General features: G+C 55.2%; 3 protein-coding genes across 3 annotated transcripts; 2 read left to right on the top strand and 1 right to left on the bottom strand.

Moving 5' to 3' along the window:
• Positions 1-742: 742 nt before the first annotated feature.
• Positions 743-20,471, top strand: DENND6A (DENN domain containing 6A). The gene is made up of 20 exons (XM_061573922.1): positions 743-1,208; positions 4,137-4,175; positions 4,496-4,538; positions 5,462-5,574; positions 6,249-6,329; positions 6,911-7,016; positions 7,426-7,505; positions 7,768-7,827; positions 10,353-10,408; positions 10,950-11,072; positions 11,383-11,478; positions 11,959-12,053; positions 12,196-12,261; positions 12,380-12,444; positions 13,388-13,477; positions 13,979-14,032; positions 14,525-14,634; positions 15,031-15,133; positions 17,547-17,621; positions 17,979-20,471. Exons 1-20 carry the CDS (start codon positions 1,071-1,073, stop codon positions 18,102-18,104), a joined length of 1,719 nt encoding a protein of 572 aa, XP_061429906.1. The 5' UTR covers positions 743-1,070; the 3' UTR covers positions 18,105-20,471.
• A 13,280-nt stretch (positions 20,472-33,751) lies between these two features.
• On the top strand, positions 33,752-49,938 carry LOC133356596 (tripartite motif-containing protein 14-like). The gene is made up of 8 exons (XM_061574200.1): positions 33,752-33,973; positions 34,921-35,197; positions 40,906-41,001; positions 41,632-41,865; positions 42,684-42,706; positions 43,149-43,339; positions 45,893-46,069; positions 46,352-49,938. Exons 1-8 carry the CDS (start codon positions 33,765-33,767, stop codon positions 46,924-46,926), a joined length of 1,782 nt encoding a protein of 593 aa, XP_061430184.1. The 5' UTR covers positions 33,752-33,764; the 3' UTR covers positions 46,927-49,938.
• Positions 49,939-50,592: 654 nt separating this feature from the next.
• CFAP57 (cilia and flagella associated protein 57) lies at positions 50,593-69,110 on the bottom strand. Its single transcript, XM_061574199.1, has 22 exons — positions 68,924-69,110; positions 66,432-66,882; positions 65,129-65,407; positions 64,391-64,650; positions 63,532-63,664; positions 62,973-63,125; positions 62,594-62,733; positions 61,084-61,249; positions 60,758-60,871; positions 59,377-59,592; positions 58,702-58,878; positions 58,340-58,501; positions 57,761-58,010; positions 56,290-56,480; positions 55,903-56,076; positions 55,228-55,386; positions 54,220-54,363; positions 53,456-53,572; positions 52,657-52,791; positions 51,759-51,902; positions 51,312-51,423; positions 50,593-51,072 (listed from the first exon to the last, which is right to left on the bottom strand). Exons 2-22 carry the CDS (start codon positions 66,843-66,845, stop codon positions 50,924-50,926), a joined length of 3,789 nt encoding a protein of 1,262 aa, XP_061430183.1. The 5' UTR covers positions 66,846-66,882; positions 68,924-69,110; the 3' UTR covers positions 50,593-50,923.
• Between the last annotated feature and the right edge of the window lie 801 nt (positions 69,111-69,911).

The following is a 69,911-nucleotide window of genomic DNA, read 5'->3' as shown; positions in this document are numbered from 1 at the left end:
ATTTTGTTGCCAGATAAAAGGGTAAAAAAACAATTATCAATCACACATTTTCAGTAATATTCAAATTTTTGTTTTATTTTCGCCTTGGTTTGTGACAACTTTGAGTTGCGACTGCGTGTCTCGAGACAAATAACAATAGCAGCAGGTCTGAGATGGTTGTACATTGGTTATTACTACAAACCAATAAACCCATACGGCTTAGCAGTATTCTTGTACAGGGAAATTGAGTTTTCTGTTACATACAGCGTACATCCGTTTCAATACGGTAACATTTAGTTTGTGTCTATTTGATTCTCCCTTGTGATGAGACTTTTTAGGATGAATGTTGATATTTATAAGGGCACTGGGTGACAAATAAGGTCTGAATTCGTCTGTAACAATTAGGACACTGATCAGGAGTTGACAGGCACCCCTCTGTTGCTTCAATCCACCTACTATTTGGATTTAAAAAGTGCTGTAACGTCGCTTTTGAGTAACTTTGTTATTTAAAACCCGGTCACATCGGGACAATGTTTTTATTTGAGTCTCATCGGGGACAGACGGTGTAATAAAATGTCCAAGCTGCATCTCGTATTAACCATTGTTTCTCTCGCCTCGCTATGTAGGTGATGTGAAGGGCCATCGCTCGAAACGTTGGCTATTAAATAGTGGGTTTTCTTCTCCCGTTTTCTAACGCCACATCGCATTACGTACGAGCGTGTTGAGTTTTATTGATTATTTTAGTTTCTTTAAAGTCTCAGGGAGTGCGCCCCCCTTGACAACTCACCACCAACAATTCACCTCAAACCCTTCTAACAACTCCCCGTTCACCACCAGTTAAAACAGTAACTTTAACGAACACTCAAGGAGTTATTACAAAGTAATTTACCAATCACAACGTCTCACTATGAGTAAAGAAATCACACGCGTTATTATTTAAAATTAAACTTTACTTTATTGACACCGTGACCGAACGCCCGGTGGCCTAGGCGCTCCCCCGCGGGGGGTTTCTCGCTCATTTTTGGGGCCAAACTTCTAGGCAAGACCGTAGGCTTCGCTCGAGGGCCTACGCGCTCTCCTCTCCGGGTTCAATGGACACGGACGCGGACGGACGGGCGCCTCTGCGGGAGGGCAAGGAAGCCTCCCTGCTACCGTGGGACCGCTTCGCAGCCTGGGCCAGGGCGATTTGTGTGGTCACGTTCGACCTGGAGCTCGGCCAGGCGATGGAGGTAGGGCCTGCGGGAGAAGGGGCGCCCTGCCCGGCCGGGTCGTCTAGGCAAGACCGAGGCGTCGGCCTACAGAGCCAGGGGTCTTGCTCCCATTTGGGATAAGTTCTATAAACGTCGTATTGTTATAAAATGTTTAATGTGTTGTAATGTACCCGCTTACGGTGGTCAGTGGTTCTTAATCGTGAAGAGGTGTAGTGTGGTAGTGTTGAAGTGTGGTAGTGTTGATGTTGTTGATGGTGAGGTGTAGTGTGGTAGCGTTGATGGTGTTGATGGTGAGGTGTAGTGTGGTAGTGTTGATGTTGTTGATGGTGAGGTATAGTGTGGTGGTGTTGATGGTGTTGATGGTGAGGTGTAGTGTGGTAGTGTTGATGTTGTTGATGGTGAGGTGTAGTGTGGTAGTGTTGATGTTGTTGATGGTGAGGTGTAGTGTGGTGGTGTTGATGGTGTTGATGGTGAGGTGTAGTGTGGTAGTGTTGATGTTGTTGATGGTGAGGTGTAGTGTGGTGGTGTTGATGTTGTTGATGGTGAGGTGTAGTGTGGTGGTGTTGATGGTGTTGATGGTGAGGTGTAGTGTGGTAGTGTTGATGTTGTTGATGGTGAGGTGTAGTGTGGTAGCGTTGATGGTGTTGATGGTGAGGTGTAGTGTGGTAGTGTTGATGTTGTTGATGGTGAGGTGTAGTGTGGTGGTGTTGATGTTGTTGATGGTGAGGTGCAGTGTGGTGGTGTTGATGGTGTTGATGGTGAGGTGTAGTGTGGTGGTGTTGATGGTGTTGATGGTGAGGTGTAGTGTGGTGGTGTTGATGTTGTTGATGGTGAGGTGCAGTGTGGTGGTGTTGATGTTGTTGATGGTGATGTGTAGTGTGGTGGTGTTGATGTTGTTGATGGTGAGGTGCAGTGTGGTAGTGTTGATGTTGTTGATGGTGAGGTGTAGTGTGGTAGTGTTGATGTTGTTGATGGTGAGGTGTAGTGTGGTAGTGTTGATGTTGTTGATGGTGAGGTGTAGTGTGGTAGTGTTGATGTTGTTGATGGTGAGGTGTAGTGTGGTAGTGTTGATGTTGTTGATGGTGAGGTGTAGTGTGGTAGTGTTGATGTTGTTGATGGTGATGTGTAGTGTGGTAGTGTTGATGTTGTTGATGGTGAGGTGCAGTGTGGTAGTGTTGATGTTGTTGATGGTGATGTGTAGTGTGGTGGTGTTGATGTTGTTGATGAGGTGTAGTGTGGTAGTGTTGATGTTGTTGATGGTGAGGTGTAGTGTGGTAGTGTTGATGTTGTTGATGAGGTGTAGTGTGGTAGTGTTGATGTTGTTGATGGTGAGGTGTAGTGTGGTAGTGTCGATGTTGATGGTGAGGTGTTGTGTGGTAGTGTTGATGTTGTTGATGAGGTGTAGTGTGGTAGTGTTGATGTTGTTGATGGTGAGGTGTAGTGTGGTAGTGTTGATGTTGATGGTGATGTGTAGTGTGGTAGTGTTGATGTTGTTGATGGTGAGTGTAGTGTGGTAGTGTTGATGTTGTTGATGTGAGGGTGATGTGGTAGTGTTGATGTTGTTGATGGATGGTGTAGTGTGGTAGTGTTGATGTTGTTGATGGTGAGGTGTAGTGTGGTAGTGTCGATGTTGATGGTGATGTGTAGTGTGGTAGTGTTGATGTTGTTGATGGTGAGGTGTAGTGTGGTAGTGTTGATGGTGTTAATGGTGAGGTGTAGTTGGTAGTGTTGATGTTGTTGATGGTGATGTGTAGTGTGGTAGTGTTGATGTTGTTGATGGTGAGTGTAGTGTGGTAGTGTTGATGTTGTTGATAGGTGAGGTGTAGTGTGGTAGTGTTGATGGTTGTTGATAGGTGATGGTAGTGTGGTAGTGTTGATGGTGTTGATGGTGATGTGTAGTGTGGTAGTGTTGATGTTGTTGATGGTGAGGTGTAGTGTGGTAGTGTTGATGTTGTTGATGGTGAGGTGTAGTGTGGTAGTGTTGTGGATGGTGAGGTGTAGTGTGGTAGTGTTGATGTTGTTGATGGTGAGGTGTAGTGTGGTAGTGTTGTGGATGGTGAGGTGTAGTGTGGTGTTGTTGATGTTGTTGATGGTGAGGTGTAGTGTGGTAGTGTTTAAGTGTGTTGATGGTGAGGTGTAGTGTGGTAGTGTTGATGTTGTTGATGGTGTGGTGTTGTGTGGTAGTGTTGATGTGTGTTGAATGAGGTGTAGTTATTGGTGGTAACGAGGTTTAGTTCTGGGTTGTGAAGAGGTGTGGTGTTGGTGGTGAGGTGTAGTTTTTGGTGGTCCAGTCCATAGTCCATCCTCAACAGCTGTCCTAGGTGTACAAACTCTTGACGTGTTCCAGTTATGCCCCTATCATTTTTATCTTCAAATGTTTATCCAACCTGTTGTACAGTATTTTGTTATATTTCTCATTTATCTCGAGCATCACTTTGCAGCCTTCTTTGTTAATAAGTGATCTGTCTGAGGAAGTGGATGCTCTTGCTTGTACACGAGTCTGTGTCTCCTATGGTTATGTGTGTCCATTTGTCCCTGCATGTCCATGTGTCTGTGCATGTTCATGTCATTATTTATGTCTATGTGGGGAGCGCTAGTCCAAAGGTTAGTGCACTGAGCTACGAACACAGCCACCTGAGTTCCATTCCTGCCCACGGCCAACATCAGTGGCGAATATCCGAACCGTGCCTGAGCCTCTTCTCGAGATCGACTCAGCTTCAATGAGTAGCAGATGCGGTGTGTAAACATCAACAGTGGGGAGACGAAGGCGGCCGGGCATAGTTTCTGGCCCCCCCCCCCCCTTAGTCGTGTGCCAACTTGCCCTTAATAGGTGCTGACCAGCAGCACCTGCCTCAACAGGCTGTTGTTAGTTAAAGGCTATAGGGGGGATCTTTGTGTGTGTCTAACTTTGTCTCTGTGTGTCTTCGTGCCTCTGTGTGTGGACAGCTCACGTACCCGCCCCACATTCAGCTGACCGACAAGGAGGTAGGTGGTCCCTCACTCAACCCGTGGCTCCCACCCCGAGTCACCCCAAGTTTCCTCCTCGAAGCCCCGAGGTTCTGGGTGCTTCCTCTGAGCCCGTGATAATCGGTTTCGCGTCACATCGAGAACCTATCCGGTGGCTCGCACTCTCCGCCGGCAATCGCACCCTCTCATCTCCTCACCGCACTCCACAAACCGCTCCGACCACGACCTACCCCTTTAATTTTCCGCGTATTTACGTTTGACCATTTGACCCATTCGCAGTTTGTGATGCTTTTGTTTTTTGTTGTTGTGTGTGTGTTTGTGTTTTTTTGTTCCTCTAGAAAACCAACATTTGTTACTTATCATTTCCAGACTCTAATTCAGGTAGAGTTGCGATGGTGGGTGTGTTTTTTTATTTTCCCATCGTTTTTTCTTTTTTTCTCGTCCGTCGCTGATTAAGTTGTGACACGTTTCCCATACCTGTCAACCCATACGGTTTACCCGTATCGTTGTACAGGGAAATTGAGTTTTCAGGTCCACATGGCGTTCAGCCATTTCAATACGGGCAAAACACATTTTTTTTTTCCATTTAACTGTGTTTCTCACTTGTGATGGGACTTTGGAGGATGAACGTTGAGATTTATAAGGGCACGGAGTGACCAATAAGGTCTGAATTGGTCTGTAATAAGGTAGGCACTGATAAGGGGTTGACAGGTTTGGCTTCCCTTGAAGCTCCACATCGCGTGCATCCGCCCCCAATTGTTTTACGGGACTCAAGTAATCGACCGCAATTAAAAAAAATAATTACACAAACTCCGTGACATGTTGCCGTGGAGCATCGTGAGTAATGGCGTACAGGTTTCCCTCGGTCAATGCTGTCGTGGTAGATGCGTTCCATCTACAACTACCGCATAGTATATACACAAATGAACACATAGTTATAGTCCATTGGCCTATCGGCTTTCCAGACCAATATTATTCAGCAAGCAAACTCGGAACCAGTTTCGACTTTTTAGGTCTAATCAAGCAGAGTCAAGCTTGTTCATACAAATGCAGCTAGTGCGCCAGATGTTATATATATACAGATTCAGAACAAACAGATGAATCCATTACAACCTTTAATCGATGAGTCGGCTAATAGTTCCAGCTATGGTCACCTCTCGTGTAGATACGAATTGAGTCGTGGCTATAAACGTAAGTGTCGTGAATCCAGCTGCTGCCTTCTGAGCACAGCGAGCGAGTGGCCCTCAGGCTTCCGGAGAACGCGGTTCCCGTCCTGACCCCCGTGCGTCCTCCTGCTCCTCCAGGTTGCCACGGCGACACGCAGTTCTGCTTTCGAATCCGGCAGAGCCCGAGCCGGAAATCCCCTGCTACCGCCCGGGGCGGCTGGGTGGATGGCGACGCGCCTGGCATGCTGAGGGTACGGGGCCGGGGGGCTGGCGCCTGGGGTGTGGGAGGCGTGGGGTCAGCGGGTGGGGGCTAGGGGGTGGGAGGAAGGGTCAGGGTTGGGGAGTGAGTTGTGAAGGTGAATTCGACAGCAGCCATGACATGTGACGTCTGCAGCGAGGCCAAGTTATATGGAATGGCAAGGTCCGTAGAGACGCTGCAGCTCTTGTGTCAATCTACTTCCGGATGGTGATCTCCCCATTCCTGTACGGGTTCATAGCAGTTACTTGGCTATACTTCACCATACTTGTCAATGCTGGTTTCCATGGAAATTAAATAGCCATCTCTCCTGTACTGCTTAGCATTGTACCCATGGTGGCGCCACGGGTAGGGGAGGAGAGTCAAGGGGGCGATGCATGGGCAAAGGAAAAGGAACGGGACAGGGAAGAGAGAAGAAAATAGGAAATGAGAGGACGAGGATGGGGAAAGAAACGGAGAAACAGGAGCACAGGGTCGGGAGAGACCAGGAGAGGGAGAGGCTACATGACGCTGCTGCACAGAGGAGGAGCAGCGTCTGTTTGGAGTGACGGGGAGAGCAGAGTGGTTCAGAGTGGGGGTAGCCACTCTGTCTGTCTCCGGCACGCACGGTTAAACGTGCGCTCTGCATCTCCCCATTCTGCCCCTGCTCTGTGCTCCCTGTGCAAACAGAGGGACCCCACTCACTACTATGGCTACGTGTACTTCAGGCAGTCCAAGGACAAGTCACTACGCAGAGGGTACTTCCAGAAGGTGCCCACTGACTCGCCCACTCACCCACTCACTCACTCGCCACACCTCTCACTCACACACTCAATCAATTACTCACCTACTGACCCACTCCCTCACTCCTGTTACTCACTTGCTCACTCGCTAATTCGTACGATCGCTTACCGGCTCTGACTCGCTCACTCACCTGGTAACTCACTCATTCACTTACACACATGCCGGCTCACTCCCTCGCTCATTCTATCACTCACTCACTCGGACCTAATGACTTGCTTTACGTGGCTAGATGGCTAAATAGAATTTGGGGCTGGTGTCATATCACAGCACTGCAGGTTGTTATTTGTGAAAAATCATTATCTAAAGCGGATTTTGTCAATTTACAACTAAGGTTAAAATGGATGAGCTCCATCCGTCTGAAACAGGGAGTCACGGCCACTCTTGTAGAAGTGACTCGGGTAGCGATCAACCTGGATTCACACCCAGGATCTCAGCAGTGCCAGCTCGGTGCCACCTCGATTAATGTTGTTAATGACGGTTCGATTCTTGCCGTCTCTTCTGCTGCTGCTGTTGCTGCTGCTGCTTATTGGCACCGTCTCTGCCGCCAGTCGCTGGTGCTGCTGAGCCCGCTGCCGTATGCAGGTTTGTTCGACGCGATTCTACGCACTGTCGCTCCGGGCTTCTTCGAGAAGGCGGAGCCCTTCCTGGAGGCTGGTGAGTTTGACCGCACAAACGGTAAGGAGTGAGTTTACCATGCTGACAGAGGTAGGACAATCGCTGCTTAAACCCCGTGGTGACACCCACACATGGGTGCGTTCCTGTGTGCGTGTAGCGGCGGTGGAGTTGTTGGTGCACTGGAATATAAACCCAGCTACCCAAGTTCAACTGCCGCTCAAAGCCAATAATAGTGGCGTATGTTTGAACTGGTCGTGGGCCCTCCCCTAGGTCGAGTTGGCCTTAAAAATGAAGAGCTTGTGCAGTGTGTAAACATTATCACTGGCCACCCATCCCCTCTTGTACCATACTGATCTTCGTACATGCTCACGAACAGCTACACGGGGGACCGGTGTACGCGTGTGTGCTTCTTTGCGTGTGTGCTTCTTTGCGTGTGTGCGTGCCGCAGTGTGCAACGACATGGACCAGTGGCCTCTGCCGGTGGCCGGGCAGACGCTGAGCCTGCCCATCATGGGCACCGTCATACAGGTGCCAGGGGCGCAGTGCCACGAGCGATCCGCAAACCCTCGACCCCTCCTGTCATGCCACACATCTCAGAAAAGATCACCGCCTCCATGTTCACACACCGTCTCCGTGTTGACACGCTGCCGTCCATTATTCACACACTCCCTCTGTGTTGACACACGGCTCTCCGTGTTCACACATGGCCCTGGCCCAGTCAGAGCGGTGATGACCACCACCACGATCACGATGATGATGATGATGATAATGACCACCACGATGTTTTCAGGTTCGCATCCCGTCGCGGCAAGACAAGCCCGGCGCGGCCTTCTTGCACGCCACGCAGGAGGTGAGTGGAGACTCCAGTGCGACAGCGGCCCACAGGGAATGTTGCTCCCATCTGTGTGACGCTTTTGCTGGTTGCTGGTCACGGCCAAAACGACGATTCTTACCGAGTGCGTTTCGGTGCTGACCATGAGTGGTGTGGTGTTGAGTGCGTGTGGTGTGGTGCTGACCGTGAGTGGTGTGGTGTTGAGTGCGTGTGGTGTGGTGCTGACCGTGAATGGTGTGGTGTTGAGTGCGTGTGGTGTGGTGCTGACCGTGAGTGGTGTGGTGTTGACCATGAGTGGTGTGGTGTTGACCAAGAGTGGTGTGGTGTTGACCGTGTGTGGTGTGGTGTTGACCGTGAATGGTGTGGTGTTGAGTGCGTGTGGTGTGGTGCTGACCGTGAGTGGTGTGGTGCTGACCATGAGTGGTGTGGTGTTGAGTGCGTGTGGTGTGGTGCTGACCGTGAATGGTGTGGTGTTGAGTGCGTGTGGTGTGGTGTTGACCATGAGTGGTGTGGTGTTGACCAAGAGTGGTGTGGTGTTGACCGTGTGTGGTGTGGTGTTGACCAAGAGTGGTGTGGTGTTGACCGTGTGTGGTGTGGTGTTGACCGTGAGTGGAGTGGTGTTGACCGTGTGTGGTGTGGTGTTGACCGTGAGTGGAGTGGTGTTGACCGTGTGTGGTGTGGTGTTGACCGTGAGTGGTGTGGTGTTGACTGTGAGTGGTGTGGTGTTGACCAAGAGTGGTGTGGTGTTGACCGTGTGTGGTGTGGTGTTGACCGTGAGTGGTGTGGTGTTGACCGTGTGTGGTGTGGTGTTGACCGTGAGTGGTGTGGTGTTGACCGTGAGTGGTGTGGTGTTGACCGTGAGTGGTGTGGTGTTGACCGTGAGTGGTGTGGTGTTGACCAAGAGTGGTGTGGTGCTGACCATGAGTGGTGTGGTGTTGAGTGCGTGTGGTGTGGTGTTGACCGTGTGTGGTGTGGTGTTGACCATGAGTGGTGTGGTGTTGACCATGTGTGGTGTGGTGTTGACCATGAGTGGTGTGGTGTTGAGTGCGTGTGGTGTTGAGTGCATGTGATGTGGTGTTGACCAAGAGTGGTGTGGTGTTGACCGTGTGTGGTGTGATGCTGACCGTGAATGGTGTGGTGTTGACCGTGTGTGGTGTGGTGTTGACCATGAGTGGTGTGGTGTTGAGTGCGTGTGGTGTGGTGTTGAGCGTGTGTGGTGTGGTGTAGAGTGCGTGTGGTGTGGTGTTGAGCGTTTGTGGTGTGGTGTTGAGTGCGTGTGGTGTGGTTTTGAGTGCGTGTGGTTCTGACCGTGAGTGGTGTGGTGTTGAGTGCGTGTGGTGTGGTGTTGAGCGTGTGTGGTGTGGTGTTGAGTGCGTGTGGTGTGGTGTTGAGCGTTTGTGGTGTGGTGTTGAGTGCGTGTGGTGTGGTGTTGAGTGCGTGTGGTGTGGTTCTGACCATGAGTGGTGTGGTGTTGAGTGCGTGTGGTGTGGTGCTGACCGTGAGTGGTGTGGTGTTGAGTGCGTGTGGTGTGGTTCTCACCGTGAGTGGTGTGGTGTTGACCGTGAGTGGTGTGGTGCTGACCGTGAGTGGTGTGGTGTTGAGTGCGTGTGGTGTGGTGCTGATCGTGAGTGGTGTGGTGTTGAGCGTTTGTGGTGTGGTGCTGATCGTGAGTGGTGTAGTGTTGAGCATGAGTGGTGTGCTGTTGAGTGCGTGTGGTGTTAAGTGTGTGTGGTGTGATGTTGAGTGCGTGTGGTGTGGTGTTGACCATGAGTGGTGTGGTGTTGAGTGTGTGGTGTGGTGTTGACCGTGAATGGTGTGGTGTTGACCGTGAGTGGTGTGGTGTTGACCGTGAGTGGTGTGGTGTTGACCGTGTGTGGTGTGGTGCTGACCGTGAATGGTGTGGTGCTGACCGTGAATGGTGTGCTGTTGAGCGCGTGTGGTGCACTTAATTTTGCTTACATTCCACATTTTGAGAATTAAAAAAATCGGGTTGACTGTCATGCGACGAACATTACACTCACATGCTGTGCCCCTATGCTGTGTGTGAACCAGAACTTGAAGCGATCTCAGTTGTAGTTCTACGATATCCATGATCATACACGAAGGGTGGCGTTGCTTTGCGAGAAATCTCGATGGATTCTTGTTCACGTACTGCGACGCCGAGAGTTCAGTCAGGATAAACTTGGGCCTAATTATGTAAAACTTTCAAATGTGTCCATCTAACCCAATCACATGACTCCTGTTTGGCCACCCCCACTCTGAATTCTTTCCGTCTCTCCGCCACCCCCTGGGAGAACAGACTCAGCTCCAAGCAGCTCACTTCTGCTCGCACCGTCTCTCTCCCTGTCTTCCTGTCTTCCCTCCCGTCTCACCATCACCACCCTTTCTCCTTCCCTTCCTACCCGGTATACCTTCGTTCTTGCTGCTGCTCATCTTGAGCCATGCCCTCTTTGTCTTGACCTCCCCTTCCCGTCGTGGTGGTGGTGCCATGGGTGGAAGGTTTTATAATAAACTCTACTGAGACTGTGCCGCGTCGTTCGCAGAACCTCTACGCCGTCTCCACGGTGTTGCCCAGCGTCCACCAGCCCGACCTCTACCGGTGAGACCAGCGCAGAGCTCGACGGAGACAACGATGGTCGCCACCGCTCGCTGGAGCCGAGTGGGGCTCAACGTCATCGTCACAATCTTTATCATCATCATGGGCACAATTTTGACCTTTTATGTTGTCATTGTATCTTCATCATCTTTGTCGTAATCTTCTCCATAAAAGTTGGTTGAGCCGTTTCCTGCGGTAGTGTGGTTGCCAGCCATGCTGGTGACGTTCCCAGGGTTGTGACATTATAATTGTCAACCTTGCCACAGTTGCGACGTCACCACGGCATTGTTGTTACCATGATACTGATGTTGCCATAGCTACGCGGTCACAGTTGTGGCATGGTTGCTGTGGCAATACAGCTGCTGTGTCGCCACGGTTGTCAAGGCGGCAGCACAGTTACCAAGGCGGCAGTTACTATGGTAGCACAGTTGCCATGTCGGCACATTTGTCGTGGTGGTGGCGGCACGGTAGCCGTGACAACCGCACAGTTGCTGTGGAGGCCGCACCGCCGTTGACGAGCTGGTTTCTGTGCGCGTCCCCGCAGGAGTTTCCGCCCCGTGCTGCCGCACGTGCAGATGCTGTGGGAACTCGTGCTGTTGGGGGAGCCTCTGGTCGTCATGGCAACCTCTCCTGCCGACACGGCACAGGCAGTGCTCGCCCTCGTCAGGTGAGCGAGCATCGTCGTGACAACCGTCTCCCCCTCCCCTTCCGTCCCTGTCGCTCTCAACGGGCCCGGCTAGCCACCTCGCTAACCGGGCATGAGGTTGGCCCGCGATAATGATTGACGGTGTTTGTGTTCGCTCTTATTGCTGTGTTTGTTGTTGAGCACAGGTGTGCAGGCGTTTATTGTAATCGGACAGCAACTAAGCGCGCTCGTGATAGCGTAATAACTAAATGTTATTTTGGATAACAAGACCCAAACTCACACAGGACCCATAGACTCACACGTGTTTGCTGTCTTGTGTTTCCCTACCCAGCTGTATCGCCCCGCTCACGTACTACAGCGACTTCCGTCCATACTTCACCATCCACGACAGCGAGTTCCAGGAGTACACGACTCGCACACAGGCTCCGTGAGACACGCAAGGACATGGGGAGACACTGACACGCACACACACAGGGACACAGGGAGACACTGACACGCACACACAGGGACATGAGATACTGACACACACAGGGATATGGGGAGACACACATGGGAACGCAGGGAGACAAACAAAGACAAAGGTCCCTTGTATAGCCTTTATATACTTTTTGGGGCAAGTGCTGTACGTGACCACGTATGAAAGCCGGCACGGCCCACTAGAGAGTGGGTGGCGATGTTTATACACCGCACCAGGTACTCATTTGAGGCTGAGTCGACCTAGGGAAAACCCAGGACCGATTCAGATGACCGTCACTGACGTTGACTGTGAGCGGGAATCGAACTCGGGGGCCGGGTTCGTAGTGCTACTGCTTCCCTACACACAGACAAGACACAGAGACACAGACGGGGATACGCACGGCTGGGCTGAGACCCCGTTTGGTGCCATGTGCCCGCCCCCCTCTCCCAGGCCCCCCGTGATCCTGGGCGTGACGAACCCGTTCTTCGCTAAAACCCTGCAGCACTGGCCCCACATCATCCGCCTGGGCCATGTCAGCAGCGACGGTGAGAGGGGTGACGGGGCAGGGGGCGAGGGGGCGACCCCTTCGTGTGTTGTGCCAGCCTTGATGGGTGCTCGCTGACAGAACTTGCCCCAGCAGTCTGCTGACGGCTATTAGGGGGATCTTTGTCTTTGTGCCGTGTGCAGGCGAAGTGGGGAAGTCGGTGAAGGTGAAGAAGCAGGTGAAGCTGAAAACGCTGGACAGTGAGCCAGGTGCGACTCTCCCGGCATGACACACAGAGGCAGTCCCAGACCCGCTGCACACACACAGACCATGTGACCCGCGCGTGGGTGCGTGCGTGTGTCCATCCGCATGTGTGCGTGTTTGCAGGTGTGTACACGGCTTACAAACCCTTCCTCAGTCGGGACAAAGCTATCCTCAGGGAGCTGGAGAAGGTGAGACATCAACGCCAACACGAGCATCATCACTGCCAATCGCCACCATTACTCTCTCCACAATCCCAGTCGTAATTACCACCACAGAAGCTGTGTGTTCACGGTGTGTGTTTGTAGTGTACTGTGTGTGTGTGGCAGGGACGTGCGGTCAGGGGAGGCATGGGAGGCACAACCTCATTTGTCATACTCCAATGAAAATAGCTGTTACGAAAAGTAGAAAAGAATCAAATAAAAATTTAGATTATTTTTTTTTCCACTGATCTGTGTTATGTAATTTTTATAGTCAAAATCTCTAAATTTTGCGGAGCTCCGCTGCAAATATAGGGAGACGAGAGGTGAGGCAGCGACGAGCTCAGCCTCCCCTCTGATTGCGCAACCCCTCAGAAACTGGATGGAGCGCGGGCAATAAGAGCGTGCCTGTTACTATCTCTCTGTAATGATTGGAATTGTACAGAAATGACAGTTATAACACAGATCAGTAGAAAAAATCTTAATTTTTATTTTAGAATTGTGGTTTACTTTTCGCAATAGCTATTTTCATTGGAGTATGACAGGGTGAGGCTCTGCATCCCCTGCCTTCCCTGACCGCACGTCCCTGGTGTGTAGGTGGGTGTGGTTGTACGTAGTGCAGTCGTGCTGTATGTGTGTGTGGGGTGTTCATGACGTGTGTGTGTGGTGCATTCAGTGTATTTGGTTGTGGTGGGGTGTGTGTGGTGTGGTTGTGGTGTGGTTTTAGTGTGTGCGGTTCACAGTGGCTGTGGTGGTGGTTGGGGTGTGTGATTGTTCACGGTGGTTGTGGTGTGGTGTGTTGTGTGTGGTTGTTCATGGTGGTTGTGGTGGTTGTGGTGGTGGTTGTGGTGTGTTGTGTGTGATTGTTCACGGTGGTTGTGGTGTGTGTGGTTGTTCACGGTGGTTGTGTTGTGGTGTGGTTTGTTTGCTACAGGGAGAGCCCCAGACACGGCCGCCCTCAGCTCAGAACTCGGTTTTGCGACGGCAGCTGCTGGAACTCACACAGAGCTTCATCATCCCTCTGGTAGGCACAGAGCAGCTCGCTCACCAGCGTGGCTCGCTCATCAGTGCATACTAATCAACATGACACTTTCCCGAGCAAGACGGCTCACTTATCAATAACCGGGCGATTTTCTCTACGACGAGTGCCGAACAGCAACGTGGCATCACGTCGGAGTCGTGCTCGTTGTTCAGCGTCGTCGCTACGGCATTCATCGTTACGGCCCCTGTCGCTACGGGACTCGTCGCTATGGGAATCGTCGTTAAGGGACTCGTCGTTAAGGGACTCGTGCTACGGGACTCGTCGCTATGGGAATCATCGTTAAGGGACTCGTCGCTATGGGACTCGTCATCTGCCGCTATCCGAACCCCCATTGACTCGTCGCGGTCTTCGGAACGTGCCAGCCACCATGCCGCCATTGTTATTGCTGACTAACGACTCGCAAGGGACAATACGAGTGTTGGAATCCGTGCGTAAGCGTGATTTTTCTTCCTGGTTGTCGTCATTGTTGTAAATGTTGTCTAGGAGCGGTACGTGGCGAGCTTGATGCCCCTGCAGAAAAACATCACCCCCTTCAAGGTGCCACCATCACAAACACCATGACATACCTTCACCATCCCCAACATCATTATGAACACCATCACCAAAAAAAAAAATCTAAAATAAACCTACACAGTGTAACGAGTGTTGGCCAGACATCCCAATGCTGAAAACTTACTTGCAAATCACTCGGTTGGAATCACATAGCAGCAGCAGCAACAATATGGTCCCCCCGTACTGAGAAAACTTGGCAGGACCTTCCTGAAAAATGGGTTTTGAGACTCGGTGAATCTCTCCTGGGTAAACAAGCATCATCATCATCCTCATCATCCTCCTCGTAGTGAGATGACTAGCGCACATGATTTGCTGCACGCATCATGGGAATAGATTTTAATTGACTGGTGGTTTCATTACCACTGTGCCTCCTGTGACCTCCGTGACCTCAAACGACCTCCCCGTGATCTCCTTGTGACCCCATGACCCCATGGCCGCTCTGTGACCCAATGGCTTCTTGCCACCCCCGACACACAGAGCCCCCCTCCTCTGGGCCCATTTGAGGCGGAGGACTTCATCCGCACGCTGGAGAAGAATGGCCCACAGCTCACGTCGCCCATCAAGGGGGACTGGACGGGGTTCTATCGGTACTCACGCCACACACACACACATCCTCCGTGTGGCCTACATGGGGGCAGTGATGCTGTGATGGTGGCGATGGTGTGTGGTTGATGATGGTGGTGAAGGTGTGTGTGTGTTGATGATGTGTGGTTGATGATGGTGGTGTTGATGGTGTGGTGGTGCGGTGTGGCAGAGTGTGGTTGATGATGGTGGTGGTAACGGTGTTTGTGTGTGTGTGTGATGGTGCGGTGTGGCGGTGTGTGGTTGATGGTGGTGGTGACGGTGTTTGTGTGTGTGTGATGGTGCGGTGTGGCAGAGTGTGGTTGATGATGGTGGTAGTGACAGTGTGAAGTAGCGGTGTGTGGCTGATGGTTGGTGACAGTGCGTGTGTTGGTGACGGTGCGTGCCGTGTGGTGCTCTAGACGCTTCCTGCGCTCCCCCAACTTTGCGGGCTGGCTGCGCGAGCGCCACGGGGACATGCGGCTCAAGCTGGAGGCCGTGCACATGGACATGATGGCCAACGCGGTGCGCGCCGCCACACGCCTCCCTCACCACTCTCTCGCTCGCATCGCAAACACTCGCCACTCGCCACTCGCTACTCACCACTCGCTACTCACCACTCACACTCACCACTCACACTCGCCACTCACTACTCTCGACACTCACCACTCACACTCGCCACTCACACTTGCCACTCACACTCACTACTCACACTCGCTACTCTCGATACTCACCACTCACACTCGCCACTCACACTCACTACTCTCGACACTCACCACTCACACTCGCCACTCACACTCACTACTCTCGACACTCACCACTCACACTCACCACTCACACTTGCCACTCACACTCACTACTCTCGTCACTCGCCACTCTCACTCGCCACTCACACTCACCACTCACACTCGCTACTCTCGACACTCACCACTCACACTCGCCACTCACACTTGCCATTCACACTCACTACTCTCGTCACTCGCCACTCTCACTCGTCACTCACCACTCACACTCACTACTCTCGACACTCACCACTCACACTCACCACTCACACTCGCCACTCACACTCACACTCACTACTCTCGACACTCACCACTCACACTCGCCACTCACACTCACTACTCTCGTCACTCGCCACTCTCACTCGTCACTCACACTCACCACTCACACTCACTACTCTCGACACTCACCACTCACACTCACCACTCACACTCGCCACTCACACTCACTACTCACACTCACCACTCACACTCACCACTCACACTCACCACTCACACTCACTACTCACGACACTCACCACTCACACTCGCCACTCACACTCACTACTCTCGACACTCACCACTCACCACTCACACTCACCACTCACACTCACTACTCTTGACACTCGCCACTCACCACTCACACTCACCACTCACACTCACTACTCTCGACACTCACCACTCACACTCACTACGCTTGACACTCACCACTCACACTCACCACTCACACTCACTACTCTTGACACTCGCCACTCACCACTCACACTCACCACTCACACTCACTACTCTCGACACTCACCACTCACACTCACCACTCACACTTGCCACTCACACTCACTACTCTCGTCACTCGCCACTCTCACTCGCCACTCACACTCACCACTCACACTCGCTACTCTCGACACTCACCACTCACACTCGCCACTCACACTTGCCACTCACACTCACTACTCTCGTCACTCACTACTCTCGACACTCACCACTCACACTCGCCACTCACACTCACTACTCTCGACACTCACCACTCACCACTCACACTCACCACTCACACTCACTACTCTTGACACTCGCCACTCACCACTCACACTCACCACTCACACTCACTACTCTCGACACTCACCACTCACACTCACCACTCACACTCACTACGCTTGACACTCACCACTCACCACTCACACTCACCACTCACACTCACTACTCTTGACACTCACCACTCACACTCACACTCACTACTCTCGACACTCACCACTCACACTCACCACTCACACTCACTACTCTTGACACTCACCACTCACACTCGCCACTCACACTCACTACTCTCGACACTCACCACTCACCACTCACACTCACCACTCACACTCACTACTCTTGACACTCACCACTCACACTCACCACTCACACTCGCCACTCACACTCACTTCTCTCGACACTCACCACTCACACTCACCACTCACACTCACTACTCTTGACACTCACCACTCACACTCACCACTCACACTTGCCACTCACACTCACTACTCTCGTCACTCGCCACTCTCACTCGCCACTCACACTCACCACTCACACTCGCTACTCTCGACACTCACCACTCACACTCGCCACTCACACTTGCCACTCACACTCACTACTCTCGTCACTCACTACTCTCGACACTCACCACTCACACTCGCCACTCACACTCACTACTCTCGACACTCACCACTCACCACTCACACTCACCACTCACACTCACTACTCTTGACACTCGCCACTCACCACTCACACTCACCACTCACACTCACTACTCTCGACACTCACCACTCACACTTGCCACTCACACTACTTTCGTCACTCGCCACTCTCACTCGCCACTCACGCTCGCCACTCACATTCATCGCTCACTGTTATCACGAACGCAATCTTCACTCTCACTCACATTATCACTCATTTACATTGTCATCATTGGCGTCGTTGACAGTATCCAATTCCATCTCCATTGCTCGAGCTATCGGCTTGATTGCTGCGTGGCAAACACCCTTTGCAGGGCACATTCAGGTGCGCTCCTCGTGAGTCTGGGGAGGCTACTGAAGTGACTTCGCTCTGTGCTGTCATCTTCTGCCAGTTTTCTCCAGCACGAGGTGATGCACAGCTGGCTGTACCTGTGAGTGTACTCACGCGTGCGTGTCCGCGCGTGTGTGCAGGACCTGAGTGGCTGGGTGCGAGGGCGCAGCGAGGTGGAGTCGGTTGACTGGGTGATCAAGCTCCGTGAGAAAATGGTAATGCAGCCTTAACATTGCACACTCGGCTCACCCGACCCAACACGGTGCTCTCTGCCGCCCTTACCCAACATGGCGCCTGCATTTCACTCCCTAGCCAACATGGCGCCCTCCTCCACCCCCTACCAAACATGGCGCCTTCCGCTCAACCACTCTTAACACGGTGCCCTTCACGCTACGCTACCCATCGTGGTGCCCTCTGGTCGCTCGTCATCTTTCACACCCTGCACAACATGGCGTCCTCCTTCAATACTGACCCCCCCTGCCCCCAACTCAACATCGTCTCACTCGACCACCTACCCCCCGCGACCCCCCTTGATCCCCATGCCTCTGTGACCCCATAACCCCGGTGCCCAGGCACACGTGACCCAGGCACAGGTGAGCGTGGGAGCGCAGACGCTGGTGAAGCTGCGCGCGCACGTGGACGCCATCATCTCGTCGCTGCCGCCCGACCTGCAGAGCGTGCTGGGCAGCGGCGGCTAGGGCGCGGCAGCGGCGCCAGCTGCGTCCCCTCGTCCCTACGCGTCTCATCTCATCTTCCATGTCTCCCTCCTACGTCTCTCATGCTCGTGTCTCCACGTCCTCCAAGTCCCCACGTCGTTGTGTCTCCTCGTGTCCTCCCTCATCTCCTGCGCACCCACGTCTCCCACGTCTCTCGTCGTCTCCGCGTCCCCACGTCTCCCCGTACCTGTCCCGCATCTTGCCTTGTCCATTAGCCGGTGGTGGGAATCGCTGTTTGCCCATCGAGTTGAAACGCGGAGCGGCGATGCTGGCAGGGACGGCGCTGGGCTGAGCCGGGCCGGTCTCGGCTGCTCCTAGTGTTCTTATCATTAGTTGTGTACATATACAAAGATAGCGGTCCCCCCTGTAGCCTTAACGCATTGTTTGGGACAAGTGCTGTTATTGATCACCTATAAAGCCCGGCACAGCACGTGAGAGGGTGGTCAGTGCCATGCCCGGCCGCCTTTGTCTCCCTAGTGACAATGTTTACATATCTCACCAGGCACTGTACTCATGTGAGGCTGAGTCGACCTAGGGAAGGCTCAGGACCAGTTCAGATAATCGCCAATGTGTACATAATACACACATACAAGTGCATATAGACATGCACGTACACACACGCTGACTGATGCCCACTTGCAGGCCGGTGCAGTAAACGCGCACAGGGACAGCTGCCACTGGGAGGGGGGGGGGGGGTCCCGTAGGTTAGACTACAGCAGGTCCATTGTAATGTTTAAGATGGTATGTGATGAAAGGTGCTTTTAAGTTCCCGAGGGATTTAAGCACGTGCCCTGTACATTGCATGTGCAGCAATACCTCGGTGTACGTCGGGGATGCGTTCCTCAAAAGTATGACGACAAATATCGAAATGACGTCAAAGCAATTTACAGAGTAGGTTGAAGCGAAGGCTGAGGGGCGACGAAGATGAGGAATGACGGACGATGCTGTTAGCGACGTGTGGGTTGAGGTGACGCAAATCGGCGAGCAGTGTTCACAAAGTGACGACGTGTTTGCCAGAGGACGTAAAAGGGGGAGACGTAAATCGGGGTATCGCTGTACATACACTCAGAGCCCTCCCATGGGTCCACTGCGAATTGGAGCGACGGCCCCGGGCCCCGCGCTTTGGGGGGCTCCCCGCGCTTCGACATCAACGGTGTCGGATGTAATAATGAAGGCGTCGAGAGGGCCCACAGTGGGATTTTCCCCGGGTCTCGCACCCCCCTATGGACGGCCCTGCGTACACGGACACGCGCGCGCGATTCTCACACGTTGCGATCGCACGGATTGCCACGGATGGATGTGCGGTCGCGATTCCTTCGTCTGGTTAGCATTGTAGCGCCACTCGTGGCCGAACCGATGGGATTTAATCGATGGATTGGCGTCGTCGCTGCGGTGGTTTCGCAAGGCTCGTACATAAAAACTGAGAAACGGTGTTACGGGAAACATTTCATTCAGAACCAAACTGCCGCCGGACAATAACTGAAATCGCTTTTGGATTCCCGCGCGGATCGTGAATGAGATGAGAATGAGTGAACAGGTTCAGTGAGCCCATAGAAATGAAAATGCATTCGTCGACATGATAGCGCTTGTGTTGTAGAGAAAGGGCCCTTATCCGAAACGTCGCCTAAATATATTTATTGTTTTAAGGCCACAGAGATGTTGACAAACGTGTTGCGGTATTTGTTGTTGCTATTTGTGTGCCACTGCCGACTCAGCAGCAGAAGCAGCATTACTTTTACGTGAGCAAATAGAACCATGATGAATCACGTTGCATATGTATCGTCGGTACAGAAAGTCCTCGTTTAAACGTAGTAGGCGCGTTCCGGAAAAGTGCCGCGTGAAGCGAAAAAAATTTCCCCAGAAATAATGTTGATGATAAAGATTTTGGCGACATTACCGTGTTACGCACAATGTGATGGCCGGGACCATTAACCGAGGGTTCGCCACCGCGTTGCTCTATCGCTCCGCGTTCTGTATCATACCGCTCAGCCGCGCAGCTCCAAAAAGTAGTTGGTCGTCAACCACGTTATAAACCGCATTATAACGGTGCACGTTGCAGGATTAAGTGTTCCCTAATGGAAGAACCGCTGTTGTAGCGAAAAAGGCGTTATCGTGTGACCACCGCGCGTTAAGCGAGGACTTGCCGTCCGTGTCACTAATCCATTACTGTTGACGCCCATTGTAACGATGACTGGTGCTGCCTGTGTAAGGCCGAGTGGTTGTTGCCCTGTAAGGGGCTCTTGGCGAACTGAATAAAGACGGCCGCCCACACGCACAGCCCCGGCTGCTCGTCTGCTCCTCTGCTCCTGGCCCAAGGCTGGCTGTGTGGGGCGGTCTTTCTAAAAGGTCCATCATGCATTCGTTATATATATTTTTTAAGTACGTAAATTTAACAAGACATCTACGCTGGAATGTAAATTTACAATGTGTCGAATAAACAATAAGATGCAAAATATGCGGCGGAAAACAAGATTAATATGAGTTCTCTATAGATCATTATCATGTATCTCTGTACGTGGTCACCTTCACCAATTCCATCGCTGTGCTTTTGGCACGTAGACACAGAAAATAAGCATTTAAATCCGACCAAATGAAAATCTGAAATATCCAACATTTAAATCCAAATACCTGCATCCGTTATCCGAAATATAAAATCGGATCCCAGTCTCATCCCTATCACAGACTGTGATGGCGAAAGGCCATCGGGTTCAAAGTCGTGGCCATACGCGTCTAACGCACGAGTCTCGCTCTATGGGAGTGCCACCTCGTTCAGTATTGGGGCGGTCTGGTCAGGGTTCACACCTTCGCAGCATCTCCTCGATGACCCCACTTCTCAGCACCACCACCCTCCTCCTCGCCCTCCTCCTCCTCACCCTCGCCGCCGCGTCCCAACGCCGCTGCCTCCGCTGGTAGCGCGGCCGGAGGGCCATGAACGCCGCGCACGAGGCCGAGCAAGCGGCCAGCACCACGAGCAGCAGCAGCAGCGACAGAGACACGGCGGCCGTGGCCGTGGCCTCGTCCAGGCCGGGCACCCCGGCGTCACCATCCCCGGGACCCTTCCCAGCTCCTTCAACATCAACGTCACTTTCAGACATTCCTGCGCCTTCCACGTGGCTTGTCTCTGTCTCGTTTGGCCCAATATCATCGTGGTCATCGTGACGGTGATCTGGGTAGTCGTGAAGATGCTCGTCGCTTGGTCCTGTCCCACCACCACCACTTGCTTCATCTCCATCACCATCGTCACTGCCTGGTCTCATCCCATAGTCATCGTCCAGCCCTCCTCCCACTTCACCTCTCGATGCTTCTCCCGATGCCTCCTTGTCGTACCCGGCGGAGTAGCCGGGCGGGTGAAGAAGTACGCGAACTGTGGGCGGGTGAGCTGAGGGGGGGTGAGCTGAGGGAGGGTGAGTTGATGGAGGGTGAGCTGAGGGCCAGTGCATTACAGGTGAACGAGTTGTGGGTAAATGAGCTTTGGGTGAGTGAGTGATGAGTGAGGGAGCTGTGGGTGAGTGAGTTGTGGGTGAGGGAGCTGTGGGTGAGGGAGCTGTGGGTGAGTGAGTGATGGGTGAGTGAGTTGTGGGTGAGTGAGTTGTGGGTGAGTGAGTGATGGGTGAGGGAGCCGTGGGTGAGTGAGTGATGGGTGAGTGAGTGATGGGTGAGGGAGCCGTGGGTGAGTGAGTTGCGGGTGAGTGAGTGATGGGTGAGGGAGCCGTGGGTGAGTGAGTGATGGGTGAGTGAGTGATGGGTGAGGGAGCCGTGGGTGAGTGAGTTGCGGGTGAGTGAGTGATGGGTGAGTGAGTTGTGGGTGAGGGAGCTGTGGGTGAGTGAGTGACGGGTGAGGGAGCTGTGGGTGAGTGAGTTGTGGGTGAGGGAGCCGTGGGTGAGTGAGTGATGGGTGAGGGAGTTGTGGGTGAGTGAGTGATGGGTGAGGGAGCCGTGGGTGAGTGAGTTGTGGGTGAGTGAGTTGTGGGTGAGGGAGTTGTGGGTGAATGAGTGATGGGTGAGTGAGTTGTGGGTGAGGGAGTTGTGGGTGAATGAGTGATGGGTGAGTGAGTTGTGGGTGAGGGAGCTGTGGGTGAGTGAGTGATGGGTGAGTGAGTTGTGGGTGAGGGAGCTGTGGGTGAGGGAGTTGTGGGTGAATGAGTGATGGGTGAGTGAGTGATGGGTGAGGGAGTGATGGGTGAGTGAGTTGTGGGTGAGTGAGTGATGGGTGAGTGAGCTGTGGGTGAGTGAGCTGTGGGTGAGGGAGTTGTAGGTGAGTGAGCTGTGGGTGAGTGAGCGGTGGGTGAGGGAGTTGTGGGTGAGTGAGTTGTGGGTGAGTGAGTGATGGGTGAGGGAGCCGTGGGTGAGTGAGTGATGGGTGAGTGAGTGATGGGTGAGGGAGCCGTGGGTGAGTGAGTTGCGGGTGAGTGAGTGATGGGTGAGGGAGCCGTGGGTGAGTGAGTGATGGGTGAGTGAGTGATGGGTGAGGGAGCCGTGGGTGAGTGAGTTGCGGGTGAGTGAGTGATGGGTGAGTGAGTTGTGGGTGAGGGAGCTGTGGGTGAGTGAGTTGTGGGTGAGGGAGCCGTGGGTGAGTGAGTGATGGGTGAGTGAGTTGTGGGTGAGGGAGTTGTGGGTGAGTGAGTGATGGGTGAGGGAGCCGTGGGTGAGTGAGTTGTGGGTGAGTGAGTTGTGGGTGAGGGAGTTGTGGGTGAGTGAGTGATGGGTGAGTGAGTTGTGGGTGAGGGAGCTGTGGGTGAGTGAGCTGTGGGTGAGGGAGTTGTAGGTGAGTGAGCTGTGGGTGAGTGAGCTGTGGGTGAGTGAGCTGTGGGTGAGGGAGTTGTGGGTGAGGGAGCTGTGGGTGAGTGAGCTGTGGGTGAGTGAGCTGTGGGTGAGGGAGTTGTAGGTGAGTGAGCTGTGGGTGAGTGAGCTGTGGGTGAGTGAGCTGTGGGTGAGTGAGCTGTGGGTGAGTGAGTTGTGGATGAGGGAGCGGTGGGTGAGGGAGTTGTGGGTGAGGGAGTTGTGGGTGAGTGAGTGATGGGTGAGGGAGTTGTGGGTGAGTGAGTGATGGGTGAGGGAGTTGTGGGTGAGTGAGCTGTGGGTGAGGGAGTTGTGGGTGAGTGAGTGATGGGTGAGTGAGTGATGGGTGAGGGAGTTGTGGGTGAGGGAGCTGTAGGTGAGGGAGTTGTGGGTGAGGGAGCCGTGGGTGAGGGAGTGATGGGTGAGGGAGTTGTGGGTGAGGGAGCTGTAGGTGAGTGAGTTGTGGATGAGGGAGCGGTGGGTGAGGGAGTTGTGGGTGAGGGAGTTGTAGGTGAGTGAGTGATGGGTGAGGGAGTTGTAGGTGAGTGAGTTGTGGGTGAGGGAGTTGTGGGTGAGTGAGCTGTGGGTGAGTGAGTGATGGGTGAGGGAGCTGTAGGTGAGTGAGCTGTGGGTGAGGGAGTTGTGGGTGAGTGAGTGATGGGTGAGGGAGTTGTGGGTGAGGGAGTTGTGGATGAGGGAGCTGTGGGTGAGGGAGTTGTGGGTGAGTGAGTGATGGGTGAGGGAGTTGTGGGTGAGTGAGTGATGGGTGAGGGAGTTGTGGGTGAGTGAGCTGTGGGTGAGGGAGTTGTGGGTGAGTGAGTGATGGGTGAGTGAGTGATGGGTGAGGGAGTTGTGGGTGAGTGAGTGATGGGTGAGGGAGTTGTGGGTGAGTGAGCTGTGGGTGAGGGAGTTGTGGGTGAGTGAGTGATGGGTGAGTGAGTGATGGGTGAGGGAGTTGTGGGTGAGGGAGCTGTAGGTGAGGGAGTTGTGGGTGAGGGAGCCGTGGGTGAGGGAGTGATGGGTGAGGGAGTTGTGGGTGAGGGAGCTGTAGGTGAGTGAGTTGTGGATGAGGGAGCGGTGGGTGAGGGAGTTGTGGGTGAGGGAGTTGTGGGTGAGTGAGTGATGGGTGAGGGAGTTGTAGGTGAGTGAGTTGTGGGTGAGGGAGTTGTGGGTGAGGGAGTTGTGGGTGAGTGAGTGATGGGTGAGGGAGTTGTAGGTGAGGGAGCTGTGGGTGAGTGAGTTGTAGGTGAGGGAGTTGTGGGTGAGCTCTCCAGCAGGTGCTCGATCAAGCGAGCTGGGAACGAGTGATCCGTGGGTGAGCAGCCGAGCGAGCGGACCAGGGGTGAGCGATCCGTGGGTGAGCGCCCGAGCAAGCGGTCGAGAGGGTGAACTGCGAACGAGCATTGGGGCGAGCGAGCGGTGGGCGAGCGCTCAAGAGAGCGAGTCGTGGGCGAGTGCGGGTCAACGAGTGGGCCATCATCGGTGGACGATTGTCTTGATGAGCGAGCCAACAACGCCAATGCTGCGGTGGCGGTGTGGGTCGCGGCGGCGGCGGCGGCGGTGTGGGTCACGGCGACGATGGCGGTGGTGGCGGTGTGGGTCGCGGCGGCGGCGGCGGTGTGGGTCACGGCGACGATGGCGGTGGTGGTGGTGTGGGTCGCGGCGGCGGCGGCGGTGTGGGTCGCTGTGGTGGCCACTGGCCCGGCCGTGGCCCGCACGGCAATGCCGCTCGTCCTCCCCGCATCGGCCCCGGGAGCGGGCGACGCGTTGGTGCCAGCGTCCTGGCCTTGGGCGAGGTAGCGCAGCTTGTGGTGGTCGCCATCTGCTGTGTCGATCGCGACATAGAGGGGAGACCATCCGCGTCACTCACACTCGAGGCACGGCGAAAGCAGTGGGTGTGCAGGAACATCACATTATACCGTGCATATACCGTGTTCATTTTAGCCAACCACACCGTGGATCTCTCTCTCTCTCCCGTGGGATATGAGGATCTCTGAGTCTGTGGACATTTTTAGAGGTGAAACAGCGGGTTGATGAAGGGGAGGAGGATGATGTTGGTAGTGGTGGTGATGAGGTGGTGAGTCTCTGCACCGTAGCCCCGGGAGGATAGCACGGTAAATTTCTCTAGTGAACGGTGGTGGTGATGACGATGGGAGTGATTGAACAGCGGGTTGATGAAGAGGAGTAGGATGACGATGATGGTGGTGATGATAGTGATACGTTAGTGGTATAGTGATGGTGGTGATATGGTGAGTCTCTGCACTGTGGCCCTGTGTGGAGTACACGGTAAATCTCGAGCGAACGGTGATGATGATGACCACGATGATGGTGGTGACGGTATAGTGATGGTGGTGATGGTGTAGTGATGGTGGTAATGTGGTGAGTCTCTGCACCGTGGCCCCGGGATGAGAAGAGGGTGAACCTCTCCCCGACGCGTGCGCGCACGCAGCTTGAGAGCAGCGGGCACGACACGAGGAGGCAGTTTGGCTGGCGGGGTCCGCGGAGAGACACGAACACAGCCACGTGGCACGCATCACCTGGACGACGCACCACCACGTGACCACACCACCAACACGTGATCACACCACCAACACCTCACCACATCACCAACACGTCACCATACCACCAACACGTCACCACATCACCAACACGTCACCATACTTCACCACACCATCAAGGACCCTAACACGAGGACGATGTCGGTCGAGCCGGATCGCTTCTCTAACCCCTGTTCATCGTGATCCAGCCCCTTGAGATCGAAACCCAGACAAGGAGAGAGAGACACCGATAGGGAGGCAGCAGGAGGAGAGAGAGAGGCTGGGCTCACCATGGAGGCAGCAGGATGATGGAGAGGCTGGGCTCACCGTGGAGGCAACAGGAGAGAGAGATGCTGGGCTCACCATGGAGGCAGCAGGAGGAGAGAGAGAGACTTATTCTGGTCGGGCGGAGGACACCGGGTTGCGGCTGGGGTGCAGAGTCAACTGGCCACCTTCCGACTGCAGGCCGCACAAAAGTTCCTGCACGCCGCCCCTGCACCGGCCTGGAGCGTCACGGCCTCCTTCCTCCTGAAACAGCTGGGGGGTCTGCAGTGCTCCAAACAACTATTCTACATGGACCTGTAGGGCCTCCAACTGGGACAGCTGCCACCTTTCTACAGGAGCGTCCTGCAGACATGGAGCTCCCTCGCCATTAGGAGGCTGAACCAGCCGCGATCGGCTGAAGATCTGGTCTTCGAACCGATCCTCAGGAACCCACAGACAAAGCTGCCATCTACCACCGCCACCCCCGCCATGGAGAGGCGCCTCGCCAATGCGCGGCTCACCAGGATAGGAGATCTGATGGAGCCTGGAACACGGGGCCGGTGGCTCGGACCAGCAGACATGGCCGCAAAGACAGGGCTGCAGTCGCTCCGGGTGGCTGCCCGGATCCTGGCGGAAGCCAAGGGGGCCTTCTCAGCGGCAGCGGGGAGAACGCCCCCCATCGGCGTTGGGGATGACGAGGCCCCTCTTGGTCACCCTCCACCGGAGCTCTCCGTCGTGCCGCTGCATCGCCAATGCCGACAAGCGAAGGCGGATCACAACCTGTGCTGGCTGGAAGACCTACCGGAGGTGGCCTTCGCAAATGTAAAGAAGAAGGTGCCACACTCCTACATGGTCTGGTTTCACCAACAGGACACCCTGAGGAACCACAAGGACCATGCCTGGAGGAAAGCCCTGCCCTGCATCTCTCCGGAGAGGCCTCGATGGAGGCAACTCTACTCCAGCCCGACGTACAACCGCATCGGTGACCTCAGCTGGAGCATCGCCCACGGCACCGTCACCACCGACACGTCCCCGGAGTGCCAGTTCTGCGGTAAAGTGGAGACGGTGGCGCACCAATACGTGGAGTGCAAGAGCCTGGACTCGCTGTTCAAGGTCCTGAGAAACATCCTCCTAAGGTTCAGCCTCCACTTCTCCCCGACGGTCCTCATCTTTGGATACCCAAAGGGTGACGGACCCCAACATCTTCAGGGGCAGGTCAATGTGCTCGTCGGCTATGCCAAGCTCGCCATATACAGGGCGAGGAAGTTGGCCCTGGAGGGGAAACGTCCGGCCAGCAGCGTGGGCATCTTCCACGCTCTGGTCGGAGCCAGGGTGTGGCTGGAGTTCCGCCATGCGCGGCTGACCCACGCCGTGCCGGCCTTCAAGGAGCAGTGGGCGATGGAGGAGGCCGTGTGCTCGGTGGCAGATGACGGGGAGCTCTGCATGCTGATATGAGCTACCCATCGGAGGCCGTTGGACTGCGAGAAGGGCTGCGTGCAGAACGAGGGAGAGCGAGAGAGTGAGTGAGCGAGTGAGGGGGGGGGGGTTACATAAAGCAAAGCATTGATGAACGAAGCAAAGTGCCGACTACACCGAGCATCTTCTTGTTTCCACTGATCGTAAAAAAGAGAGAAAAAACAAGAGAGAGAGGCTGGGCTCACCGAGGAGGTAGGAGGAGAGAGAGGCTGGGCTCACCGTGGAGGCAGGAGGAGAGAGAGGCTGGGCTCACCGTGGAAGTAGCAGCAGGAGAGAGAGAGGGGCTGGGCTCACCGTGGAGCCAGGAGGAGAGAGAGGGGCTGGGCTCACCGTGGAGGCAGCAGGAGAGAGAGGGGCTGGGCTCACCGTGGAGGTAGCAGCAGGAGAGAGAGAGGGGCTGGGCTCACCGTGGAGCCAGGAGGAGAGAGAGGGGCTGGGCTCACCGTGGAGGCAGCAAGAGAGAGAGGGGCTGGGCTCACCGTGGAGGCAGCAAGAGAGAGAGGGGCTGGGCTCACCGTGGAGGCAGCAGGAGAGAGGGAGGGGCTGGGCTCACCGTGGAGGCAGCAGGAGAGAGAGGGGCTGGGCTCACCGTGGAGGCAGCAAGAGAGAGAGAGGCTGGGCTCACCGTGGAGGCAGCAGGAGTGCGCGCAGCGAGCCCGGGAGTCGCGCCGCGCCACCGAGAGGACGCGGGCGCCCCTGGCCGTGGACTCGGTGAGGTCGAGCGCCACGCGCGCCTCCGCCCGCAGGGCGCACGGGAAGCCCGCGCTGCGCGCCACTAGGAGGGGTCCGGACGCGCGGTTTCCATCGCGCCCGTGGTGGCCACACTCACGGTGCACGGGAAGCGCCGCGCACCCACGGGGGAAGAGGAGGAGGGCGAGGAGGAGGGCGAGGAGTGGGGAGCCGCCGAGCGGTGATGTTGGCGTCAGCCGGAGCGACATGCGGGGCCGGCGCGGCCGCGGAGCGGGGGAGCGTCTGCTGCTGCTCGAGGGGGGTCGGCAGCGCTCGCCGGCATGGCTGTGCGTGCGGGGAGCTCACCCACACTCACCAGCCTGCAGGGAGAGAGACAGCGCACGGACTCACCACCCAGCTCACCCACACTCACCAGCCTGCAGGCAGAGACAGCGCACGAACTCACCACCCAGCTCACCCACACTCATCAGCCTGCAGGCAGAGACAGCGCACGGACTCACCTCCCAGCTCACCCACACTTACCAGCCTGCAGGGAGAGAGACAGTGCACGGACTCACCACCCAGCTCGCCCACACTCACCAGCCTGCAGGGAGAGACAGCGCACGGACTCACCACCCAGCTCACCCACACTCACCAGCCTGCAGGCAGAGAGACAGTGCACGGCCTCGCCACCCAGCTCACCCACACTCACCAGCCTGCAGGCAGAGAGACAGCGCACGGACTCACCACCCAGCTCACCCACACTCACCAGCCTGCAGGGAGAGAGACAGCGCACGGACTCACCACCCAGCTCACCCACACTCACCAGCCTGCAGGGAGAGAGACAGCGCACGGACTCACCACCCAGCTCACCCACACTCACCAGCCTGCAGGCAGAGAGACAGCGCACGGACTCACCACCCAGCTCACCCACACTCACCAGCCTGCAGGGAGAGAGATAGCGCACGGACTCACCACCCAGCTCACCCACACTCACCAGCCTGCAGGCAGAGAGACAGTGCACGGACTCACCACCCAGCTCACCCACACTCACCGCCCTGCCAGGCGTCGTGGCTCGGCAGGGATGATTATTGTCTGGGACTCTGCTAAGAGAGAGAGAGAGAATGCGTCCTCCTCCACAGCTGAAAGCCACAGCTGCTGCAGCTACTGGTCACCTCATGGACCCCCGCGCCGAGAGGATGGCCTGTCAGACAAAAGTCCAGAACCACAAAGCGGTTAGCAAACATCCGCACAGCAACGCTCGCTAACCGCTGCATCACCGCTCCCCGAAGGACACCAAAGAGACACACCGTTATCCTCACAAATGAGCGTGCAATGCGGCTCAGGGGAGGTATGGTCAAGGACCAGCACGCATACACACAGGGTGGCACAGGAGAGTGTACACAACGTCATAGGCGCAGTGCTATTGTCCGAGCGACGATGTGTCGCGTTAGCGCCATGGAACCGGCCTCATCATCATATATAGACGCAAATCACAAAGCAGGTATAACTGCAACCTCCAGGATCGTGTTCAACCTTTCAATAATTATAACTTACTAATTTATCCAGGAAAGTCCCAACTGAGTCCTAGGACTCTTTTGTTTCTCAGGAGGCTCCTGCCGCTGCCACATTTGGGTTTTTATTTTAACATGTCTTTAGCCCAAATTCACGATGAGCTGCGTTCATTATTACAGTATTATTACTATGCCACGTGGCAGGAAACCGGAGTAGCTGGACTAAATGCACGCGCGCGTGGACTACGGCTGGGCGGGCAAGCCGGGACCGTCAACCTCGCTGTGAGAGCAGAGCGAGGAACAAACTCCTCCTCTTCTTGGTTCTTTCGGTAAAGTCACGTAGAAGGGAAATAATAAAATAATAAAAATAAAACATAATAAAATAATTCTCACGACGTTTCGGCCACAACGCAAGTAGCCGTCCTCAGGTGAAAACAGGTCTGTCAGAAAGACAGCGTCTGAATCTCATTCAGACGCTGTCTTTTTCAGACGCTGTCTTTCCGACAGCACTGTTCTTCACCTGAGGACAGACCTGTTCTTCACCTGAGGACGGCTGCTTGCGTTGTGGCCGAAACGTCGTGAGAATTGTATTTTATTATGTTTTATTTTAATTATTTTATTATTTCCCTTCTACGTGACTTTACCGAAAGAACCAAGAAGATGAATCCCTGCAGTCACGAAAGCTTTACATCGAAATGTAAACTCCTCCTCGTCGCCCATCGTCTGTCCTCGCAAGGCAGCGCCAGGAGCCGCCTGCTGCCCTGACAAGGGGGGCCCCGCCGCCCGGTTAACCGCTCACCGTGAGCGACTCTGAGCCAGTAGGCGGGGGAAATGATTCCACGTTCCTATGGCGGGGGTCAGTCCCTCCAGAGGGCAACTGCGGTTTGACTTCCCGCAGATTGGTGCTTACTTTAATTGACCTCGTGAAGATGATGAGCCGACATCCAGTCGCGATTTAAACTCACAAACCCATGGGGCGGATGCTAAAGCCACGACTGCGCCCGAGTTAACTTTAAGTAAACCCTATGGAAAGTTGACCTTTGGTTGAAAAGTGAAACTTTTGAAAAAAAAAAAGTTCCTTCGGATGCAGCAGAGCAGAAGCCTCACCTTTCAGTCCCTCGACGGCAGGGCCCACGCCGCACGTCGTAGAGGAATGCCGGGGCCGTGGACATCGAGCGGAGCGGTGACTGTGTGCGTACGTCTGGTGAAGAGAAGGGGAGCGAGAGGGGGGGGGGCGAGAGGGAGGGAGAGGCTGCAAGGATGAGACGCCGTATGTGCCCGTGGGATAATGAGGCGCGCATGATTGACAAAGCAATTGTGGGATGCGTCTCGATTTCTCTAGAAACAGAGAGGGCAGTGTGGCCGGTTCCGCTGCTGCTGATGCTACTGCTGGTGGTGGCGGTGGTTGTGGCGGCGGTGGTGCTGGCTGGTGGAGGAGGGAGGGCCCCCCATCCTCTCGCCCATCCATCCGCACCCCCGCGATGCAATGGAAGTACAATGCGGATTCCTGTAGCGGCGTCTGGATGATGCCGCACCTCCAGACGCCGTACAGCAAGGGAAGGGGACGTGCAATTCTATACAGAAAGGGCGGTCAGAGGCAGCGGAAAATAAGGAGGTCTTGGTACTGGGGTTGAACTGGGACAGGGGCTGACAGCACGGATGGCTGGGAAAAGAGAGTTCTCAACTAGAGAAGGCAGCAGGGGAGAACGGATGGGCGCCCACTGAGCCAAAGTGGACAGCACGTGAAGGAGAGTAGAGAGTGAAATAAGAGGGGAATAGGAGGAGAATTCGTAAAGGGGAGCAAATTGAGACAACAGGGGAGAGGTAGGAGAGTGCGTGGAGGGGAGTTTGGGTTGTGTGGCCACAATCACTACTGTAGCTTGTCTTTAATGTAGCTATTTGTGTCTCTATGAGTCTGTATGTAACTCTGTGTCTTGATGGGTTTAATAAATATAGTTCATAGTTTGGGTTGCATGGCCACAAGCGGCCTTACTAGGTAAGGCCCACTGAGCTATGTAGCTCCTTTTCAGAAGCGACCTGGCCACAAAAATGATAGCACAACGAAGTGGCTTATGTGGAAATTTATCGCAACCACATACTCTAAACGCGTGTTTATAAATGTGGGGGAAAAAACGGAGAATGAGCAGCAGGAGGAGTAAAGGTTGGGATCGAACCCAATCGCTTACACCAGGGGTGGGGAACGTCCGGCCCGCGTGCCGTATGAGGCCCGCGAAATCATCTGGTGTGGCCCTGCCAAGGCAACCGCAGGCGGGACTCGAAATTCAATCAATCTAGGAGCAAACCTGGAAAAGCAGTTGCGAGTAGCAACATTATCCAAGCCAGCTAACATCACACGTCTCACCAAAGAGAAGCAGTTCCAGCCCATCGCATTAGGGGTGAGTTAATTAAATGTTTGACCAAATATAGCAGGCTAATTTTTAAGTTGATAATTTTGTATGGCCCGCGAATGATGTTCTAAATATCCAAATGGCCCTTGGCAGATAAAAAGGTTCCCCACCCCTGGCGTTGTACACCAAGTCAGGCGCCAAGCCCATGCCAGCTAAAACCACACGAACTCTCTCCGCCTCTGCTAAGCCCTCTCCTCGTGGCCAGCAGCACACCCTCGACATTGGCATCTCGCTGCTCAACATTTTGCTGCCACACCACCTCTACATAACAATATGCTCTGTCACCCAGTCTACACAACAAAGACTAATTTCCTGGCAGCGATTTCAGCCGCATCATCTCTACATAACAAAAAGGCTCAGTCCCTTTCACACGCACCTTTACATCATCCGCAACTAGTTTACACAACAAAGGCTCATTCCTAACAGCGTGCTTCAGCCGCACCGAACCTCACAAAAATAATATCCAGAGCCTACCTTGGCTCCTCCCACCCTCAACCAGTATATATCAGAGGTGTGGACTCGAGTCATGTGACTTGGACTCGAGTCAGACTCGAGTCATGAATTTGATGACTTCAGACTCGACTTGGACTTGCATAACAATGACTTTGTCCCACCTCTGAGGTGTGGACTCGAGTCATGTGACTTGGACTCGAGTCAGACTCGAGTCATGAATTTGATGACTTCAGACTCGACTTGGACTTGCATAACAATGACTTTGTCCCACCTCTGGACTATATATATACAAATACTGTGTTCTTGGAATTTCTCTCACTTGATACAGCTATCGTGCTGTGACTGTTCCACCTGAAGACGGAAGCTTGTGTTGCCTCCGAAACGTCGTGATTTTTATTTTACTTTTATTAATTTAAAATTTTTACCTACGTGACTTTACCGAAAAAACCTAAGAACATGAATCCTTGCAGTCACGAAAGCTTCAAATCTAAAACAGAGACTAGTGCTTGACTGGGTAAACCTACGGGGTAGACCAGGGGTCGGGAACCTTTTTGACTGGGAGAGCCATAAAAGCCAAATATTTCTAAATATATTTCATTGAGAGCCATATAATATTTTTAACGTATAATAAATTAAATATGTCTTACTTTTAATGCGACTTCTGGTGCTGCATGGTTTTGCTGATGGCCTTGTAGTCTGGTTCGTACGTGGTGAGGTTGAGCTTCATGCAGGCGTTGAGGCCCCGTGACCCGTGAAATTTATCTTCAAAACTAATTTCTGTTCACTTTAAAATGACACAGTATTATTAAACAATATCACAAGTATTTTAAAATCAGTTCCAAACTGATTTTTTATTTTTTTATTATTATTTTTTTCAACTCAAAATTGTCTGGGAGCCATATGCCGTCACTGGAAGAGCCATATATGGCTCGCGAGCCATAGGTTCCCGACCGCTGGGGTAGACAGATCCCTAATAGCAGCGGAACCTTGTTCTAAAGTACATTTGAATTCGCATCCGATCATCTTTGCCACGATAATCGTGCGCAGGTTCACGCGTTTAGGTTTCAACTCTAGCCCGAGAAACGGGGTGATGGTGGTGGTGGCAGTAAATCGTGGACCAAGTAATAAATAAATAATCTTAGATTTTTTTTTTTTCGGTAAAGTCACGTAGGTAAAAAATAAAATTAATAAAAGTAAAATAAAAATAAAATAAAAATCACGACGTTTCGGAGGCAACACAAGCTTCCGTCTTCAGGTGGAACCGTCACAGCACGATAGCTGTATCAAGTAAATCAGAAATTCCACCTAAAGACGGAAGCTTGTGTTGCCTCCTAAACGTCGTGATTTTTTTTATTAATTTTTATTTTTTACCTACGTGACTTTACCGAAACAACCTAAGAACATGAACACTTGCAGTCACGAAAGCTTCAAATCTATAATTAATAAATAAATCGCGAGGATCGATTCCCGAATCGACGACGCGGCTGGAATCGCCGCCGGAGGGAATCGCCGTGGGGTCAGAGGGCACGTAAAACCAGCGCCATGGCGTCCACCAACACCACCTCGTCGTCGTTGTCGTCGGCCCGAGAGGAGCTGCTGTCGTGCCCCGTGTGCCTGGAGCTGTTCGCGATGCCCGTGGGGCTGGCGTGCGGACACACGTTCTGCAAGGCGTGCGTGGAGGCGCACTGGGCGAGCGGCGGGCAGTGCGAGGGGGGCGCCTTCACTTGCCCCGTGTGCTGCCGCGTCTACAGGTAACTGTTGCCTCAGGTAACTGCCCTGCCTACAGGTAACTACCCAGCCTACAGGTAACTACCCAGCCTACAGGTAACTACCCAGCCTACAGGTAACTGCCCTGCCTCAGATACTGCCCTCCCTAACACTGAACCCTATGGGACGCCTCAGCCTGGCTTTGTGCGTCCCAGTGGGTCTCAGTGGTTAACACTGAACCCTATGGGAGGTCTCAGCCTGGCTCTGTGCGTCCCAGTGGGTCTCAGTGGTTAACACTGAACCCTATGGGAGGTCTCAGCCTGGCTCTGTGCGTCCCAGTGGGGCTCAGTGGTTAACACTGAACCCTATGGGAGGTCTCAGCCTGGCTCTGTGCGTCTCAGTGGGTCTCAGTGGTTAACACAAACCCTATGGGAGGTCTCAGCCTGGCTCTGTGCGTCTCAGTGGGTCTCAGTGGTTAACACGAACCCTATGGGAGGTCTCAGCCTGGCTCTGTGCGTCTCAGTGGTTAACACTGAACCCTTTGGGAGGTCTCAGCCTGGCTCTGTGCGTCTCAGTGGGTCTCAGTGGTTAACATTGAACCCTATGGGAGGCCTCAGCCTGGCTCTGTGCGTCTCAGTGGTTAACACTGAACCCTATGGAAGGTCTCAGCCTGGCTCTGTGCATCTCAATGGTTAACACTGAACCCTATGGGAGCATTAGTCTACATCGTGATGGGTCTCTTGTGTATCTCAGTCTGTATGTGCTTTATGTGTCTCTATGCATCTCTGCGTATCTCTATGGATATCTGTGTATCTATGCATCTCTGTGTATCTCTATGGATATCTGTGTATCTATGGATCTCTGTGTGTCTATGGATCTCTGTGTACCTATATACATCTGTGTATCTCTGTGTCTTTTTGTATCTCGGAGTCGGCTTGGGGGGCGGGGGGAGACACAAAAAGACTGAGTCAGTTTTCCCCTACAACCACAGGCAGCAGCCCGAGCTGAGCAAGAACGTGCTGATTGCGCAGCTGGTGGAGGAGTTCCACGAAGCGCAGGAGATTGGCGAGTCCCTCGCTGTCCCCACCTCCTCCACCGCGGCGACCGCGGCCTCCCGCGACGTGCCGCGGTGCGGCGAGCACGGCAAGCCGCTCGAGTTCCACTGCCGCACGGACGGGACGCTGCTGTGCGCCGCCTGCATGCTGCTGGGGGGCAGGCACTGGGGCCACGGAGCCGTCGCCGTCGAGATGGAGCACCGCGCCCGGAGGGTGAGGACGGGGGGAGGGGGAGCAGCAGCAGCAGCTTGGAGACCTCCGGCAGAGGCGCGGGGGTTGCGGTGGGGTGGCTGGGTCGATAGTGGGTGGCTGGGTCGATAGTGGGGTGGCTGGGTCGATAGTGGGGTGGCTGGGTCGATAGTGGGGTGGCTGGGTCGATAGTGGGTGGCTGGGTCGATAGTGGGGTGGCTGGGTCGATAGTGGGTGGCTGGGTCGATAGTGGGGTGGCTGGGTCGATAGTGGGTGGCTGGGTCGATAGTGGGGTGGCTGGGTCGATAGTGGGTGGCTGGGTCGATAGTGGGGTGGCTGGGTCGATAGTGGGGTGGCTGGGTCGATAGTGGGGTGGCTGGGTCGATAGTGGGGTGGCTGGGTCGATAGTGGGTGGCTGGGTCGATAGTGGGGTGGCTGGGTCGATAGTGGGTGGCTGGGTCGATAGTGGGGTGGCTGGGTCGATAGTGGGTGGCTGGGTCGATAGTGGGGTGGCTGGGTCGATAGTGGGTGGCTGGGTCGATAGTGGGGTGGCTGGGTCGATAGTGGGTGGCTGGGTCGATAGTGAGGTGGCTGGGTCGATAGTGGGGTGGCTGGGTCGATAGTGGGTGGCTGGGTCGATAGTGGGGTGGCTGGGTCGATAGTGGGTGGCTGGGTCGATAGTGGGGTGGCTGGGTCGATAGTGGGGTGGCTGGGTCGATAGTGGGGTGGCTGGGTCGATAGTGGGGTGGCTGGGTCGATAGTGGGGTGGCTGGGTCGATAGTGGGGTGGCTGGGTCGATAGTGGGGTGGCTGGGTCGATAGTGGGTGGCTGGGTCGATAGTGGGGTGGCTGGGTCGATAGTGGGGTGCTGGGTCGATAGTGGGGTGGCTGGGTCGATAGTGGGGTGGCTGGGTCGATAGTGGGTGGCTGGGTCGATAGTGGGGTGGCTGGGTCGATAGTGGGGTGGCTGGGTCGATAGTGGGGTGGCTGGGTCGATAGTGGGGTGGCTGGGTCGATAGTGGGGTGGCTGGGTCGATAGTGGGGTGGCTGGGTCGATAGTGGGTGGCTGGGTCGATAGTGGGGTGGCTGGGTCGATAGTGGGTGGCTGGGTCGATAGTGGGGTGGCTGGGTCGATAGTGGGGTGGCTGGGTCGATAGTGGGGTGGCTGGGTCGATAGTGGGGTGGCTGGGTCGATAGTGGGGTGGCTGGGTCGATAGTGGGGTGGCTGGGTCGATAGTGGAGTGGCTGGGTCGATAGTGGGGTGGCTGGGTCGATAGTGGGGTGGCTGGGTCGATAGTGGGGTGGCTGGGTCGATAGTGGGTGGCTGGGTCGATAGTGGGGTGGCTGGGTCGATAGTGGGGTGGCTGGGTCGATAGTGGGTGGCTGGGTCGATAGTGGGGTGGCTGGGTCGATAGTGGGGTGGCTGGGTCGATAGTGGGGTGGCTGGTCGATAGTGGGTGGCGATAGTGGGTGGCTGGGTCGATAGTGGAGTGGCTGGGTCGATAGTGGGGTGGCTGGGTCGATAGTGGGGTGGCTGGGTCGATAGGGGTGGCTGGGTCGATAGTGGAGTGGCTGGGTCGATAGTGGGGTGGCTGGGTCGATAGTGGGTGGCTGGGTCGATAGTGGGGTGGCTGGGTCGATAGTGGGGTGGCTGGGTCGATAGTGGGGTGGCTGGGTCGATAGTGGGGTGGCTGGGTCGATAGTGGGGTGGCTGGGTCGATAGTGGGGTGGCTGGGTCGATAGTGGAGTGGCTGGGTCGATAGTGGGGTGGCTGGGTCGATAGTGGGGTGGCTGGGTCGATAGGGGGTGGCTGGGTCGATAGTGGGGTGGCTGGGTCGATAGTGGGTGGCTGGGTCGATAGTGGGGTGGCTGGGTCGATAGTGGGTGGCTGGGTCGATAGTGGGGTGGCTGGGTCGATAGTGGGGTGGCTGGGTCGATAGTGGGGTGGCTGGGTCGATAGTGGGGTGGCTGGGTCGATAGTGGGGTGGCTGGGTCGATAGTGGGGTGGCTGGGTCGATAGTGGGGTGGCTGGGTCGATAGTGGGGTGGCTGGGTCGATAGTGGGGTGGCTGGGTCGATAGTGGGGTGGCTGGGTCGATAGTGGGTGGCTGGGTCGATAGTGGGTGGCTGGGTCGATAGTGGGGTGGCTGGGTCGATAGTGGGGTGGCTGGGTCGATAGTGGGTGGCTGGGTCGATAGTGGGGTGGCTGGGTCGATAGTGGGGTGGCTGGGTCGATAGTGGGGTGGCTGGGGTCGATAGTGGGGTGGCTGGGTCGATAGTGGGTGGCTGGGTCGATAGTGGGGTGGCTGGGTCGATAGTGGGTGGCTGGGTCGATAGTGGGTGGCTGGGTCGATAGTGGGTGGCTGGGTCGATAGTGGGGTGGCTGGGTCGATAGTGGGTGGCTGGGTCGATAGTGGGGTGGCTGGGTCGATAGTGGGTGGCTGGGTCGATAGTGGGGTGGCTGGGTCGATAGTGGGGTGGCTGGGTCGATAGTGGGGTGGCTGGGTCGATAGTGGGGTGGCTGGGTCGATAGTGGAGTGGCTGGGTCGATAGTGGGGTGGCTGGGTCGATAGTGGGGTGGCTGGGTCGATAGTGGGGTGGCTGGGTCGATAGTGGGGTGGCTGGGTCGATAGTGGGGTGGCTGGGTCGATAGTGGGTGGCTGGGTCGATAGTGGGGTGGCTGGGTCGATAGTGGGGTGGCTGGGTCGATAGTGGGGTGGCTGGGTCGATAGTGGGGTGGCTGGGTCGATAGTGGGGTGGCTGGGTCGATAGTGGGGTGGCTGGGTCGATAGTGGGGTGGCTGGGTCGATAGTGGGTGGCTGGGTCGATAGTGGGGTGGCTGGGTCGATAGTGGGGTGGCTGGGTCGATAGTGGGGTGGCTGGGTCGATAGTGGGTGGCTGGGTCGATAGTGAGGTGGCTGGGTCGATAGTGGGGTGGCTGGGTCGATAGTGGGGTGGCTGGGTCGATAGTGGGTGGCTGGGTCGATAGTGGGGTGGCTGGGTCGATAGTGGGGTGGCTGGGTCGATAGTGGGTGGCTGGGTCGATAGGGGGTGGCTGGGTCGATAGTGGGGTGGCTGGGTCGATAGTGGGGTGGCTGGGTCGATAGTGGGGTGGCTGGGTCGATAGTGGGTGGCTGGGTCGATAGTGGGGTGGCTGGGTCGATAGTGGGGTGGCTGGGTCGATAGTGGGTGGCTGGGTCGATAGTGGGGTGGCTGGGTCGATAGTGGGGTGGCTGGGTCGATAGTGGGGTGGCTGGGTCGATAGTGGGGTGGCTGGGTCGATAGTGGGGTGGCTGGGTCGATAGTGGGTGGCTGGGTCGATAGTGGGTGGCTGGGTCGATAGTGGGTGGCTGGGTCGATAGTGGGGTGGCTGGGTCGATAGTGGGGTGGCTGGGTCGATAGTGGGTGGCTGGGTCGAAAGTGGGGTGGCTGGGTCGATAGTGGGGTGGCTGGGTCGATAGTGGGGTGGCTGGGTCGATAGTGGGGTGGCTGGGTCGATAGTGGGGTGGCTGGGTCGATAGTGGGTGGCTGGGTCGATAGTGGGTGGCTGGGTCGATAGTGGTCGATAGGGGGCTGGGTCGATAGTGAGGTGGCTGGGTCGATAGTGGGGTGGCTGGGTCTATAGTGGGTGGGCTGGGTCGATAGTGGGTGGCTGGGTCGATAGTGGGGTGGCTGGTCGATAGTGGGTGCTGGGTCGATAGTGGGGTGGCTGGGTCGATAGTGGGGTGGCTGGGTCGATAGTGGGGTGGCTGGGTCGATAGTGGGTGGCTGGGTCGATAGTGGGGTGGCTGGGTCGATAGTGGAGTGGCTGGGTCGATAGTGGGGGTGGCGGGTCGTAGTGGGGTGCTGGGTCGATAGTGGGTGGCTGGGGTCGATAGTGGGGTGGCTGGGTCGATAGTGGAGGCTGGTCTATAGTGGGTGCTGGGTCAGATAGTGGGGTTGGTCTAGGGCTGGGTCGATAGTGGGGTGGCTGGGTCGATAGTGGGGTGGCTGGGTCGATAGTGGGGTGGCTGGGTCGATAGTGGGGTGGCTGGGTCGATAGTGGGGTGGCTGGGTCGATAGTGGGGTGGCTGGGTCGATAGTGGAGTGGCTGGGTCGATAGTGGGGTGGCTGGGTCGATAGTGGGGTGGCTGGGTCGATAGTGGGTGGCTGGGTCGATAGTGGGTGGCTGGGTCGATAGTGAGGTGGCTGGGTCGATAGTGGGGTGGCTGGGTCGATAGTGAGGTGGCTGGGTCGATAGTGGGGTGGCTGGGTCGATAGTGAGGTGGCTGGGTCGATAGTGGGTGGCTGGGTCGATAGTGGGGTGGCTGGGTCGATAGTGGGGTGGCTGGGTCGATAGTGGGGGCTGGGTCGATAGTGGGTGGCTGGGTCGATAGTGAGGTGGCTGGGTCGATAGTGGGTGGCTGGGTCGATAGTGGGTGGCTGGGTCGATAGTGAGGTGGCTGGGTCGATAGTGGGGTGGCTGGGTCGATAGTGGGTGGCTGGGTCGATAGTGGGTGGCTGGGTCGATAGTGGGGTGGCTGGGTCGATAGTGGGGTGGCTGGGTCGATAGTGGGGTGGCTGGGTCGATAGTGGGGTGGCTGGGTCGATAGTGGGGTGGCTGGGTCGATAGTGGGGTGGCTGGGTCGATAGTGGGTGGCTGGGTCGATAGTGGGGTGGCTGGGTCGATAGTGGGGTGGCTGGGTCGATAGTGGGGTGGCTGGGTCGATAGTGGGGTGGCTGGGTCGATAGTGGGTGGCTGGGTCGATAGTGGGGTGGCTGGGTCGATAGTGGGGTGGCTGGGTCGATAGTGAGGCGGCTGGGTCGATAGTGAGGCGGCTGGGTCGATAGTGAGGCGGCTGGGTCGATAGTGGGGTGGGGTTAGGGATAGAGCCGCTACTGGTGGTTGTCTCTCTCTCTGTCCCCCCTTCTCCCCGTGCCCAATCACGTTTTCCATCTTTCTCCCTCCTCGCACCCTACCGCTGGGGTAAACTTCCCCTGGACGTTAACCTCTTCTCCACCGCCCAATCCATTCTTCTTTCCTTCCCTCACCCCTCCACTCTGTCCGATAGCCCCTTTGTGACCCCACGTGCCCTGTGTTACAGGCACCCATTCCTCAACCATTGCACGCCCCTGCCATCTAAATCACGTTTAAACTCTCTCTAAATATAAAATAAGAGATAGTGGTCGGTTGGCTGGTCGGTTAGGGTTAAGGGTATACCCAGTATGAGTGTTTACATTTATAAAAGTGAATAGCAGCGTTCAAGCAGTGATTTACGCAACGATACACGCAGTGTTCCTGCGCAGGGATCAGTGCCAATGCAGGAAGCATGTGGACTACTGGTGGGCGTTATACACCAGTTCAATCCCAGTGTATCATCTTACACTTCTTTCCACTGCACAACCGAGCCACGCGGGGGCCGGGCCGAGCCAGCCAAGGCACAGCTCAGTAGGCGCCAGGTTTTTCTACTGCAGAACCAGAGCCATGCCGCTGATGTTACACGCAGTGGGACTGAATCGAAATGCTCATAGATGTGGTAACACACAGTCCTGCCAATGCACCGACCGACGTCACACACAGTGGACGTGTCATGAGCCCCGCCCTCGGCCCTGCTTGGCCCCGAGCCGGCTTGAGACGTCTTGCGAGGCCAGCGTAGCGCGGTTTGGTTCCCGCACGGAACATAGCGAGTGGGAAAACCACTCGCGCTGACTCGGAATGTGCCAGTATCAAAAAAGGTTATCGCTCTCCTTTCAGGAGCAACTCGACCATTTCAAGCAAAGGCTGCAGGAGGAAGAACGGAAAAAGACCTCCATAATGAGCATCCTGGAGGGAACCATTCACTCGGTGTTGGTGAGAACTCCCCGTCGGACGCCTGCACCGTGTCAGACTCGCATTTGGGACGCTTTGAAGGATGTGGGGTATCGTGAATGTGGGGAATCGTGAATTGGCCTCTTGATAAGGGAGAAATGGGAGAAATGGACGTACTTGGATAAAATGACTTGCTTGTCTAGTTGGTAATGGTAGAGCGAGAACTAGTGTCCAGTTGGCTAGTTGCTGAGGGGTAGAGCTAGTTGAATGGTTGACTAGTTAGGGGTAGGGATAGAGCTCGTATGAGTGTTTGATTGGTTAGGGGTAGAGCCAGTACGAGTGTGGTTGACGAGTTGGTTGGGGGTAGAGCTAGTACGAGTGTCTGGTTAGCTAGTTTGTTAGGTTTCGATTTAAAGCTTTCGTGACTGCAAGGATTCATCTTCTTGGTTCTTTCGGTAAAGTCACGTAGAAGGAAAATAATAAAATAATAAAAATAAAACATTATTTTATAATATTTTATTTTTATTCTTTTATTATTTTCCTTCTACGTGACTTTACCGAAAGAACCAAGAAGATAGTTTGTTAATGTTAAGGGTAGAGCTAGTACGAGTATCTGATTGGCTAGTGGTGGAGCCGAGTCCACAATGACGACGCCCTCAACCCTCCTCCCAGGGAGCCGCGGAGGAGGTGAAGGCGCGACTGATGGGCGGCTACGACGAGCTCCTGCGTTTGATCTCCAAGGAGAAGGCGGCAGCGATGAGATCCGTGGACGAGGAGTGCCGGTCCCAGCTCTCTGAGATCCACGAGCAGGTGGAGCGCTGCAGCGAGACACTGGGCAGACTGCAGGAGGCGCTGAGCGCCATCTACAGCCTGGACGACACGCGGGAGCACGTGGCTTTCCTCGAGGTGCGGACGCCCCGAGCGGAGTCGCTTCAGTCCCAAGCTCCCTGTGTGTGCCGTGTGCCCGCTGGTCCAATAAAGTCAACGGTGACTTTCCCGCTCAAGTGAGCGTCGGGGAGGGCAGTGCTCTTTTTCCTGTTCACGACGCTGCAGAGACAGCAGTGCACATTCCACTTCCCTGTGGTCGGGGACGAGTCTGTCCATAAGACATCCACTGTTGACCTCCCCGCAAAGTGCTACTGAATTTATCAACCCGGGAGGGAGGGATGGTGATGGGCTGAGCGAACCGCCAACCAGGATTTGAAATCACAGCCTTACGATTGCGATCAGCTCGCTTTGCTGCTGCGCCTGCCTTGCTATGCGCTGGGTTGCCGTTATGTGGCGATCCTCTTATATACGAGGACATGTACAACCTGAGGCCTACGGTAAACGGATGATACTGAAAACTTTATCGGCAATGATAATGGCGATACGACCCGTATCGTAAAGATCCAATACGGACAAAACTTTCGTCTAAAGTTGTGATACATCGTTGACCCCGAGGGTCACATGACCCCACTCCTTCACCACGCGTGCGTCGTTGCTCGTGAACTCGAGCCGTGCGGCAGTATTTCCGTGCGTATTATCCCGCGCTAGATTTGAGATGTCGTACGAAGCTCGCGCGTGTAAACAGCGTCGCACGCGCGCAGCTCAAGTGAAGTGCGGGTGGCAAGGCGACCGCTTTGCTCTAAAATTTGCCCCGCATGTGTTTGCCCGCCTCACACAAACAACACGTTTACTTCAATTAAGGCTGTTATATGTGTGTGTGTGTGCGTGTGTTCCAGGGCTGCATTCTAAACTGGGAAAGGTAGGTCCCACATTCTTCCGTTACTCGACTTCTGCATGGGTGAATTCATTTTACAAGATCGTATTTTGTCAATGCCGGATCTTTTACGCTTTCCGACCAAGGTTTAAAAATGTTAATGCTTTACCTATGTCCATGTGTCTGTCCGTAGCAGAGAGGATTACGGACTTTCCCTGTAGAAAACTGACAACATTGTTTAGAGGGCTGCCAAAAAAGCAGTAGTAAAAGGATTTTTGGTCATGGCCGAGGAACGTGCTCCCGACCCTGCACCCCCTCCCGTTTCTGGTCATGTCATTACATTTGATATCATCTCGTGTGGCTTGAAACGTAACGTTACCACAGCTTAATCGAACACTTCCAATCGTTTCAAGCGTTACAGAATCCATGCGTATGCGTGTAAATTTTCTTCTTCGTTCCATCACCGATGTGTGCCGTTGCCGTGCAGCTTCACGAGCTTGGGGAGTGAATGCGCGGAGCTCCCACCCAGCCCGGTGCTGGGCTCTGTGACCGCGGCCCCTTTGCAGGAGCGAGTGGACGAGCTGCTCCGCTTGTTCGCCCACGGAAAACCCCAGCCTCCCACAGGAGGAGGACCTGACGCTGAAGAATCAATTCTGCCTCCATTCACGGCCACGCAGGGTAACAGCGTCATCACCGCCTTCATTCACAGTCACGCAGGGTGACAGCGTCATCACCACCTCCATTCACAGTCACGCAGGGTGACAGCGTCATCACCACCTCCATTCACAACCACGCAGGGTGACAGCGTCATCACCACCTCCATTCACAACCACGCAGGGTGACAGCCTCATCACCACCTCCATTCACAGTCACGCAGGGTGACAGCCTCATCACCACCTCCATTCACAGTCACGCAGGGTGACAGCCTCATCACCACCTCCATTCACAACCACGCAGGGTGACAGCGTCATCACCACCTCCATTCACAGTCACGCAGGGTGACAGCCTCATCACCACCTCCATTCACAGTCACGCAGGGTGACAGCCTCATCACCAGCTCCACTCACAGTCACGCAGGGTGACAGCCTCATCACCACCTCCATTCACAACCACGCAGGGTGACAGCGTCATCACCACCTCCATTCACAACCACGCAGGGTGACAGCATCATCACCACCTCCATTCACAGCCACGCAGGGTGACAGCGTCATCACCACCTCCATTCACAGCCACGCAGGGTGACAGCGTCATCACCACCTCCATTCACAGCCACGCAGGGTGACAGCGTCATCACCACCTACATTCACAGTCACGCAGGGTGACAGCGTCATCACCACCTCCATTCACAGTCACGCAGGGTGACAGCCTCATCACCACCTCCATTCACAGTCACGCAGGGTGACAGCCTCATCACCACCTCCATTCACACCCACGCAGGGTGACAGCGTCATCACCACCTCCATTCACAGCCACGCAGGGTGACAGCCTCATCACCACCTCCATTCACACCCACGCAGGGTGACAGCGTCATCACCACCTCCATTCACACCCACGCAGGGTGGCAGCGTCATCACCACCTCCATTCACACCCACGCAGGGTGACAGCGTCATCACCACCTCCATTCACAGTCACGCAGGGTGACAGCGTCATCACCACCTCCATTCACAGCCACGCAGGGTGACAGCGTCATCACCACCTCCATTCACAGCCACGCAGGGTGACAGCCTCATCACCACCTCCATTCACAGCCACGCAGGGTGACAGCATCATCACCACCTCCATTCACAGCCACGCAGGGTGACAGCGTCATCACCACCTCCATTCACAGCCACGCAGGGTGACAGCGTCATCACCACCTCCATTCACAGCCACGCAGGGTGACAGCGTCACCACCACCCTCCATTCACAGCCACGCAGGCTGACAGCCTCATCACCACCCTCCATTCACAGCCACGCAGGCTGACAGCCTCATCACCACCCTCCATTCACAGCCACGCAGGGTGACAGCGTCATCACCACCTCCATTCACAGCCACGCAGGGTGACAGCGTCATCACCAACCCCATTCACAGCCACGCAGGGTGACAGCGTCATCACCACCTCCATTCACAGCCACGCAGGGTGACAGCATCATCACCACCTCCATTCACAGCCACGCAGGGTGACAGCATCATCACCACCTCCATTCACAGTCACACAGGGTGACAGCCTCATCACCACCTCCATTCACAGCCACGCAGGGTGACAGCGTCATCACCACCTCCATTCACAGCCACGCAGGGTGACAGCGTCATCACCACCTCCATTCACAGCCACACAGGGTGACAGCGTCATCACCACCTCCATTCACAGTCACGCAGGGTGACAGCGTCATCACCACCTCCATTCACAGCCACGCAGGGTGACAGCGTCACCACCACCTCCATTCACAGCCACACAGGGTGACAGCGTCATCACCACCTCCATTCACACCCACGCAGGGTGACAGCGTCATCACCAACCTCCATTCACAGCCACGCAGGGTGACAGCCTCATCACCACCTCCATTCACAGCCACGCAGGGTGACAGCGTCATCACCACCTCCATTCACAGCCACGCAGGGCGACAGCCTCATCACCACCTCCATTCACAGCCACACAGGGTGACAGCGTCATCACCACCTCCATTCACAGCCACGCAGGGTGACAGCCTCATCACCACCTCCATTCACAGTCACGCAGGGTGACAGCGTCATCACCAACCTCCATTCACAGCCACACAGGGTGACAGCGTCATCACCACCTCCATTCACAGCCACGCAGGGTGACAGCCTCATCACCACCTCCATTCACAGTCACGCAGGGTGACAGCCTCATCACTACCTCCATTCACATTCACGCAGGGTGACAGCCTCATCACCACCTCCATTCACAGTCACACAGGGTGACAGCGTCACCACCACCTCCATTCACATTCACGCAGGGTGACAGCCTCATCACCACCTCCATTCACATTCACGCAGGGTGACAGCGTCACCACCACCTCCATTCACATTCACGCAGGGTGACAGCGTCATCACCACCTCCATTCACAGTCACGCAGGGTGACAGCGTCATCACCACCTCCATTCACAGTCACGCAGGGTGACAGCGTCATCACCACCTCCATTCACAACCACGCAGGGTGACAGCCTCATCACCACCCCAATTCACAGTCACGCAGAGTGACAGTATCACTGTCTCTATTCACAGCCACCCAGGCTGACTCTGATGACCGCGCGGAGGAAGTGAGACCTCCGCAGCCCCCGAGCAATACCACGACGCGTACGAAAGAGACGGAAGACTGGAATCTGTTCGGTTTCCTGCACCGCATGTTTTTCGGACAAGCGACACCAAGCGGACCCAGCTACGCGGAGCTGGTTTGCAGCTGTACGTCACAGCGCACAACTCATGTACATTAAAGTGGTTACGTATTTAATAAAATTCATAATAATACATTTAGAATATGTAATGTGCATAGTTTATGTTTACTGTCGGGGAGAAAATTTATCAGAGGGCTGGGAAACGTTAAGAAATGTTTGTCCTACCCTGGAGGTGATTGGTGATAGTGCAGTCCCGGGGATAAAATGAAGTGCAGAGCCATGGAATTCACCCTGAAATCGCACCCCGACTGTTGTCATCATCGCCGCGTGTTGCGTTCTTAACCTGCAGACAGCCACACGCCGACCCTCAACCCCAACTCGGCCCACCCTCGCCTGCGCATCTCCGGCGACCGCCTGACGGTGCGCATCACCTGGCCTGCGCAGCAGCATCTCGCCGACCACCCGGACCGTTTTGACGGCTGGTACCAAGCGCTGGGCTCCGAGGGCGTCTCGTCGGGGCGAGGGTACTGGGAGGTGGACGTGAGCTCTGCCGGCTGGTGCTGCGTGGGGGTGGCTTACGGGTCGATAGCGCGCAAGGGTCACGGGGAGGAGTGCTGGCTGGGTCACAACGGCACCTCGTGGGGCCTGTACATACGCGGGAACGAGGTGACGGCCCAGCGCAGGGGGATGGAGTTCCCGGTGACGAGAGTAAGTGGGGGGGCGGGGGGCTCTCTCCGTAGGGTCGGGGTCTACGTGGACTTCGATGGGGGGCTCCTGTCGTTCTACAGTGCCGGGATGACGGAACCGCTCCACACCTTTCACCACAAATTCACCCGTCCCCTCCTGCCGGCGTTCGGCCTCTATGACTTGTTTGTGCTCGACGCCAACGTCGACAATTCCCTGTCAATCGTCGAGCTCGAGTGAAACATTGAGCGGGGCCGTTCACCGAAGGGAAACCGACTGTCCCAGATGTCCTAGGACACATGGTTTGATCTGCGGCGTACTGGAGAATAGGTGAGATTTGACTTAAAACCAAAGATTGCACTATGCAATCCTGTGCTCATCAGACTGTAGAAATTATTCGGCAAATATCGGCAGAGCTGTGCAGGATGGCGGGAGGGCCTGAGACCAGCATTGAGAGGTCCCCACGAGTCCGGCGACCGAGGGCAAGACCTACGGAGTGGACGGTGACAGGAGACTGTTGGGCTCTCGCGTGTTTCCTGTGCAGCAGCTGTACGGTCTGGCGGAGGGTGGAGAGCGGCGGCGATGAGGAGTGCCGGTCGCCACGGTGACCCGGCAATCCTAAATCTTGACAAGGGACCATTTTTTAAATCTTGAAACACTTGTTTCTAATGTTAGCACGCTCGGCCAATAGTTGTCTTTCCAGTAGTGCTGGGTAGTCCACACGTATAGGCCTTGTGTGATCCAAGTTTAGTGTTGGCCGGCGACGCGGCCCAGCAGTTGCGCATTCGCCGCTCATTGCAGAGGTTCACGGTTCGAACCCAACGGCCACCCTGGTTATGATTGTGGCGGCGGTTAATTAAACATGGTAAAGCTACTCGGCGTCTGCTTCACTCGCAGTTGGCGTTAAAAAGATTCCCTGATGCCGTTCGCAAGCGTAGGCCATCGTGTGCTGGCGTTACGGTCTAAATTTTGGCTTATTCAGAAATGACTCAAATGGGACTTATACATGGCAAACATTGCTCCCTCACTGCCAGACTGATATCTGCTCTCAGGCCAGGTGCTGAGTCTCATTGTGCCCACAGGGACAGCTGCCGCTGGGGGGAGTGTTCCCTTTCTCAATTGTTTGAGATGAGATGCAATGTAAAGTGCTCCCAGAAGCCCCAGCGTCCTGGGCGCTGTATCAAAACCACATTATTGTTGACTCGTGTGTGGCCTGTTAAAGCTGGTTAAGTACCCTTCAGCCGTGTGTCTGACGGAGGGCAGCGGCAGGAGGGGGGAGGGGACACCCGATCGGGCGAGACGCAGCGGGAGGAATGCGGCGACACAGAGGCTCCCTGTTCTCCACACAGGTGACTCCGCGAGGAGCCAGGGTCTCGGGTTTCCCGGGCGCCCCCCCCCTCCACACGCCGCTCGGCACCAAATCGCTGTCACCACCCACGGCCGGGCACCCCCCCCACCTCCGCCTCTGTATCCCACTTGCCACCGATCTTCAAGTCACCTTCGACGCAGTTAGAACTCAAACGAGCCTGGTGCGGTGCCCGTCTCCTGGCCACTGCCCTGAGCCGGTGGTGCAATGTCCACGTGGCAGGGGCGAGGGGGTGTCCGTAGGACAAGCCACTGTCGGCTTTATTGACCCCATAGGGATGATGGGCTGAGTTGACTTTTGACCAAAGACTGCAGTGTCCAAACAACACTCACCACCCACTACACTGCAGGTCACCTCGCTTCTCTTTCTGCTTCAGCCCTCACACTGCACCACTTCGGAATTCCCTCTCCCATCATCGTCATCTCTTTTCCCAAGCTCTTGATAACAATCTTGCTCACTTTAAGAAGCTTGTCAATTATATTTTACATCTTTGATACTCTTGCTCTTTGTTGCTGGCCGCTTCGCGTTTGTGGGCCTGTGCTCAACAAATCTAAAAGATATATGTTAAACAACTAAGAGTTCGGGTCAGGCCATGGGCATTCACAGCCGTTGTACGTGCACCACCACTCATGTCTTTCTCATTGTGTCCTAGGCCCAGCGCCGAGTGATCATGGTTTGGCAGGTCCACAATTTCGGGCGTACATTTTAGACACTTTTTAAAGACGTGGATAATCCTTTGTGTAATCATGGCCTTTGGACCATGAAGTAAAACGCCCTCTCGTCCTGGGCTCCTTCAACGGAGGAGGAGGAATATCAATGCGACACGACCTGTCTGGCTCCTGAAGTCCCTCTTGTGCCAGCAGACCTCCACGATCGTGGTGGTGCATTAAATTTTGTGTGTCCATCAGACAATTGACTTATCCATCAATAAGCCATATTTTCTAAAACATGTAAATAATTGCCTTCAAATTGTTACCTCGTGCATTGTTGGGATTGTTCTAAAGTGGTGCCCTAATTTGTGTAATTACCCATTTGTAAACCGTATCGGATGGCTGACTTGCGTTGGCGAGCTGCCATGTCAAGAATGACCAGGGACCACCAAGCGCATGCGTCGAGTGAAGAGCTGCCTTTGACGTGACGACTATCCCTCTTATTCCGCTCGTTTACCCAGGAAAGCCTCGGTGAGTCTCGAGACTTATTTTCAGGAGGTTCCTGCCAAGCTTTCGCAGTCGTGGGCGGGGGGGGGGGGGGCGATGCTACTGTGAAATCCCAATCGAGTAAATTTCAAGTAATTTTTCACCATTGAGCCAATATCACTTTAAATTTCAATTTACAGCTTTCGTGACTACAGGGATTCATCTTCTCGGTTCTTTCGGTAAAGTCACGTAGAAGGGAAATAATAAAATAATAAAAATTCAATACAATTCTACGTGACTTTACCGAAAGAACCAAGAAGACCAATAGCACTTAGGTTGTATTGTTTTAATTGTGGGAATATCTGGAGACCCTTGCATAACAGGGGGAGAGCTACAGACTCCAGGCAGAAATGCGCTGGAGTCCGGGATCGAACCCAGGCTCTTGTTACTGTGAGGCACGAGTGTTACCACTGTGCCAGCGATACGGGTTGCACTGTGTGGGTTTCTCGCCTTGGGGAGGGACACCCATGCAGAGCAACGCGATGAGAACTACAAACTCCACACAGGCGCTCGAGCTTGGGTTGATCACAAACTCTGTTTCCCTTCTGGTTCCCCAAGTAGGAACCCGCGCCCCCTCCTGAAAAATACCTCGAGATTTAGTGACGCTTGAGGTAAAGATATCAATGGCAAAGCTTGTGTAATGTGTTTATTCACTCAAATTACGATTGCAATAAAGTTTAATTCACAAAACGTGGAATGAGCCATCTGTGCCCTACTTACTGTACTCAAGTTTTCCTGCAGAAAATGTTATTTTTGATCATTACCCATCCATCCTTAGTCACAGCAGTATGCCTGTCAATCCCTTATCAGTGCCTACCGTATTACAGACCAATTCAGACCTTATTGGTCATCCCGTGCCCTTATGAATCTCAACGATCACAAAGTCCCATCACAAGAGAGAAACAAATAGACACAATTTCCCTGTACAAGAATACGGGTAAACCATATGGGTTGACAGGTATGCAGCAGCGACACAGGCACGTGTACACGAGATTCGCAGGTACAGTGATGATAGCGGGGGATGAGATGGAGCACTCCTGCCAGAGCCCATGGGGGGGGGGGGGGGGGTTTGTCATCGATGATGATTATGTGATAGGTGATGTAAGCTGGACAAGGTGGCGATGGGTGATGGAACTGATGGGGAGGGCATTAATGTGTGATGAGCTGGCGGCGGGTGATGTGGGCTGCTCTCGGCAGTGTTTGGAGGTGGAGCGGTGATGGGAGATGCGGGCGGTTCCAGGTTTCGATGACGATTGGGAGGGGATGGAAGATGAGGCAGTGATGGCTGCTCTAGGCTCTAATGGGAGGTGGGTCACTGATGGATGGTGCGGTTGGGCCTAGCTGGTGATGGGAGGATAGGGCGGTGATGGGAGGACGGGACGGTAGGAGGTGACGTGGGGGGGTGACTGTGGTCTAGGCGGTGATGGGAGATGGTGTGATGATGGGAGGATGGGGCGGTGAGGGGAGGACGGGACGGTAGGAGGTGACGTGGGGGGGGTGACTGTGGTCTAGGCGGTGATGGGAGATGGTGTGATGATGGGAGGATGGGGCGGTCGTAGTTGACGTGGGGGGTGACTGTGGTCTAGGCGGTGATGGGAGATGGTGTGATGATGGGAGGATGGGGCGGTGATGGGAGGACGGGACAGTAGGAGGTGACGTGGGGGGTGACTGTGGTCTAGGCGGTGATGGCAGGGAGGCGAGACCCTGACTGCGGACGCTGGTGCAGCTGCTCACGGAGTCGCCGGATCTCCATTCGCTGGAGCTCGATCACGTGGTCTGTGCTGGGCTCCGCCCCCTGCCCCTTGCCAATCTCCATCGAGCTTTCTGATTGGTGGAGATTCCAAAAGACAATGGAGGCAGGGTCGGCATTGTGGGCACCGAATGAATGAACACCACAGCACTTGACGCCCAAAAGGATTTGCAAAAGCTTTGAAGCCCGGCCCTGGTGATGACAATTTTAGGAGGCAGTAGAAAGAAGTGGCATAGCAATCAAGCGCAGAGGCGGTGTAACTGCACCGGGGCAGTGAGCGCTGCGTGTCGTGCCGCGCGTGGGGAGCACGCACCTGGTCGGGGCCGGTTCCTCTTGGCGCTGAGCTCCAGCTGGTGGACGTGCGTGCGGATGTTGCGGAGCTCCTTACGCAGGTCGCACACCTCTCGGACCAGTGTTACATTCTCCTGCAGCACCAACAAACACGCACATAGCGACCCACAGCTACACGCACATAGCTATACACAGTGGTGCACGTGGTGGGTATGGTGCCAGATTTAGAGCGGTGTACGGTTCCTGTGGTGGTGTGTATGGTACCTGTGGTGATGGGTGTGGTGCCTGTATGTGGTGGGGTGTACTGTTCCTGTGGTGGTGTGCATGGTCTCTGTATGTAGTGGTGTGTACAGTACCTGTGGTGCTGGGAGTGGTGCCTGTATGTAGTGATGTGTACGGTACCTGTGGTGGTGCGCATGGTGCCTGTATATGGTGGGGTGTATGGTACCTGTGGTGGTGCGCGTGGTACCTGTATGATGCGGGCGTTCTCGCTGCGGTGAGACTCCGTGTCGGAGCTCAGTTGTTTTCGAAGCGACGCGACGCTCCGCTCCAGGTGGTCCTTCTGCCGGGCAAACTCTCGCTGCACGTCCGCGTCCTCTCCCCGGATCTCCTTCTGCAGCGGAACGCGGCACGGACGCAGTGACCCACTGGCAGCATGCCACAACGTGTCGTGACAACCACACCGGCACACTACAATGCACCGCACACTCGCACTACGAACACAATGCACGACAACACACTGGAAGGTATACTGGTAGGAACCACCTGGTTTCACTAGCCCACAGGGGATTATTGTGTCCGTCCGTCCGTCGTGCATCCAAAAATGGGAGGGGTGGGGCTGGGTGGGGAGGGGCTGGGTGGGGAGTGGGGAGGGGCTGGGTGGGGAGAGTGGGGCTGGGTGGGGGGTGGGAGGGGTGGGGCTGGGTGGGGAGGGGCTGGTCACCCCGTGATGTCCTTATAAAAATCAACGTTTAACCTACTCACGCCGGCTTGTGCCCGCCCTCACAGTCGGCCATATTTGCGGAATACACCACGCCGCCGTTGACCCTGGCCATTGACCGAGCAACCCAACGTTCCTACCAGCTCCCTCCGCAGGAATGTGTTCACGTAGCACACAACACACTGCACGCTAACACTGTAGACTATAACACACGACACAGGATACAGTAGTTATACTAAACACACTACAACACACTGGACACTAAAAGACAACACACTAATACACTGCACACTATAACATAACACTAACGTGCAGCATACTATAACACACGCAGCTGAACATAATTCAATGGGGCACCAGACATCACAGCCCATACTATAACACACGACATGCTGCATGTAGTGATGGTCGTTATGATTGCCCTCACCGCGTCGGCGAGCTGCACGTAGCGGTGGTACAATTGCGTCACCGCCTCCTTGAGTTGCCGGGGCTCCTGGATGAGGCCGGCGATGCCGTGCAGGTCGGTCTTGAAGCGCTTCACCAGCGCCTCCACCTCCCGCACCTACACACACGTGTACAAAGACAAAAACAAAGACCCCCCCCGTATAGCATTGACAGACTGTAGGGGCAAGTACTGTTAGTGAGCACCTATGAAGGCCAGAACGGTACACAAGGGGGTGGGTGGCCAGCACCACGCCCGACCGCCTTTGTCTCCCCAGTGGCGATGTTTACACACTGCACCAGGTACTCATTTGAGACCGAGGGAAGGCCCAGGGCTGGTTCAGATAATCGTCACTGGTGTTAGCCGTGAGCGGGAATCGAATGCATGTGTACGTGCACACACGCGCACACACGCGCACACACGCGTACACACGCGTACACACGCGCACACACGCGTACACACGCGCACACATGCACGGACTTGCACATGCCACGCGGGTGGCAGGGTCACAGGCACGTGCACTCAACGGTATGGATGTGATGATGAGGAGGGTCAAAGGCAAGGGAACGCAGATGAATGGGATCATTGTTAAAGGCGAGGTAAAAAGTAAGGACACGGTGATGGGTCTATAGTCAAGGGTATGGTGATTGTTAAGGTCGATGGTAAGTGTATGGTGATGAGTAAAGATGCTCCATTGGCACAAACAGAGTCGCAGCCACCTGACCCTGTGACAGTGTGGAGTGTACTGCGGACAGTGCGGTGTGCGCATGGATTGATGTGGTACCCGGTCTCGCTCGCGTGCCGTCTGCCGTTCGGCAGCCTGCATCTTGCTCCGCGTGTCGGCCACTGCGAGCTCCAGCTGGGACACCTGCTTCTGGAACCTCTCCAACTCCGTCTCCATCTCCAGGCAGATCACAGGACACCAAACACGCCACACACATGAGATACGCCACACACCACAGGCACGGCACATACGCCACACGCACCAAACACCACACATGGTATATACACGACACAGACATATACACCAGATTTGTATAAATCACAGCGGTGAATTACAGATCTGCGTCACTACGCCCAGGTATATTCAACTGGTGTACATGTGCACCTGCTGTGTGTGTATATGGGGTGTGCTGAGCGCCTGCTATATGTGTGTGTGTGTGTACATCTTGTGTGTGTGTACAGCTGTGTATGAGCACCTGCTGTGTGTGTGTGTGTACATCTTGTGTGTGTGTACAGCTGTGTGTGTGTCCACCTGCTGTGTGTGTGTGTGTACATCTTGTGTGTGTTTAAATCAGCTGTGTATGAGCACCTGCTGTGTGTGTGTGTACATCTTGTGTGTGTGTACAGCTGTGTATGAGCACCTGCTGTGTGTGTGTGTGTGTACATCTTGTGTGTGTGTAAATCAGCTGTGTATGAGCACCTGCTGTGTGTGTGTGTGTACATCTTGTGTGTGTGTGTGTACACCTGCTGTGTGTGTACATCTTGTGTGTGTGTACAGCTGTGTGTGTGTACACCTGCTGTGTGTGTACAGCTGTGTATGAGCACCTGCTGTGTGTGTGTGCGGGCCATGCTGAGCGCCTGCTCCCGAGGCTCCATCTGCCGCTTGAGCTCCTTGATCTTGTAGTCGAGCACAAAGCGGAACTTCTCCAGCTCCTGGTTCTTCTTCTTCAGCTCGTGGATTCGCTTCTCCTGCATGGGGGGCGGGGGGCGTCACGGGGTTAGCTCGTGGCCCGGGTCACGTGGTGCGGTGCGTGGCGGGACGCGCGCCAGTGACCCAGCGCTTCCGATGGCTGCTCCGTGACCGACACGCGACAGTCTTCTTCAGGCCATAGATCTTTGTCTCAAACTCCTTCCATTTGGCCCCCCTCCCACATCATGAGCTCTCTTCTTCATTCCACTGGATGCCTTCCTTCAATTCATCAAGCAGCACCTCTCTCCTTCTGCCTCTTGGCCTCTTTCCCAACATCCTTTCTGCCAGTACCTCTGTCTCTAAGCTCTCACCCTGTGAGCAATCACCAACTCCATGTCGTTCACCTTTTCAAGATTATATGTCTCTCGCCTCCTGAAACTCCTCTAGAACTTCCTAATTTCTCTTCTCTTAGATCCAACCAGTATTCGTTTGATGCCACAACCCACATCTCAAAGGCTTTCGAGCCTTCTTATGTCTACGAGTCCCAAGTTTCTGCCGCATACAACACCACGCGCCACGCTCCACGCTAGGGTCTGCACGAGTCCCTTTCTGAACTGTGTAATTTTGCAAATCAAGATCGTCACCGTATTTTTTGAGAAATTGTCGAACAAAATTCTTATAGCAATGCAACAGAGTTAACGGTTAGCGATTCGCGTAAAATGGTGAAATCCCCAAGCCAGGTGGCCACGGGATGGCAGCACAGAGTGGGTTTGTCGTGGAAGTTGTTTGACCATATTTCACCATGCTGGTTAGGGGAGGCTGGTGAAGAGGGGGGGGTCCAGAACTGGTTTGGATATCGTCCACCATCGTCAGCCGCGGCAGGGGTATCGAACGGGTCTTACCTGCCGTGACGAGGGTCTCACCTTGTCATGGATGGTGTCGTCACGCTCCTGCACCTCCTTGCGGAGGGCCTGCACGTCACGCTCCAGGGCACGCACCACGCCGCCCAGACGCGTCTGCTCCGCCCGCACGCGCTCCACCTCGCTTTGCCGCTCCTCCGCCTCGCGTTGCAGGCTGGCAAACTTCATACGGACACCAATACCAACGCCCGTCATTCAGCACTAAGTTACGGTGATGTCACCAAGGCGCCTGTGCCAGGCTAGGTGCACTTTGAGGCCCCGTGAGGTATCGAACGTTCGCTGACAGGAGCTCGCGGGACAGACCCAGGTGCCATGGGTTGACTGACTGAGATGACCGGTAGATGCACCAGCTGTGCCCCCTACTGTGCCAACGCGCACACAGGTTCACACACACACATGCACGCACACAGGTTCACACACACACATGCACGCACACAGCGCAGGTATACACCCATCTTCCCGCGTCCCCGTATACTCATATCCCCACGTCCCGTCTGTCCATTTCACCATCTCCCTGTCTCCCCGTGTCCCTGTCTCCCCGTGTCCCCATCTCCCCGTGTCTCTGCCTGCTCACATCACCATCTCCCCTTCCCTCATGTCCTCGTGTGCCTGTCTCCCTGTGTACCCCTGTCTCCCCTACTCCCTGTGGGGTGGTGGTGGTGGTGCTGGGAGCCGTACCTTCTTGCGCATGATGCCAGCCTCCCCCTGCAGGCGAGCGTTGGCGTCGCGCAGGGCGTAGAGCTGCTTCTCCAGGTCAGTGCGCGACAGCAGCAGCTCGCGGTCGGCGTCCTCCTCCAGCTGCCGGCGAGACTCCTCGTGTGAGCGGTGCTCCAGATGGCGTGCCTCCTCCACCTGCACGCACACAGGGACACATACAGGGACACATATTCACATGTAAACAAACACGGAGTCACACACAGGCTGGCTTGCATAGACTCAGAGACACACTCGGGCATAAACACATGGCCTGCGTCCCGCAACCCACGTGTCTCTGGTCCGGTGTGTCTCTGCTGTGTGGTGGTGGGTGGTGGGTGGTGGTGGGTGGTGGTGGGTGGGGGGCGGCACCTGCTTGAGCAGCTCCTGCTGCTCTGCGAGCTGCTGCTCGTAGTTCTGTGCGGAAGAGCGCAACGCGCGCTCCCGGGCCTCGTCCGCCTCCTGCAGCTGCTGCTCGAACTCGTCCTGCATGCGCTGGGCGCGCACCTGCAGCTCCTGCTGCCGCTCGTACTCCAGCAGCAGCTTCTGGCTGTTACCGGACTCTGCATGCAGATGCAACGACAACAAAAGTTGCCGTTCGCCACCGAGTGGCAGTCACGTCATCGCTGGCAGGAGGTCACAGGACAGACCCAGGTGCCATAGGTTGACTGAGATGACCGGCAGATGCGCACCACCTGTGCACCCTACCTGCCAACTTGCTGCAGATGCACATATGAATACATATACACCGATACATACGTAGTGACTGGGAATGTCACTGTGTGGTGCCGGGCTTGTGAGTCCACGGCAGGATGTATACTGTTGTGCGTAGTACCAGCCCAAGTCGGGGCTTGTTAAGTGCGATGGCCACGCACAACGTGCAGTGCCGGCTCCTTTTGAGAGAGGAAGAGAGTGTCAGCCAGCTAGGGTTACGTTGGGGGCACGATACTCTGGCTGACCTGGGGACACGTGACCGGATGATACTGGAGGGGGGCCACCGGTGGAGGGGGCTAATGGGTGGTCACGTGGTCCGGGAAGAACTCTCGAGAGCCTTCGGGCAAGGGCGGGAAAGATCGAGAAGGTGGGCGGGGCGAGAGGCGCGGCCAGCCCCAGCCCGGCCCCATATAAGGGGGGCCTTGTGAGGGGCTCGGGGTTGTTACTGTTGGAGGGCAGGAGATCCACGTCAAGCTTGAAGAAGCCTCCAGCCACGTGGTCTGGGACACAGCTTACGGTCCGGACCAAGATAGCGGAACCGTGTCTAGTTCCGCCGTAGCATGGTGAGTTGGGTGGTCACCACCCGAGAGTTTGTTGTGTTAATAGCCTGGAGTATGTTGTGTTAATAGCCTGGAGTATGTTGTGTTAATAGCCTGGAGTATGTTGTGCTAAGAGTTTAATGAAACTTGTTGCTCCCAAGACAACGTCTGCGACTCAGTTGGACTCATACACATATATACAGGGTGCCAAGTGCAGTGCAGAGTGCTGGATACTGGATATGTAATGCAGCATTTAAACACATTCCTCCTGCGGAGGGAGCTGGTAGGAACGTTGGGTTGCTCGGTCAATGGCCAGGGTCAACGGCGGCGTGGTGTATTCCGCAAATATGCCCGACTGTGAGGGCGGGCACAAGCCGGCGTGAGTAGATTAAACATTGAGGTTTATAAGGGCACCACGGGGTGACCAGCCCCTCCCCACCCAGCCCCACCCCCCCACCCAGCCCCACCCTCCCCGCCCAGTCCCTCCCCACCCTCCCCACCCAGCCCCTCCCCACCCTCCCCACCCAGCCCTTCCCCACCCACCCCTCCCCATCCAGCCCCACCCTCCCCACCCAGCCCCGGTTTCGTACCGGTGTCGTGCAGCTGCTGCGCATGCCTCTGCGCCAGCTCGGCGAGCTCCTGGGTGTGCCGCGCCGCGTCCCGCTCGCGCTCCACCTTCAGCACCTGGTTCTTGGTCTTGAGCGCCTCCATCTCGTGCACGAACTTGTCGGTGAGCTCGCGCACTTTCTCCTGGTACGTCATGTCGCGCAGCCGCTGGGAGTACTCGCTCTCGCTCCGCACTTCCTCCAGCCGCGCGCGCAGGTCCAACGTGGCCTGCTCCTGCGAGCGGCCCCCCACACGAGTCCCGTTAGTGGCCGCGCCCGTTAACGTCCATGCAACACTCTCGACCGGGCGAGTGAGTTGCGTGTTAAGAGACGCACACACACGCGTGCGCGCAACAACAGGTATAATTCGCCATTGAGTGGCGGTAAGACATCAAGACAGTGATTGTGCCAGGCTAGATGGACTTTGAGGCTACATCAAGTGGAAAAGGTTTGCGAGCCGGCGGCAGGAGGTCGGGGATGGACGCAGGTAATGTGGGTTGACTGACCCAGATGACTGACAGATGGACCGCCTGTGGCAACTTGCTCGCACACGCGCACGCAAACCTTGTCTTGCAGGTCAGCCTTAGTGACGAGGATCTCGTCGGAGTAGGGGACGTCGCGCTCTCGCCGCAGGCTGCGGCCCTCCTTGTCGGTGAGGCGCCACACGAGCACGCACGCGTCCTCGCCCACCGTCACCACAAACTGCTCGTCGTGCGTGACGCGCATCTGCAGACGCGCGCGGCGTGAGAGGGCGCGCGGAACGCAGCACGGCACCGCTACAAACACCAACACCCTCTCCATCAGGACACGAACTCCGTGGCTCAGCCACAACACCCTCTCCATCACAACGCTCACTCCATCACTCAACCACAACACCTTCTCCATCACTCACTCCGTCATTCATCGCAACAACTCCCGGCGGAGACCTTGGTGATGGCTCCGGCGTGTCCCTGGTACTCGACCCAGTCTCCCGGCGTGGATGTGAGCGGGAAGCGCAGCGAGCGCAGCGTCCCCAGCGCGGTGCCGGCGAGCAGCAGGCGCCCCGAGCGCGGCACGAGCACCGCCGTGAGAGGTACGCCGTCCGACTCCACCTCTCGCACAACCTACCGGCCGCGGGCACGCGGGGTCAGGTGGATAGTGGGGCATGGGGATAAGGGAACTTGAAGATAGTGGAATACAGGGATAGGTAAACATGGGGACGTGGGAAGAAAAACACACATGGACGTGGGAACAAGTAGCCATGGGGATGACAGATTGAGACGAGAGAGAAGATTATGGAGATAAACAAGAAAGAGACAAATTTCGATTTAAAGCTTTCGTGACTGCAGGGATTCATATTCTTGGTTCTTTCGGTTTTCACACCTGATGATCATTGCTTGTGTTGCTATCAATTTATCATTTCATTATTTCCCTTCTACGTGACTTTACCGAAAGAACCAAGAATAAGAAAGAGACAGACTTGGAAATGAGAGCCGCGGGCGAGCAGGAACGCATACGGACGCGGTCACATCACGACGTGTGACGCCACACGTCCCCCTGGCATGCGCTCGCTACGTGGCCCCCCACGCCCTGGGCTAGAGGTGTGGGTGGCGCGGCGTCACCTGGGAGTCGGCGATCTCCTTGAGCGTCCGGTCGGAGCCCACGGCGTAGACGGCAGCACGCGCGTCGGGCGCCACCGCCACGCCGGTGTAGGCGCACGCCTTGACCACGCACTCGGCGTCGCGCCGCCCCGACAGAGGGCTCCACTCGTACACAGCGCCGTCGAGGCCGCACGACACGAGGCGCGCATCATCCACGCTCCAGGCCAATCCCCGCACCTTACACACCACCACCCGGCACCCAGCACCATCACCACCGCCATCCAACACTCGGCACCATCATCACTGCCACCGAGCACCGTCACCACCACCTAGCACCCATCACCACCACTGCCACCCATCACCACCACCACCTAGCACCCAGCGCCATCATCACCACCACCCAGTACCGCCACCCAACACCACCACCACCACGGGGACACAAGCAAGTGTCATTTGCAGAGCAGGGATACGTAGCTTGGGGGCTCATAATGGCCATGTCAGAGGACTGAGCTGACATCACTTAGATCCTGGGTTAGAGCCAGAGGACTGTGTATTTTATGGGGTTCGTAATGGCTGTGTCACAGGACTGAGTCTGCAAGGATGAGAATCTAGCTATCACCCAAGTACTCATCCTTGCTGAGTCAGTTCTTGGGTTAAAGCTAAGATTCTTACTGGTTTGGTTCTCTGACATGGCCATTATGAACCCTATAAGAGATGCAGTGTGAGGGCTCTATACTACAGCTAATATATGTGGTTGTGTGGTTTTCGCAACTTCGTGTGTAGTTGTGTGGTTGCACAGCTTCATGTATTTTTGTGTGTAGTTGTGTGGTTTGTGCAGCTTCGTGTGTGGTTGTGTGGTTTGTGTAGCGTCGTGTGCTTGTGTGTGTGGTTGTGTGGTTTGGCAGCTCTGTGTGTAGTTGTGTGGTTTGTGCAGCTTCGTGTGTGGTTGTGTGGTTTGTGTAGCGTCGTGTGCTTGTGTGTGTGGTTGTGTGGTTTGGCAGCTCTGTGTGTAGTTGTGTGGTTTGTGCAGCTTCGTGTGTGGTTGTGTGGTTTGTGTAGCGTCGTGTGCTTGTGTGTGTGGTTGTGTGGTTTGGCAGCTCTGTGTGTGGTTGTGTGGTTTGCACAGGGTCATGTGTGGTTGTATGGTTTGCACGCTTCGTGTGTAGTTGTGTGGTTTGTGCAGCTTCGTGTGCTTGTGTGTGGTTGCGCAGCTTCGTGTGTGCTTGTGTGGTTTGCGCAGCTTCGTGTGTGCTTATGTGTGGTTTTTGCGAGGTCCTGTGAGCCTGCGCAGGTCCATGCGCAACTGTGCGAAGCTAAGCCACGTTTCGGGGACGTGCGTGGTTTCTTTGCGTGATCGTGCGTGTGCCTGCGTGGGCTTCATCCATGGCTGTGGGTGCCGTACCTTTCCGCTGTGCCCCTTGAGGTTTGCAACGTTCTCAAATGTGATGCTGGAGAACACCTGGACGACATTCCCATTGGCTGCAGCAAACAGGTGTCCACCGTTACTGAAGCAGCACTGTAAGACAGGGTCGGGGTTGTTCCACAACGCCACCGCGGTCGCTCACATGGGTGTGCGCAAGTGTGCGTACGACTGGCTCAACCCTGCTTAGCCTGCGAGCCCCAACGAGATCGGGCGCATTCCGGGTGACTTGGCCATAACCGACCGTCCTCGCGGGGAGGGGACAGTGACGGCGGTGGCGTCCTCCCACCCCCCCCCCCACCGCTCACCTCCTTGCAGGCGCGCACGGGGAAGTCGCGCAGTGGCCGCACGTCATGCAGCAGCAGCGTGAGCAGCCGCAACTTGTCGGAGAAGCCGACGAGCACCTGCAGCCCCGAGGGGTGCAGCGCCACACTGTGGGCCTCCTCGGGGAACACGTGGTGCAGCTCCAGGGAGCTGCACTCACGCACAAGCGGGCACGCACATGTACAAAGCAGTGATGTGCGGTGAGGTCAATGGCTGGGGAGGCACTGGCTAGTGTCAGAGCCAGATTCACACACTGAGGGAGGCGTGGCCTCACGGAGGGGGCGTGGCACATCCCCCCTCAGTGAGGCAGATGTGATAGCTGCCTCTCCTGGTGCTTCTTCATTGCAATTTCATGACGAGACCAGTGAGCCTAAATATCTTTATACACATACGGGAAATAAGTTACCTGGAGTATGGAAGGCGAGGACATGAAATGAAGGGGTCTACAAACATTACATTGGTGACATACTGAGATAGTAACAGGCACGCGCTTATTGCCCGTGCTACATCCAGTTACTGAGGGGTTGCGCAATCAGAAGGGAGGCTGAGCTCGTCGCTGCCTCACCTCTCGTCTCTTCCTGTATTTGCAGTGGAGCTCCGCACATTTGGCGATTTTAACTATGAAAATGATTGGAATCGAACAGAAATGACATTTATAACACAGATCAGTGGAAAAATATTAATATTTATTTTATTTGATTATTCGTTTTTTTTTTACTTTTCGTAACAGCTATTTTCATTGGAGTATGACAGGTGAGGCTTTGCCTCCCCTGCCTGGTACAAAGACAAGGATCCCTCCGTATAGCCTGAACAGACTGTTGGGGCAAGTGCTGTTAGCGAGTACCAATGAAGGCCGGCACGGCACGTGAGGGGGTGGGTGGGCAGCACCAAACCCGGCCGCATTTGTCTCCCCAGTGACGATGTTTACACATCGCACCAGATACTCATTTGAGGCTCAGTCGATCTAGGAAAGGCCCAGGACCGGTTCGGATAATCGTCACTGGTGTTGGCCGTGAGCGGGAATCGAACTCAGGTTGCCGGGTTCGTAGCGCAGTGCGCGAACCACTATGCTGCGGCTCCCCCAACACGCAGGTACACACAACCTTGCAAGTACACCATGTTTATTTGTTGAACTCGTTTACCCAGGAGGTCCTGGAGCCCAGCCGTATTTCACCAATTGTGTTGTCAAGACACTGACCATGTAGATATTGTCTTGCGATATCGGTGATACCACACTCATCCCGATTCCTGCTTTCCTAAAGCCAAGTCTGGGGAAGCCGATAATGAAACCCCTGTCTGCTGAAGCCAAGTCTCGAGACAAAAACCACTGTACAACCGAGGTGTGGATGTCTCGTGAGGCCAGCGTAGCGTGGTAAATCGCCAGTGGAAAAACACCACCCGTACTGTGAGGGCCCCTCGCTGGATGCTCCTGTGGAAAAGGGGAAGTGGTCTCGTGTCCACGGCGCATTGCGTGCGATGGGGTCGGGGCCTTACTTGGTCTCGTAGTTCCAGACGCGCAGAGAACGGTCGAGGGAGCAAGTGGCGGCCAGCGGCTTCCTAGCGCACACATCGAGGCCCGTGATGGCGCCGTGGTGAGGAGGCGGGGACACCGGCTCCAGCCACGACACCTCACCCTGCACACACACCCATAGAAAAGACAAAGATCCCTCGTATAGCCTCTGGCCTATAGGTCCGCGTGCAGTTGCACCCCCTACACACTTGACAGCTACGCGCCGCAACGATAACCAGGGCGGCCGCTGTGAACTCGAACCGCGAAGCTCCACAACGAGCTGCCGCTCGGCCACGTCGTCGCCCCAATTCCCGACCCGGCCGGCGCGACCACGTCCCGGCGACGCGTGATCATGCCACTCGCCCTGGTGATGTCGCTGGCCGACAGCGTGACGCCGTAGAGGCGGTGTTGATCGGTTGACACGAGCAGTGTCTCCTCGGACGGGCTGAACACCAGCGACGTGACTCCGGGGGCCTCTGCGCGGTCTTCGTCTCCAGCGCCCGCATCTGCCGGGATCTGCGCGCACGCGGCAAAGGCGATGCCCAGGACCGGTTCAGATAATCGTCACTGGTGTTAATGCCCATGAGCGGGACTTGAACTCAGGTTTCCAGGTTCGTAGCAGAGTGCGCTAATCGCTGTGCCACCATTACCCAACACACACACGTGCAGGTTTCGAAGATCCTTTTTTCTTAAAAGATCTCATTTCTAAAAGACAATTATCGGGAAGCCATTATTGCTCATTCCAGTATCTGTAAGGACATGGCTAGCACCGCTGGCTTGGTATCTTAGCTGCACTGAAGCACACAGGGACGGTAGTACGTGCAGGGTGTTCTATCCCCTGCAGTGCGTTGCGCTATGCACCGCTACATAACATGGCGCCGTGGCACGTACGGTGTGCCGCATCAGTTGGTGCTCGCGTTACCTGAATTGTGCGTGCCAGGTGTAGGGGGTCTCCGCGAGCCTCCCCCGGCTCCATAAGACACACGGTGCCCGGCCCTGCCGAGCAGGCCACGCCGCGGGCAAACGCGCATATGGCCCACACAGGGAAACCCAACCTGCACACACACAATCAACGCCCAAGAGTAATTTATTATTGATTTGGGTTTCCCTCACTTTATGCGTTAGATGTGTTCCAAAAAAAGTACACACAGTGCCGTTCCACGTCCGACTGCATAGCCACTTAAGAGTTAATTCAACCCACAATGGCCTACCATAGCAAATGACATCACAGGATCTTTAATGTCCTCTGTGAGGCTGCCAGAGTGTGGTGTTTTTTTGTTTCTGGATTATCTGAATGTAGAGGTGGAGCCCTACGAACAGGCGGTCAAGTGTAAAGCTACCAAGCGTCTAGGTTTGGCCGGGACAGCCTCGGTGGTTTCAAAAAGCTTATCCCGGTGTCCCAAAGCTGATGCTAAAATCAGGATTTAGTCCCAGTTTAACACTTTCTGGACTCATGTTAAACTCATGATACGGGGAAAAGGGTGGGGCTACATGAGTATTGGGTGGGGCTGCCTAGGTAGTGGGTGGGGTTAGCAGAGGGGTGGGTGGAGCCGTTGAGCTGTGGGCAGGGTCAACGTCAGGTCATTCTGTGTGGGTGGAGATAGTGGTCCAGTGGGCGTGGCTATACAGAAGAAGGCGGGGCTGATGAGGGAGGGGTGGCCAGCTCGCATGTGTCCTGGTTGAGCCTCCCATACATCTGGTAGCTTCAGTCAAGTGACACACACACATAGAGATCACTTGGACACCCCGTCGTGTGACCTCGCCATATCCTCTGGCCTCACCCCACAGGTGACTCCACGATTGTTTCCCCGCGCTGCTCGCCACCCAGGAAGGTGAGGAGGCGTCCCGTGTCCGTGCCCACGATGACACGGTCTGGGCCGAGCCACGTGTGGCTCAGGTAGACAGGGGCATGGGGGTCGATGGCCGCGCGTGCCGCGCCTGCCCCCATGCCACGCAGCGCCCCCTCAGCGTAGCGAAATAGGCGGAACACGCCTTGTCCCGTGACGCACGCCAGCCCCGCATCCTGGGGGCTCAGCGACACCTGTGGAGGGCGGCACGGGGCGATAGGGCACCAGAGGCGATGTTTCACGCAAATTTCTTATTAAGCACAGCCCAGAGCCCTTCATGCAACACGTGGCTACATTATGCCTACGAATTCGACACAACCCGCTGACGATATTTATCTATCGCTGCAATCATCTTAACCTTACTAATCAGCTACTCGTGGGTCATCATTTTTTCACCTTATGACAATTTATTCAAATGTAAAGTTGAGCCCCTTATATTTCATATTATTATTCGAGGAAGCAAAGGGGCGTATTGATGTGTGGCCCCCTAGTTAATTTGAAAGCCCTATTTGGCCCTCAGGAAAAGGTTCCCCACTACTGTAATAGGTCAACCCTAATTATCCCTTTATAGCATATGTAATGAACCAACTGTTATCCCTCCCCCCCCCCCCCCCCCCCCCTTTCTGCAGTACCTAATGGACCAACCCTCCTCTCACTTCCACTTGTACATACCTGATGGACAGGTCCACCCCCAAGGGGGGCACTGCGAGTGGCGGCCATGAGCCGCCCCTTCTCCCATAGCCAGAGAGTGAGCAGCCAGTCGGGGGCTCCGGCCTGCACAAGCAGCCAGCGCGAGTCGGCCGAGAAGCCCAGGCTCACCACGTCCTGCGGGGGCGGCCCGGTGAGCACCGTCACGGTCCCCGTCAGAACACCGCCCGCCCCGCCAGGGCCACCGGGGGCGCCGGGTGGTCCCGCCGCCTGCTGCAGTTGTGCATCACCGAGGTTGAGCACCTGGCACACAGCACAACCCACAGCACAATGCACAGAACACCACAGAGCACGCGATGGTTAACATGACACGATTCCACAACCTAAGTTTCTACGACCTTTACAAAGAAGACTCAAGCTGTACTGGGCCGTGCCAAGAATGGCTCGTTTCTTATCCCAATGCTTCAGGAGGCATGCGGTTCTGTCGCCTCAGTTTCTCCCACTCCACACCACAGCTCATCCCTCTACAGAACTCGGGCTGCCACGTTCTGAACATGCTGCAGCCTATTGAGAGGCATGCCTGACAAGAGGGCATTACAATAATCGACCCGAGAGAAGACGAATGAATGAAGCACATTCACTTTTGACATGCACTTCAAACGTGGAAGCAGGGTCGAGAGGATGGTACCGAGTTTTTTTTTTTACCGTTTGTGATGAGCTGATGTGATCATGAATATGGGCCAACGCTACGCAGTAGATGCAGAGATGAAAGGTGGCTAATACAAAAGGTCATCCATAATATATGCTTTTTAATGTCGTTAAACTCGCCACCATGTGACAAAGCCAATTAGTCAGGTTTATCACGTAAACAGAACATGCCAATTCATTACTAGTCCAGCACACCGGTGTGTTGGAGAGCAAAGCCACATCATTTACAATCTTGAGTACAACGTATCGCCAATATATACAACTAGCTTCATCAGGCGACAACCAGATTTGTGGAAATGTTGTGGATTTGCTCTCCAACATACCAGTGTTCTGTACTAGAAACGAATTGGCATGTTATCTTACGTTACAAACCTTACTAATTGGCTCTGTCTGGTGGTGGCGGGTTTAACGACACATTTATATTTACACGGTCTAACCCAAAAACCTTTCTTATGGATATTGGTCGCGAAAGCCTACTTGATCAACTGACAAAAGGTGATATCTGTGGGTATAATGCGCATAGCCACTAACTCGACAGGGCCAATACTGTGGCCCTATCATAGATGGAAGCAGCTTCCTGTGGCGCTCACGGCATGATCCTAACGCTGTCGCCGCCCACCTTGCGGCGCCGCACAGGCTCAGCCTGCAGGTCATACACCGCCACGGAGGCCGGCATCGCCCGATCGGCGGTACCGCCGCCACCGTCCGCGGGCGCCAGCGCGGCCGCGATGCGTGCCGAGCCCAGCGCCAGGAAGCGGCGGTTGGGGCTGAGTGCGAAGGCGCGCCCGGCCGCTTGCACCCTCGCGGTCCCCGACGCCGCGGCTCCCCCGGCGGCGACGCCACCCCGCTCGGGCCCTGGTGTCAGGGCTTGCGTCCGCAGTTCGGCCCCGGCGCCGGCGCTCGCCCGCACCAGCTGGTTGGCTGCGGCAAACACCAGGGTCTGCTCGTCGAGGAAGGCAAAGGAGGCGGCGCCGGGACCCGGGGCTCCGGCGAGACCAAACACATGGTGCGCGTGCGCCTGGGCCTGAGACATGGCGGGCGCCGACTTGGTCGATCCGCTCACCTGACACCTGCACAGGGACGCACGCACACGGGATGCATGTCTCTGGGCCTTCACTCCTGTGGCACCGGGACCGTGGAACTCTCTGCCAAAAGCTTTCAAGGCATCTGGTTTTGGTTGGGATCTTCAAGTCCTTCCATCTAAAGACATTTCCCTTTGTGAAGGCATTTTATATTTTAACTTAGAGACACTTCTTACCCAAACCCCCATTGCCAATGATGTAAAGTACATTGAGCTTTTATGAAAGGCGCTATATAAGCTGTGATTATTATTATTATACAGCAAGTGTTCGTTGAACGTGGTAGATGCGTTCCTGAAAAGTGCCGCGATAAGCTAAACCAATTTCCCCGTAAATAATGGAACGATAAAGTTTGGCGAGATACGCCGTACACACACACAGGAAGACGGCGAGACAAATAACGAATGGAATGCCTCCGCGAAAGTGTATTGTTCCACTCGGCCGTGCAGGTTAAGAAAGTAGTTCATCATCGACCGCTTATTGTTGTGCGAAAAGTGTTTCCCAATGTCAGAACCGCGTTATAGTGAAAACGTACCACGTGAACACGCGTTAAGTGAGGACTTACCATATATATGTACACACTAGGGGGCAGCCTGTCCTATGGATGGGGTGATACGACACAGCTGATCCTCAGCTCTTCCAGTGTTGCCAACTGAGCAATTTTGTCTCGAGGTCTAGTGACTCAATTAGGTTTACCTGGCGATTTCCTACTTTGTGGAGTTTGCAACATCGCCAACTCTTAACTCACAACGCAGCCCACACCAGGTACGACTCACCACCAGGTACAACTCAACTCACCACAGTCTACAACTCACCACGTGGTACAACTCACCGCCAGGTACAACTCACCACGAGGTACAACTCAGAAGGTACAACTCACCACAGGAACAACTCACCACAAGGTACAACTCACCACGTGGTACAACTCACCGCCAGGTACAACTCACCACGAGGTACAACTCACAAGGTACAACTCACCACAGGAACAACTCACCACAAGGTACAACTCACCACAAGGTACAACTCACCACAGGAACAACTCACCACAAGGTACAACTTACCACGAGGTACAACTCACCAGCTACAACTCACCACAAGGTACAACTCACCACGAGGTACAACTCACCAGCTACAACTCACCACGAGGTACAACTTACCACCAGCTACAAATCACCACAAGGTACAACTCACCAGCTACAACTCACCACAAGGTACAACTCACGAGGTTCAACTCACCACCAGCTCCAACTCACCACAAGGTACAACTCACCACGAGGTTCAACTCAGAAGGTACAACTCACCACAAGGTACAACTCACCACAAGGTACAACTCACCACCAGGTCCAACTCACCACCAGGTCCAACTCACCACCAGCTACAACTCACCACGAGGTACAACTCACCACAAGGTACAACTCAGAAGGTACAACTCACCACAAGGTATAACTCAGAAGGTACAACTCACCACAGGAACAACTCACCACGAGGTACAACTCACCAGCTACAACTCACCACAAGGTACAACTCAGAAGGTACAACTCACCACAGGAACAACTCACCACGAGGTACAACTCACCACCAGGTACAACTCACAAGGTACAACTCACAAGGTACAACTCACCACGAGGTTCAACTCACCACAAGGTACAACTCACCACCAGCTACAACTCACCACGAGGTTCAACTCAGAAGGTACAACTCACCACAGGAGACATCTCTGACAGCCAACCCTGACCACTTACCAGTGACACTCGCTGTACAATCACCATGGGTTGGTGTCTAATGTTACATTACTGTACCTGTATTAGGCTGGTGTTATACTAATCACATGTCATTCGTCATTCGTTACATTAATTTTATGTGAAGGTGGTTGAAGTGGGTGTACATTGACGTGGTGCTACTCTGTAGCTGTGTAGACGATGTCTTTATATTTGTCTTTATATTAACGTTGTGTAGGTGGTCTGCGCAAGAGTAACGTCGTGAATGTGACGCGGGCGATGATATTGCTGAGTTGTCAGTCGCGTTAACTTACTTCTGCGTGAATCTACAGCAGCAGAAGCGGCCTATGTAGTGTTGTGTAGGTGTTTATGCAAGGGCTGTGTGTGTAGGTGTTGTATAAGTGTGTAATGTTGTGTTGGTGTTGTCCAAGTGTGTTGTTTTGTGTCGAATGCTGTCGCCTAAGCTCCGTGCGTTCCGCGTCGCCATGGCGACCAACCCCGAGTTGCTGTGGGGGGGGGGGGCTGGTCACGTGACGGCACTCGTCGCGTGAGCGCGGTCACGTGACGCCGCCGCCCTCTCCTCGCCATCTTGTTAAGTTCAACGAGTTGTGGTTCATCTTCTTGGTTCTTTCGGTAAAGTCACGTAGAATGGAAATAATAAAATAATAAAAATAAAACATAATAAAATAATTCTCACGACGTTTCGGCCACAACGCAAGCAGCCGTCCTCAGATGGAGAGCAGGTCTGTCGAGTAGACAGCGTCTGAATGACACACGCCAGGCTTGTAGCGACCCCCCTCCATCCCAGCTTAAATAGTCGCTCCAAGCCTGGAGTGTGTAATTCAGACTCTGTCTACTCGACAGACCTGCTCTCCACCTGAGGACGGCTGCTTGCGTTGTGGCCGAAACGTCGTGAGAATTATTTTATTATGTTTTATTTTTATTATTTTATTATTTCCCTTCTACGTGACTTTACCGAAATAACCAAGAAGATGAATCCCTGCAGTCACGAAAGCTTTAAATCGAAAATGAGTTGTGGTTATTGTGGGTACGCTGCACGTGGCCTGTCATCATTCCGCGCTGTGAGGGGGGGGGCAGTGAGTGTTTGATGGATCACACACACACAGATTATGTCAATTATACACCTTATCAGTGCCTACCTTAGGGGCCGTCCATAAATGACATCACGCGATTTTGGACGATTTTTGACCCCCCCCCCCCCCTTCGTCACACGGCGTCACAAAAAGTCAGACCCCCCTCAAATATGACGTCACAAAGCTCTGCCCCCCCCCCCCCAATAAA

This window comes from Lethenteron reissneri, chromosome 54, assembly GCF_015708825.2.
Source record: "Lethenteron reissneri isolate LAM-NWPU_2019-01 chromosome 54, ASM1570882v1, whole genome shotgun sequence".
Taxonomy (NCBI): domain Eukaryota; kingdom Metazoa; phylum Chordata; class Hyperoartia; order Petromyzontiformes; family Petromyzontidae; genus Lethenteron; species Lethenteron reissneri.
Note: the sequence above shows the minus strand (reverse complement) of the source record. Positions and strands in the feature narration are given on the sequence as shown.

Excerpts from the sequence above, each read along its gene's own strand:
- DENND6A (XM_061573922.1), top strand. The coding sequence starts at position 1,071 with ATGGACACGGACGCGGACGGACGGGCGCCTCTGCGGGAGGGCAAGGAA. Across the intron at positions 7,506-7,767 it reads TCATGGGCACCGTCATACAG|GTTCGCATCCCGTCGCGGCA; the intron begins GTGCCAGGGGCG and ends CGATGTTTTCAG. Across the intron at positions 12,262-12,379 it reads AACGCTGGACAGTGAGCCAG|GTGTGTACACGGCTTACAAA; the intron begins GTGCGACTCTCC and ends GCGTGTTTGCAG.
- LOC133356596 (XM_061574200.1), top strand. The coding sequence starts at position 33,765 with ATGGCGTCCACCAACACCACCTCGTCGTCGTTGTCGTCGGCCCGAGAG. Across the intron at positions 33,974-34,920 it reads GTGTGCTGCCGCGTCTACAG|GCAGCAGCCCGAGCTGAGCA; the intron begins GTAACTGTTGCC and ends CTACAACCACAG. Across the intron at positions 46,070-46,351 it reads CGCGGAGCTGGTTTGCAGCT|ACAGCCACACGCCGACCCTC; the intron begins GTACGTCACAGC and ends CTTAACCTGCAG.
- CFAP57 (XM_061574199.1), bottom strand. The coding sequence starts at position 66,845 with ATGTCTCAGGCCCAGGCGCACGCGCACCATGTGTTTGGTCTCGCCGGA. Across the intron at positions 58,011-58,339 it reads AGGCTGACCTGCAAGACAAG|GAGCAGGCCACGTTGGACCT; the intron begins GTTTGCGTGCGC and ends GGCCGCTCGCAG. Across the intron at positions 56,481-57,760 it reads GCAGCAGCTGCACGACACCG|AGTCCGGTAACAGCCAGAAG; the intron begins GTACGAAACCGG and ends ATCTGCATGCAG.